The sequence below is a fragment of the Odocoileus virginianus genome, chromosome 18 (assembly GCF_023699985.2).
Source record: "Odocoileus virginianus isolate 20LAN1187 ecotype Illinois chromosome 18, Ovbor_1.2, whole genome shotgun sequence".
Taxonomy (NCBI): Eukaryota; Metazoa; Chordata; class Mammalia; order Artiodactyla; family Cervidae; genus Odocoileus; species Odocoileus virginianus.
The window spans coordinates 47,691,326-47,762,880 of NC_069691.1; the positions used below are offsets into that span (position 1 = coordinate 47,691,326).

Genomic DNA, 71,555 nt, shown 5'->3' on the forward strand with positions numbered 1-71,555 from the left:
AGCCCACCAGGCTCCTCCATCCATGGGATTTTCCAGGCAAGAGTACTGGAGTGGGGTGCCATTGCCTTCTCCGAGTGAAGGCATAGAGACAGGCAAACAGGGGACCAGCTGTGATGGACCTGAGGCCAGAGGAACACACTCGCCCAATATTCCCCCGTCCGGGGCTGGGGATGAAGGCTGGAAGCCTGGAGATGTTGTCAGGCTCTGCGGAGCGTGAGGGTGGCCTGCCCTACAGACGTCCTCTGGTCCTCCCCCCTGGGAGGAAGAGGAGACCTCCTTAATCTGCTACAGAAGAGGAGAAACTGAAGGTTACAAAGGTTAAATGACCCCCTCAGGCTACACAGCCGGGAAAGAGAGAGACCAGTCTCTGGACTTGAAGAAGATGGGCCCAACCACGGGTTGTGTCCGAAGGGGCTTAGCGAGCCAGCTCCACACAGCAGTGCCCCTCAGTGAGTGGAGGAGGTGGGGGCTTTTGTGTGGTTCGCTCCCACCCCACTGCCACCCAGGCCCCTGTGGGCGTCCTTAGAGAGGGGAAGACAGAGCAAGTCACATTTATGTCCCACGCAGCCCCCAACACGAGCCTCCAGATGTGATGGTTATAAACGGGAAATGAAACACTGAGGGTGGACTTACTGGGTAATCAGTCTGCAAGGTGGGTTTATGGGGGGCAGTGTATGCACCCTGGTGGCTGAGATGGTGAAGAATCTGCCTGCAAAGCAGGAGACTCGGGTTCGATTTCTGGGTCAGGAAGATCCCCTGGAGAAGAGAAAGGCTACCCACTCCAGTATTCTTGCCTGGAGACTTCAGCCTAATATTTTCCAGCACTAGTTGATGAAGCTACTGGCTCTTGCCTTAGAAACAGTCTGAGCCTTTTGTTCTCCAATCAGATCAAGACCCCACAAACCTCAGACATTTTCACTTGCCTGTTTACTGCATGTTGATATCCTGACCACAGTCACAGGCACGGCACCAGGCCCTGAGCTCTGATGTGAGGGCCACACACAGCTTGAGCCAGTCCAACTGGAGCCTGTCTGGACCAGGAAAAGTCACATGCTTGGGTCCGAGGCAGAAGTCTGTAAAGGATCTAGGGTTAATATCAGACGGTGGGAAAACCAAATGCAAAAGAATGAGCCAGGAACAGGAATGAAGCTTTAGTGTGGAGCTGAGGTTCAGAGTCTGGTCAAGAAGAGGTTTGGAAATGAGAAGGGAAGGTCAGGGAGAAGAGATAGAGTGTTCTGAGAGCATTTTTTTTTTTTTTTTTAATGTGGAAATAAATGGTCTGGCGGGTGGGGACCCAGGACCAGGAATGGACTTTTATTTCAAGGGATAAAGGGAGATTCCCTCTGCTCTTCTGAGCCTTGCTAAGTGGTGGTGCTGGTCGCAGCTGCCCTTGTCCCCAAGTGCAGCTCAGAGGAGGTGGAGGCTGGGCTGGGAGATGTGGCCACGTGCTCTCACGGCCAGGGCGGCTCTGATTTGAAGGCTGTGGCTGACAGTCCACAGAGCCCCAGGCCGCGCCAAAGTAACCATGGCTCAGGCTGTCCGCTGCCTCCTGGCCCCTCCCCGCTCCAGTCCCAGGGAGGCCAGAGCTGATAGGAGCTGGGCCTGCCATGAAGTCATATGTTATGGTGCCAGGGAAGGGAAGGGCTGGGGGCAGCAGGCGGAGGGGCCACAGGGCCGGCGCTCTGTCTGCCTTCCCCACACTGGCGCCGTAGGTTGGAAAGCTTGAATCTTATCTAGGGAGTGCCCACCGGGGGTTAGGGGGGAGGCGGTGGTGGGTGGGAGTGGGGGCCCTTGGAGGGCAGAGGCTGGTGGGGAGGCCCTGTGCATTGTCAGCAAACCTGGAAGAGAAAGTGAGAGTTTGGTGGAAATGTCAGGGATAGGGGCATTTGTAGGTCTCTGCAAAGTTTGTCTAGCTGATACTGGGAATGCTTCAATCATGATTGGATGCACACACTCCTTTGACTGTGTGCCATTCTACAGCAAAAGGAAAGAACCTAAAGAATATTCCAAACTGCCAAGGTGGGGGTGGGTGGTGGCGGTGGACCAATCCAGCTTTCCAAGGGGGGAGGGGTATCCTGGAGGGATTGTGCTGAAAGTTACCTCCTTCTGCCCAAAGGAAACAACAGAGAATGTTGCAGGGCAAAGAAACAGGGATGACAGGGGTGTGTGTGGGCCCACTCAGGCAAGGGCACCCATGGGCATAGGATCCAACCACCCAAGCATCAAAAAGTCCAGACCAGGGGAGGGATCATCTAAGCCCAGGGCCCCGGGCACAGGGAAGGATGAGTCTCTTGGGGACAGTGAGGCTAGAGATCAGCTCTGGACGGGAGGTGAACGAGAGTGGGCAGAGCCTTGGAAAGTGGAAGCAAAGAGCCTCAGAGGAAGACTCACTGTGTCGGCCACCGTTCCCGATTAGCAGGAAATGAGGGAAATGGAGTCCAGTGCTGGGTCAATGGGGCTGGACCGAAGGCCCATCTCTGGGTTCTTGGCAAGACAGAGGAAAATGTGCTCTTCTCAGGTGTGGGATATGACTTGAATGTACTCAGTTAAGGAGTCAGAAATAGAGAGAACTTGAAAGACAGCAAGAAACAGGCTGAAACCCAGAGCCTCATCCCCTGTGCTGTGGTCTGAATTCTGTGTCTCCCAAATTCACCTGCTGACACCCCAACCCCCAGAGGAGATGGTGTTAGAACGAGCAGCCTTTGGGAGACAGTCATGAGGATGGAGCCCCCTGGGGATTAGTGGCCTTAAAAGAGAGACCCCAGAGAGCTCCTTAGCCCCTCTAGCATGTGAGGACACAGCTGGGACCTGGTGGTCCAGGGGCTGAGGCTCTGTGCTCCCAATGCAGGCGTCTGGGGTTCAATCCCTGGGGCAGGGAAGGAGATCCCACATGCCTCAACTATTTAATAAGACTTGGTGCAGCCAAATACATACATAAAATAAATAAAAATAAGTGTTCAAAAAAGAAGGCACCAGATGTAAGTTAGAAAGTGAGTTCTCAGACACCCAGTCTGCAGGCGGCGAGGCACTTTGATCTTGAACTTCCAGGCTCTAGAACTATGAGCAGTGAACTTCTGCTATTTGTAAGCCACCTGGTAGGCGGTATCTTGTTAGAGCAGCCTATATGGGCGAAGACATCAAGTTGATGGCCTTAGGCCCGGACTTGGGCCAACATAGCCTTGTCAGGACACTGGGCAGGCTGGGGTTCCAGAATCCTGTTATGCACCCCCCGTGGGCCGCCCAGATCCAGAGCTGGCAACTCTGTGTTAGTACATAGAGTGTAGCAAGAGGGGGACCCCATCCCTGTTACCTACCTGAGCTGGGGGCACTGGAGGGGGCAGTGTTGCGGGCACCCCAGTGCCAGGTGTCCTGCTAAGATGTGGCTGGTAAATGGTGGGAGGGCAAGGCTTTAGGTGGCAGGGTGGTACTCAAAGGTGAGACTCTGAAGCTGTCTTCACCTTTTTCAGCTGCTCTTGACTAGTTGCAGCTGATACATTCTTTAAGTAACACCCAGTCAGCAGATGGTGACCGTTCTCAAGTTAAAGCTTCATCATTATTTTGAATCACACCTTCAAAAATCAGAGCATCATTCTTTTGAAATATTTCCTAGAGATTCAAAATGCATTCTCACTGTTATAAACTAGTTGAACAATATATTTGTTAGTAAAAGAAAAGGAAGAAGTATACTGAAATATAAAAATGGATATGAAAAATAAATATTCAGAGAACTTCAAAGGTCTTATTAAAATTGGAAATAGTATATAAGAAAACACATATGTGCCTTGGAACATGTCTCTTCTCACCTCTTGTCAAACAGAATCTGGCTGCAGACCTGGCCTGTCCCATTGATATAATTATCAGTGAATAGATTCCACATCTATTGACTCATACCATGACATGGTGCCGACCACATGAGCCTCTTCAGTGACTATTATTTTCCCTTTTACAGATGTGAGTAACTGAAGTTGAGAGTTTTTCTTAATATCACTTTTTGGGCAGCCTCATCCAAGACCGTAACACTTCAGGGCTATTCTCATCATGGACTCTCCATTACATTTGCTCTGCCCTTCTTTTTTTCTCCAAATTAGTTTCTTTCCTTTTATATATGTTTTCAGTTCAGTTCAGTTCAGTCACTCAGTCGTGTCCGACTCTTTGCGACCCTGTGAGCCGCAGCACGCCAGGCCTCCCTGTCCATCACCAACTCTCAGAGTCTACCCAAACCCATGTCCATCGAGTCGGTGATGCCATCCAGCCATCTCATCCTCTGTCGTCCCCTTCTCCTCCTGCCCCCAATCCTTCCCAGCATCAGGGTCTTTTCCAATGAGTCAACTCTTCACATGAGGTGGCCAAAGTACTGGAGTTTCAGCTTCAACATCAGACCTTCCATTGAACACCCAGGACTGATCTCCTCTAGGATGGACTGATTGGATCTCCTCGCAGTCCAAGGGACTGCATGTTTTATATATGTTTTAATATATGTTTCATATATTTAATATATGTTTATATATGTTATATATATGTTTATATATATGTTATATATATACATACATGTTTTACTATACAACTAACAAACTTCATCTCCAATTGAAACATCTTATCAATTTATATTTGCTAATGATTTCCATGTTCTTAAACATTCAGAAGTTGATTTCCTTCACAAAACTGGAATAAATTCTCCTTCCTCTTTCTGTTCCCCGCCAAATCCCCAGAACCAAACAATGGACTATTTAATTCCTCTGGTTCCTATTGTGTGATGTGAGGTTTATATCCAAGTTCACACGCATCCAGTTTTCTGTCCTGCTTTTCCAAAAGTTGTTGAAAGTTTCCTCCTACAAGTGGAAAAGTGGCGAGAGAGGTCGTCTGGGCGCTGCCAAGACCCCCAGGATGCGAGAAGCACGGACATCCTCGCTGTCCGCCGGAGTGAGAAACGCAGGCAGGCTGCGCCCTCTGGTGGTGAGGACAGGCTCTGGCTGCTCGCCGGGAGCGTGGTGCTTGCCTTCCTGCGGGGCCGGTCACCTCTCACCTGCGTCTGCGTGAACGAAGGCTCTTAGGGGGCTTTTCAGAGATTCGAGTCCCTTTTGGACCACCATCGGATTGCATTTAATTTTGATTCAATGTCTTTTGAGTCCTACACAAGTTGGCACATATCCAATTTCCCAAACAGGCAAGGTTAAAAAGATTTTAAACATTTAAAGGGTGGTTTGATCCATCATTTTGACTGGCTCCCTCCCTAAATACACGTGGTGTGGAGCACGGAGCACAGAGCTGCCTCTCAGAAGACCTGAGGCCGTTTCTGGGTTCTGGTCTCACTAATGGCTGTGGTCTTGAGCAAGTTCCTTCCCCTCTCTGGGCCTCTGTTTCCTCACTTGTGGTGATGATATCTAAGGGCCTTTCCAGACCCAGACGGGGGTGGTGTTTCCAGGTGAGCGGGCTGCCTCCTTGGCCCGTGCTGGGGTCAGACCCAGCAGTGCAGGAGTGACCCCTTTGCTACAGCCCGGTCCCACTTCGCTCCCTCCCCCAACCCGTGATTGGGACTCTAATTGTTGTGGTCCTTGGCTTCAGTTTTCATGGAAGGGCCTGACTCTCGCTGTGTGGCTGGGACCACGGCTTTAACCTGTCTGTGCCCTTATTTCTGTAAACTGTCATATTCTGTAAACAGAGTCCGTAAAAAGCGGACAATATTGCGGAGAAATCACAGCCCAGAGGAAGCTCTGCTTTTAGTCATCGACTTTGCTTTTGATCGTCGCTCTGATCATGAAGACCTCAAAGGAAAGGAAGCGGCTGGTTATTAAGCAGGCCATTGGAGAAGGTGCTGGGCAGCGGTCAGGGCGTGCGCCCGGAGGGCTCGGAGTCTTGTGAAGGCTGCAGGAAGAAAGCAGGTAGAGCCTGCCACCTGGTGGCAGGGAAGAGTATTGCTCCCCAAGGGGTGCTCCGTCTGCAGCTCCTCCCAAAACAAGCAGCGGAAAAACACAAGAGCTGGCTGGCCACGCATCTGGTACACGCAGCAGGAGGAACTGTTCCGTATAGGAAAACGGCTTTCGCCTTGGTATGGCTTGGTTTCCTTTAATCTTCTGATCTACACCTGGTCTATATGACAGGTCCAGATTATTCATTTATGTAATCATAACGAGCCCCTTTTGAGCCCCCCCCCCTTTTTTTGGGGGGGTGTCAAGAATACTGGAGTGGGTTGCCATTCCCTTCTCCAGGAGATCTTCCCGACCCAGGGATCGAACCCGGGTCTCCAGCACTGTAGGCAGACGCTTTACCGTCTGAGCCACCAGGGAAAAGAAATGCAAAAAGGCAAAATGGTTGTCTGAGGAGGCCTTACAAATAACTGAAAAAGAAGAGAAGTGAAAAGCAAAGGAGAAAAGGAAAGATGTTCCCATTTAAATGCAGAGTTCCAAAGAATACCAAGGAGAGATAGGAAAGCTTTCCTCAGCAATCAATGCAAAGAAATAGAGGAAAACAAGAGAATGGGAAAGACTAGAGATCTCTTCAAGAAAATTAGAGATACCAAGAGAACATTTCATGCAAAGATGGGTTCGCTAAAGGACAGAAATGGTATGGACCTAACAGAAGCAGAAGATATTAAGAAGAGGTGGCAAGAATACACAGAAGAACTGTACAAAAAAGATCTTCACAACCCAGATAATCACGATGGTGTGATCACTCACCTAGAGCCAGACATCCTGGAATGTGAAATCAAATGGGCCTTAGAAAGCATCACTATGAACAAAGCTAGTGGAGGTGATGGAATTCCAGTTGAGCTATTTCAAATCCTGAAAGATGATGCTGTGAAAGTGCTGCACTCAATATGCCAGCAAATTTGGGAAACCCAGCAGTGGCCACAAGACTCGAAAAGGTCAGTTTTCATTCCAATCCCAAAGCAAGGCTATGCCAAAGAATGCTCAAATTGCTGCACAATTGCACTCATCTCACACGCTAGTAAAGTAATGCTCAAAATTCTCCAAGCCAGGCTTCAGCAATACGTGAACTGTGAACTTCCAGATGTTCAAGCTGGTTTTAGAAAAGGCAGAGGAACCAGAGGTCAAATTGCCAACATCTGCTGGATCATCAAAAAAGCAAGAGAGTTCCAGAAAAACATCTATTTCTGCTTATTGACTATGCCAAAGCCTTTGACTGTGTGGATCACAATAAACTATGGAAAATTCTGAAGGAGATGGGAATACCAGACCACCTGACCTGCCTCTTGAGAAACCTATATGCAGGTCAGGAAGCAACAGTTAGAACTGGACATGGACCAACAGACTGGTTCCAAATAGGAAAAGGAGTACGTCAAGGCTGTCTATTGTCACCCTGCTTATTTAACTTATATGCAGAGTACATCATGAGAAATGCTAGGCTGGAAGAAGCACAAGCTGGAATCAAGATTGCAGGGAGAAATATCAATAACCTTAGATATGCAGATGACACCACCCTTATGGCTGAAAATGAAGAGGAACTAAAAAGCCTCTTGATGAAAGTGAAAGAGGAGAGTGAAAAAGTTGGCTTAAAGCTTAACATTCAGAAAACTAAGATCATGGCATTCAGTCCCATCACTTGATGGGAAACAGATGGGGAGACAGTGGAAACAGTGTCAGATTTTATTTTTTTGGGCTCCAAAATCACTGTAGATGGTGATCACAGCAATGAAATTAAAAGACACTTACTCCTTGGAAGGAAAGTTATGACCAACCTAGATAGCATATTAAAAAGCAGAGACATTACTTTGCCAACAAAGGTCCATCTAGTCAAGGCTATGGTTTTTCTAGTGGTCATATATGGATGTGAGAGTTGGACTGTGAAGAAAGCTGAGTGCTGAAAAATTGATGCTTTTGAGCTGTGGTGTTGGAGAAGACTCTTGAGAGTCCCTTGGACTGCAAGGAGATCCTAAAGGAGATCATCCTGGGTGTTCATTGGAAGGATTGATGCTGAAGCTGAAACTCCAGTACTTTGGCTACCTCATGCGAAGAGTTGACTCATTGGAAAAGACCCTGATGCTGGGAGGGATTGGGGGCAGGAGGAGAAGGGGATGACAGAGGATGAGATGGCTGGGTGTCATCACTGACTTGATGGACATGAGTTTGAGTAAACTCTGGGATTTGGTGATGGACAGGGACGTCTGGCATGCTTCAATTCATGGGGTCGCAAAGAGTCAGACACGACTGAGTGACTGAACTGAATCATAACAAGACATGTTAAGCGAGTTACATACGTCTTCCAGAACCTAGTCCATGGTAACAACTCAGCTGTTCATTGTTTTAAAAATGAGAAGATTAACAGCATTTTTGTGGCACTCATTCTCCCCCTACCTTCCCTTTCATCTTCCCCTGGGTACATGTTATAATACGTTAGGGAATAGGAGACACAGTGTAATGCAGTTTTAGGAAACCCAAGCTCTTGTCTGGGCTCCTCCGTCTTTAACTTAGTGATGGGCTCATGGCTCAGCTGTGGCGTGAGCACTGTAGAGCTCAGTTTTAAAGCAAAGATCAATTCATTACCATAAATGTATTTGTCAACTCAAATGTATTAGAAGTCCTCCAAATCAGTAAAGAAATGACAAACAGCCCAATAAGATTGGGCAAAGGTTTGAACAGGTGTTTCATAACTGAGGCTCTCCAGATGGCCAATGAGCCCATGAAAAGATGCTCAGTTTTATCTTTATTAGAGGAATGCAAGTTAAAATAGCAAGACAGTAGACAAACACCAGAATGGTGAGAATGTAAAAGACATTGTTAAGTGTTTGTGAAGATAGGAGGCAACCTGGACTCTCACACATTGCTGTTGGGAGTTAAATTGGTACACCCAGTTTGGAAACTCAGCGTTCACTAAGAAATCGGTATATAAATACATCGTGGTACGTACACAGTAATAGAAAAGAATGAACTACCATGACAGGCAACATAATGGATGAACTTTATAAACACAGTGTTGGATGAAAGAAGTCAAACATGTAAGGTTGCATGCAGTATGAGCCCATTTCCACAAAATTCAGTCAGAAGCAAAACGAACTGATGGTAATGGAATTTAGATTAGCGGGTTCCCTCTGGTGTGGTTATTGGTATAGAAGGGCAAGAGAGAGTTTTCTGGGTGTGGTGGAAATATTCTACATATTGATCTGGGTGTGGTTACATAGATTGTGTAGTACACATGCACACTTATATATATATGTACATACACACATGTATAAACTGAAGTGCCCCTACACCTTCTTTCAAAGCAATTACCATTTGTGTGATTTTTTTATAACTGAGTAGATAATTTCACCAAAACGTATTTTATTAATACAAGGCTATCATAATTTTCCACTTCACTTTTATGGGAATTGGTGAAGTCATATAAGCTCCATTAAAATGTATAGGGGAAAAAAGAAAAAAATTGTTTAGGGGAATCGGTTTTTATAAAGACAATTTTACTGTGATTTTTCCTATAGACCCTAATGATTAATGCAGCATTTAAAAGTGGTAACCCAATAAACATTGGTACAACACATTCCAGTATTCTTGCCTGAAAAACCCCATGGACAGAGGAGCCTGGTGGGCTACAGTCCAAGGGGGTTGCAAAGAGTCAGACAGGACTGAGTGAGTGAGCACAAAAAGCATTTAGAAAGATATGGAAAGCTACTATTTTATGATCATTGATTTGTTTGCTTTTCGAATTCATTTACTTTTGGTTTATCATTTCTGAGTGAGTAAGTGAAGTCGCTCAGTCGTGTCTGACTCTTTGTGACCCTGTGGACTGTAGCCCACCAGGCTCCTCCGTCCATGGGATTCTCCAGGCAAGAATACTGGAGTGGGTGGCCGTTTCCTTCTCCAGGGGATCTTCCCAACCCAGGGATCGAACCCAGGTCTCCCACATTGTGGGCAAACGCAGGCAGACGCCTTAACCTCTGAGCCACCAGGGAAGCTCCCGCCTATAAATTCAATGAAGATGGTGAACACAATGGTTTTTTTTTTTTTTTTTTGTGCCTATTCCCATAGTAGCCATGAATTATATTTTTGTTAGATGAATAAATGAATACAAAAAACAAATGAAGACACGAATGAGTTTTTTGCATTTTGAATGCTTTGTTTTTGCCTTGGAAGGAATAAGCATAACTCAGAACTGCATAGAATGGTCAGAAATAGTGTTTATAAGGAAGACTTTTTTGAATCAATACAAGTATGATTTATTAAGCATCTAATATATGTGAGGCCTTGCAAATATCTCACTTAAGCTTTATAACAATCACTTGAAGCAAATATTATTTTCTCTTTTTGTTTGACATCAAACATTTTTTAATCCCAAATCGACATTTTCAGGGCACACGAAGCATTTGTTTATGCTTTAGTAGTACAGTATTACGTTTTTCTTTGCTGAATAGTTCTGACTCCATTGCAAAATGGAGTTCTGACATCCACTGCAAAAAAAAATACTGATTTTTTTAAGAGGAGAAGCTGAGGTTTGGAGTTTAGTAAGTGGGCCAAGGTCACAGTGATGGATAAAGAAGTCTGGGGGGACGTGGGGGACCCCACTTCTTCTTGCTCTTGTCCTCCGCCTTCTCATCCATGTGCTCCCTGACATAGCCCTGGGGTCAAAGTCCCAGAAGCCTTGCTCACATAGCCGGTAGTGGGAGCAGGGGTCCCTGGGGCAGTGCTGGGGCTCTGTCTCCATGTCCCCCACAGGCTAGTGCAGTGCCTGGCATGCAGTGGGTGTGGAACTGATATCCAAGGAACAAATGAAAGAATAGTGGTGATACCGATGGATACCAAGACATGGTTCCATTGGTGTACTGACTCATCTGTCATGAACATGTGTAGATTATAAGCCCCTTGGGGGCACATACCCTGGTCCAAGCTCTGTGGCTTCGACACTTCCTGTGGCCTCCACAGCTAGCCAAGGGGCTGAAACATCCCCTGGAGCAGAGGTTGGCAAGCCCAGCCCTGTGGGCCAAATCCTGCCCGCTGCCTGATTTTTTTAAAGTTTTTTTTTACATGGAAAAATAATTTTTTTAATTTTTAAAATCTTTATTGAATTTGTCACAATATTGTCTCTGTTTTATGGCTCGGTTTTTTTGATTGAGAGACATGTGGGATCTCAGCTCCCTGACCAGAGGGAGCTTCTGGGCTCCTAGGCCAGGGCTTTTCTTGCGAACCACATGGTTTCCTAGTAGGAAGTGGTGAGGATGGGGTGTGGCCATGCTTGGGGTGGGGGGATTTACCAGCTGGGGGAGCATCTTCCCAGGAGCTGGACCTCAGCGCTATCCTCTCCAGCAGTGGGTACCTTTAGGAATAGGTCATTGTGTTAATGCACCTAGATTGTAGGGGTTTATGGGAGCTGCTGCCCTGGATGTTTGCCCCATCACAGTGAGGAGAGAACTTGACAAAAATCAGGGGGCAGCAGGCCAGCTCCAATAGGACCACCAGCAGCAAGTACCAGTCTGAAAAAAAATATAACTGGTTTATATTGAGTACTTGGGCTCCCTAGTAAATGGTAAAGAATCCACATGGCAAGCAGGACATGTGGGTTCAGTCCCTGGGTCAGGAAGATCTCCTGGAGAAGGAAATGGCAATCCACTCCAGTATTCTTGCCTGGGAAATCCCATGGACAGATAGATGAGCCTGGTGGGCTGTAGTCCATGGGGTCCAAAACGAGTTGGACAAGACTGAGTGACGAAGCACAAATGCAGACATTGGAGGCTTACCTATGAGTTAGTAATTGCCCAGTGTTACTGTGTGTCGGGCTCCGTGCTAATCACTTTATCTTACTCACGTTCCCAACCATCCTGTGGAGACTAACTTCTCTGATCATTCCCTTCTCTTCTCTTCCCCCTTTTCTTCTTCTCCCCTCCCCCTCCCCTCTATCCTCTTCCCCTCCTCCTCCTTCTCTCCTTGGTACTCCCTTCCCAGGGAACAGAGCATGGAGGCTGACAGAGGTTAAATGACTTGGTCAAGGTCACCAAGCGAAGACATGGTTCTGGAAGGGCCTGAATTGAAATCCACATTGTCTGATACTGAGGCCCATTCTGAGTGAGTACACAGCCCTGCTCCCATTAATGAGTCCTGATGGCGTCTGAGCCCCTGACCTGAGCCGGGCGGCCAGCAGTCCAGGGAACATCATGAGCCCTTAAGCTTCAGTGGTTTTCTTCGGACTCTTACCAGGTCCTGCCCCAGGGGTCCTGCAGGCCCCGATTGAAGGTGGGGGAGGCAGTCCTCATGCCGTTGTTCACCATTGGCAGGAACAGACCTAGCATGACTAGCATCTTTCAGAAGAGCCGCTCCAGGGCCAGACCTGGCCTTAGGTGACCCCAGGCGGGCAGAACCCAGGATGTACATTACCTTCTTGTACTCTCCCAGATTCTACTTTACTTAGGAGAGAGAGACAGAGACAGGCAGAGACAGAGTGGAGAATCTGGGACCCTCTCCATGACTGCTCTGGGACGGGGAGCCAGGACTGGATGCTTTGGTTTCCCTGAGTGGGTGGCCGCCACCTCTAAGTTACACCCATGGAGCCCCTGGTGAATCCATAATGGCCTTTGTGTGTGTGGCAATTTGCTCATTTCACATGCAGTTTTCAGCAAGAATGATCTGAACATTCAGTCTTATCTAAGCTGCAGGGGAGAAAATCAAAGACAAGGTCACGTCTTCTTTGATGTCTTCTTTTGTCAAGGGAGACCTGTTCCCCGCCTCAGGCAGGTGGAATGATGGCCTTAGGAACCACAAGAGAAGGGTAGGGATTTTTAGTCTTTTTGGGGTGGGGATGGGTTCCTGTGGACCCTTTTGAAATTTGGTGAAAGAATGTTTGCTTTTTTCCTTCACCTAGTTGTCTGTCTTATTTTCAGCTTTTATGTTAATTTCACTGCATTTATAGGCATTTGTGAGCTTCACACCTCTTCTCCCTTTCTTTTGGTTAGTGGGTGGGCTTACGAGAGCAAGTACAATAGCCCAATACCTGGAACCTCTCTAGACATAATGCAGTGGGCAAGCTAAAATACAATACCCTGTGCACCAGGGATGACTTCCGGCTTTTTTTTTTTTTTTCCTGAAATGTTAAGGATCAGAGGCAGGAAAGAGTCTGAGCAGATATGTTTCCTTCAGACCTATCCTTGGAGAAGGGAAAGTCTGAAATTCAGCTGCTGGGTTTTATTTTCCTAAGCAGATGGTGACAAGGGTCTTTATTTATTTAAAATTCTTGGGGTATAGCTGATTAACAGTATTGTGATAGTTTCAGGTGGATAGCAGAGTGACTCAGCTCTACATATACATGTACCCATTCTCCCCCAAACTCCCCTCCCATCCAGGCTGCCACATGGCATTGAGCAGAGGTCCATGTGGTTTACAACAGGACCTTGTTGGTTATTCATTTTAAATATGGCAGTGTGTACATGTCCATCCCAAACTCTCTTGAGTATGCCTTTCCCCAATCCTCCCCCCGACAATCCCCCCAACCCCCACCCAACCTCAAGTTCCTTCTCTAAGTCTGTGAGTCTCTTTCTGTTTTCTAAGTAAGTTCATTTGTATCATTTTGAGAGTGTTAATAGCCTCTGTAGGGAGGTCAGAGGTCCCCAAGCGGCAGGAGGAAATAAAACTGCAAGTGGCAGACATTTTTATTTCTTTTTTCTCTTCTAATGCTGTGTTGTCATGGTGACACCGAGTTCCACTTGAATTTAACTTTATCTCAAACCTTGAGCTAACTGATGCATTTTTCTTATGGAAATGTCTTCCTGAAGCTATGTTAATGAACTATGTATTTGTCCTTCTTCAAGATTCATGACAATTGTTTTATGGCCTGGAATGACTCACCTTGGGCCAATGCTATCTCAAGATGCATGTTGTGGGTGAGAAGCCTGGTGCAGCTCTCTTAGTTTTGAGGTGTTTCCTCTCTGATTAGCAGCTTGCTGATAGGCATATAACTCCTTGCTAAAAACTAGCAAGGGGGTACTCTTTCTGTCCCCTTCTCATGCCTATGTCAGAAACTTTCTCTATCTCTTTTATACTTTAATAAAACTTTATTACACAAAAAGCTCTAAGTGATCAAGACTCATCGCTGGCCCTGGATCGAATTCTTCTCCTCTGGAGGCCAAGAATCACAGCATTGTTCATGGTTTGTAGCAGCAACCTTTCAATTTCTTTTTAGATTCCACACGTAAGAGTTGTCATACAATATTTTTCCTTCTCTGTCTGACTTAGCTCACTCAGTATGAGAGTCTCTAAGTCCATCCATGTTGCTGTAAATGGCATTACTTCATCTTTTTAATGCCTGGGTAATATTCCATTGAATATATGTACCACATCTTCTTTACCCACTCCTCTGGATGACAGGGGTCCTGATGAAGACCTGTGATGTCTGCCCCTGGTCAGGGGTGCTGGAGGGGAGGTGAGGAAGGGCTGCTGGGCTAGCACCCCCCATAGAGAGCTAGAAGTTTTGTGTGGGTATGGATGGGCCATTGCTTCCACTGCAATGGTGAAAGCAGCAATGTTTGGGATATGAAATCTTAAGGCCACACTGGTCTTGAATCATGAAAGTTACTGACTAGCATCAAAGATACAACTTAACAGCCAGAGACATTATAGCCTGAAGTCATAGGAAGTTTTGAGGGACTTGCTATTGGATCTAGTTGGATCCTTGATTCCTCATTTGACTATAATCTCCAATCAATACATCCAGCTAGAAATTACTAGAGAAATGCAAATCAAAAGTATATGAGGTATTACCTCACATCAATCAGAATAGTTATCATCAAAAAGTCTATGAATAATAAGCACTGGAGATGGTGTGTGAAAAAAAGAACCTGTCTGTAGTGTTAGTGGGAATGTAAATTGGTGCAGCCACTGTGGAGAATAGCATGGTTGTTCCTTAAAAAACTAAAAGTAGAGCTACCATATGATCCAGCAGCCCCACTTCTGGGCATATATCCAGGAAAGACGAAAACTCTTATTCGAAAATATACACACATTACCCGATGTTCATTGCAGCTGTATTTACAATAGCCAAGACAAGGAAGCAAGTGAGTGTCTATCGGTCTATCGACAGATGAATAGATAAAGGAGATGTGAGATATATATACATATATATATGTATATATATATATGTATATATATGTCTATGTAAAATTGTATATTACTTAGCCGTAAAAAACAATGAAATAATTCCATTAGCAACAACATAGATGGACCTAGAGATTATCATGTAAGTGAAGTAAGTCAGACAGAGAGAGACAATTATCTTATGATATCACTCATATGTGGAATCTAAAAAAATGATACAAAGGAGCTTATTTAAAAAACAGAAACAGATTCACAGACACAGAAAACAAACTTGTGGTTGCCAATGGGGAAAGGGACAGAGGGATAAATTAGGAGTTTGGGATTAACAAACACACACTACTATATATACAATAGATAAACAACAAGGGCATAACACAGGGAACTCTATTCAATATTTTATAATAATATATAATGGAAAAGAATATTAAAAAATTGTGTCTGTGTGTATATATATATATATGTGTATATATACATGTATATATACATGTATATATATATACATGTGTGTGTATATATATATATGTGTAATGGACTTTCCAGGTGGCGCAGTGGTAAAGAACCTGCTTACCAATACAGGAGACACAATGCATGGGTTCAATCCTTGAGTTGGGAAGATCCCCTGGAGAAGGAAGTGGCAACCCACTCCAGTATTCTTGCCTGGGAAATCCCATGGACAGAAGAGCCTGGCGGGTTACAGTCCATGGGGTCGCAAAGAGTTGAACATGATTTAGTGACTGAGCACACACCTATTCACACACACGCACACACACACATGCACACACACACGCACGCACACACACAGATGCACACACACGCATGCACACACATGCTCGCGCGCACACACGTGTGCACACACACGCACACACATGCGCATGCACGCACACACATGTGTACACACACATGCACACGCACACATGTGCAACACATGTACACACATGCACACGCACACGCACATGCACACACACATGCACATGCACACACACACATAACTGAATCATGTTGCTGTATACCTGAAACTAAGACAACATTGTCAATCAACTGTACTTCAATGAAAAGATGCATGCAGTTATATTCCTTTACTTCATAACTGAGAAGTGGCATACCTCTTGACACTGGGTCAAGACTGTTTGGGTTCAAATCCAGTGCTAACTAACTTACCAGTTGTGTGACCTTGGAAAAGTTTCTTTATCTGCAAAATGGGAGAAATAATAGATTTTGTGTGTGTGTGAGGATTAAGTGATTGAATATATGTAAACCACTTAAAACATGGACCACAGCCTTGTCGAACTTAATGAAACCATGAGCCATGTAGGGCCACCAAAGATGGACAGGTCATGGTGGAGAGTTCTGACAAAATGTGGTCCACTGGAGAAGGGAATGGCAAACCACTTCAGTATTCTTGCCTTGAGAACCCCATGAACAGTATGAGAAGGCAAAAAGATAGGACACCGAAGATGAACTCCCCAGGTTGGTATGTGCCCAATATGCTACTGCAGAAGAGCGGAGAATAACTCCAGAAAGAATGAAGAGATGGAGCAAGCAAAAATGATGCCCAGTTGTGGATGTGACTGGTGATAGAAGTGAAGTCGATGCCGTAAAGGTCAATATTGCATAGGAGCCTGGAATGTTAGGTCCATGAATCAAGGCAAATTGGAAGTGGCCAAACAGGAGATGGCAAGAGTGAACGTCAACATTTTAGGAATCAGTGAACTAAGATGGACTGGAATGGGTGAATTTAACTCAGATGATCATTATATCTACTACTGTGGGCAGGAATCCCTTAGAAGAAATGGAGTAGCCATCATGGTCAACAAAAGAGTCTGAAATGCAGTACTTGGATGCAATCTCAAAAATGACAGAATGATCTCTCTTCATTTCCGAGGCAAACCATTCCATATCACAGTAATCCAAGTCAATGCTCTGACCTGTAATGCTGAAGATACTGAAGTTGAACGGTTCCATGAAGACCTACAAGACCTTCTAGAACTAACACCCTGAAAAGATGTCCTTCTCATTATAGGGGACTGGAATGCAAAAGTAGGAAGTCAAGAGGTACCTGGAGGAACAGGCAAATTTGACTATGGAGTACAAAACGAAGCGGGACAAAAGCTAACAGAATTTTGCCAACAGAACACACTGGTCATAGCAAACACCCTCTTCCACAACACAAGAGAAGACTCTACACATGGACATCACCAGATGGTCAACATCTAAATCAGACTGATTATATTCTTTGCAGCCAAAGATGGAGAAGCTCTATACAGTCAGCAAAAACAGACCAGGAGTTGATTGTGGCTAAGATCATGAACTCCTTATTACCAAATTCAGACTTAAATTGAAGAAAGTAGGGAAAACCACTAGACCATTCAGGTATGACCTACATCATCAAATCCCTTACGATTATACAGTGGAAGTTACAAATAGATTCAAGGGATTGGATCTGATAGAGTACCTGAAGAACTTTGGATGAAGGTTTGTGACATTGTACAGGAGGCAGTGATCAAGACCATCCCCAAGGAAAAGAAATGCAAAAAGGCAAAATGGTTGTCTGAGGAGGCTTTACAAATAGCTGAGAAAAGAAGAGAAGCTAAAGGCAAAGAAGAAAAGGAAAGATATACCCATTTAAATGCAGAGTTCCAAAGAATAGCAAGGAGAGATAAAAAAAAAAAGGCTTCCACAGTGATCAATGCAAAGAAATAGAGGAAAACAAGAGAATGGGAAAGACTAGAGATCTCTTCAATAAAGGACAGAAATGGTATGGACCTAACAGAAGCAGAAGATATTAAGAAGAGGTGGCAAGAATACACAGAAGGACTGTACAAAAAATATCTTCACCACCCAGATAATCACGATGGTGTGATCACTCACCTAGAGCATGATGATGTGATCAGTCACCTAGAGTCAAGACATTCTGGAATGCAAAGTCAAGTGGGCCTTAGGAAGCATCACTATGAACAAAACTAGTGGAGGTGATGGAATCCCAGTTGAGCTATTTCAAATCCTGAAAGATGATGCTGTGAAAGTGCTGCACTCAATATGACAGCAAATCTGGAAAACTCAGCAGTGGCCACAGGACTGGAAAAGGTCAGTTTTCATTCCAATCCCAAAGAAAGTCAATGCTAAAGAATGCTCAAACTATCGCACTATTGAATTCATCTCACATACTAGTAAAGTAATGCTCAAAATTCTCCAAGCCAGGCTTCAACGGTATGTGAACCGTGAACTTCCAGATGTTCAAGCTGGTTTTAGAAAAGGCAGAGGAACCAGAGATCAAATTGCCAACATCTGCTGCATCATCAAGAAAGCTAGAGAGTTCCAGAAAAACATCTACTTCTGCTTTATTGACTATGCCAAAACCTTTGTGTGGATCATAACAAACTGTGGAAAATTCTTCAAGAGATGGGAATACCTGACCACCTGACCTGCCTCCTGAGAAATCTGTATGTAGGTCAGGAAGCAACAGTTAGAACTAGACATGGACCAACAGACTGGTTCCAAATAGGGAAAGGAGTATGTCAAAGTTGTATATTGTCACCCTGCTTATTTAACTTATATGCAGAGTACATCATGTGAAATGCTGGGCTGGATGAAGCATAAGCTGGAATCAATATTGCTGGGAGAAATATCAATAACCTCAGATACCCAGGTGATATCACCCTATGGCAGAAAGCAAAGAAGAACTAAAAAGCCTCTTGATGAAAGTGAAAGAGGAGAGTGAAAAAGTTGGCTTAAAACTCAATATTCAGAAAACTAAGATCTTGGCATCTGGTCCCATTGCTTCATGGAAAATAGATGGGGAAACAATGGAAACAGTGAGAGACTTTATTTTTTTGGGCTTCAAAATCACTGCAGATGGTGACTGCAGTCATAAAATTAAAAGAGGCTTGCTCCTTTGAAGAAAAGTTATGACCAACCTAGACAGCATATTAAAAAGCAGAGACATTACTTTGCTGACCAAGGTCCATCCAGTCAAGGCTACGATTTTTCCAGTAGTCACGTATGGATGTGAGAGTTGGACTATAAAGAAAGCTGAGCACCAAAGAATTGATGCTCTTGAACTGTGGTGTTGGAGAAGACTCTTGAGAGTCCCTTGGCCTGCAAGGAGATCCAACCAGTCCATCCTAAAGGAAATCAGTCCTGAATATTTATTGGAAGGATGGATGCTGAAGCTGAAACTCCAATACTTTGGCCACCTGATGCGAAGAACTGATTCATTGGAAAAGACCTTGATGCTGGGAAAGATTCAAGGCAGGAGGAGAAGGGGATGACTGAGGATGAGATGGTTGGATGGGATCACCAATGCAATGGACATGAGTTTGAGTAAGTGCCAGGAGTTGGTGATAGACAGGGAAGCCTGGTGTGCTGCAGTCCATGGGGTCACAAAGAGTTGGACATGACTGAGTGACTGAATGGACTGAAACCACTTAAAAATGGGACTGGCATGTGGTCAGCTATTGTTATTAGGCTTGTGTGTATATGCTCAGTTGCTCTTCTGTCCATGTGAGTTTTCCAGGCAAGAATACTGGAGTGGGTTGCTATTTCCTACCACAGGAGATCTTCTTGACCCAGGTTTTTGCAATTGGCAGGCAAATTTTTTTTACCACTGTGCCACCTGGGAAGCCCATTATTAGCCTCATTGGATGTCTTATACTTGGGCCTGTAGTCATGTATTAATCAACTGATTTTGAATTAGATGTAGGAATTACTTATTGGAGATTGGAGGGCAGAAAAGAGAGTAGGAATGCATATTACCACAGTGCCCCTTTAAGAAAGCATGCCTGGAATTTTGCCAGTAAATTGGTTAGAATCTGGCCCCCTTTTGTTACCCAGAGCCCGGTTAACCATGCTTACACACAAATTGGAGATCTCATCCTTTTAGCCATTTGTGTACCCTTTTAATTGCACACATGAGGTAAGGGTCATGGTAACTTGGTCTGAGGGGGTTTATGAAACTTCAGTTGCACGCAGCAGGACAACACGTTGTGACAGAAGGCGACCCACTTCCACCCCAGCTTACAGCCGAAGCTACAGTCGCCACCGAGTTTGGTGCACGTGCGGACTGTTGCGCCATTGTTGTTAAACAAACTGCTCCCTGAAGGAGAAAAAACACATGCGCACAAAGGAGAAATCAGTCTTCAAGAGCCTGGGGGAAATCTCAGGGCTGTCCTCTCTTTGGTGGTGAACGGCTTCTCAGTTTGGCGTTTTCCTTCTACACTCCGTCCTCTCATCTGCTGTTACATTTTGGCGAGGCCACTGAGTCCAGCGCTCATCAGAGGAAGCTGAGGGACACAGGACTGTAAATAGCTGGAGAGTGATCTATGCATGTGGTGAAAAGGGCTCCCTTCTCTTAAGCTGTGGCAGACTTTCAGGAGGCAGCAACAGATGATCAGGGCGGGGGCTGAATAACACTCACCCACCTCTTGCCTCTAGCACCTCAGCTGACTGATACCGTGGTCTCCCTGCTGGGCTTACACCAACAGGGCTTTTCAAGTGCCTCAGTCCTCGGAAGACCCTCAGTTTTCATGACCCATACCCATCATTACTTACCTGAAGGCAATGAGATCACCAGGAGGAAGAGTAACCCAGAGAGACGGAGTCTCATAGTTGGTGAGGACACAGAACTACAGCTTCCTGCGGGTGGCTATCTGGGAGGCTCCTTTATAGCGCTGGGCAAGGCTGGGTGGGGCTGGACACTGGCCTCATTCTATCTGGAGGGATATCCAGGGGAGACAGGCTTTTTCAGGATTACAGGAAAAGGAATCCCTGGGCCATTCTGTGCGACTTCCTCTTTTACAAATCACGGGAGAGGAAAGGACTCAGTCAAGGTAGAAGAAAGGGAGAGACCAGGCATCATCATGCTCAGGGCTGGGCACTACTCCTGTGTCACTTCAAATGGACACTGATGGGAAAATGGCAGGGAAATGTCTGCTTGTTCCTCCCATTCTTTGCAGTCCCACTGAAAACACAGAAGCCCAGAGAGGTGATGTGATAAAACACAGGCTTAATTGAAGGCCAGAAAGGATGTCAGCAAGAATTTACAGTGTTCCAAGAAGCAAAGAATCTCAGGGTGTCAACTGTTGGCCTGACCAAGAGTTAGGTAGGTGTTCAGACACAGTGAAGAAGGGAAAGCTTATTTGCCTACTGGAGGCCTGTGCTGCAGGGAACCTCACCCCCCAGAACAGTTCAGTGAGCAACTTTGTTTTCTAGATGGCTGATGTAGAAAGTCAGCTGCACTTTGGGAACCAGTTCTGGGGAAGGTTTGTTTTCAGAGTGGGTGAGTTAGAATTCTCTCCTGGCCCCTGAGACCAGGAAGAGCTGGTTCAGGGTTGGTTGCCCTCTGTCAGGAGGTGAGCAGAACAACGCTTCCCTGGAGCTAGACGGACCCGGTTCCCGGGAAGGGTCATTAGGTCTGCCTCCCTGGAGGGATGGTGGGACAGAAGAAGACACGCACTTAGGCTTTATTCTTGCCCCCGAGCCAGGCTTGTACCCGAATGATCCAAGACTGCAGAATTCGGAGTCTGTAAAGTGGCAACAGAGCATAGTTTTATTGGTTACACTCTGTTTTGCTGTACAGGCCTTTGGATGAATTATTTAGCATCTCTGAGTTTCAGCTTCCTCTTTTCTTTGTTTTTTCTTTTTCTCTTTCTTTCTTTCCCTCTTTTTTATTTGTAAGATAAAAAAAAATTGAGGTAGAGTTGTCGTACAATATTATGAAAGTTACAGGCATACAATATAGTGATTCACAAATTTTAAAGGTCCATTTCTAGTTATTATTATAAAATATTGGAAAAAAATTGGCTAGATTTGCTGTGTTGTACAACATAGTCTTGTATCTGATTTTATACCTGTTTATACCTTTTAATTCCCTGCCGCTGTATTGCCCCTCTGCTCTTCCCTCTCCCCACTGGTAACCACTATATATATTCTATCTGTGAATCTGCTTTATTTTGTTATATTCATTAGTGTGTTGTATCTTTTTATAAAGATTCCACATATAAGTGATATCATACCATATTTGTCTTTCTCTCTCTCTTTTTTTAAGAAACAGTTTATTTTCCATTTTGGTGGAAGTGTGTTGAAGAACTTACGACCACTCCATGGTGGTTCCTACCCATTCAGTGGCCTGAGCGGTGGGAGCTGCAGACCAGTCTTCAGCGGAAGGCTGAGCACCCCAGTCTTCCATGGGGAACTGCTGAATAGGCGCGGAAGGCACCCGCACACCTCCGGACCAGTCTGCCACCTCGGGCTGAGGAGCAGTGAGCTCTGGAGCTGCAGCAGTCCATTCTCCCTGAAACTCCTCCTTGGTCACAGCCTTCTCAGCGCGCTGCCTGCTCTTCTTTTCCAATCTCTTCAGGAACTCTGTAGAAGTAGAGATCCGGCATGACCTCCCATGGGTGGTCTCAGGAGATGGTGCCACGCATGCGCAGAACTTCCCGGGCGAGCATCCACCACATCAGACCCGCTGGGTGCACTCCCATTTTAGGATCTCAGAGCAGGATGCATCAGCTGAGAAAACAGAAAAGTCAAGTACTGCCTGAAGAGTTAGGAATATTGAAGAGAATAAAAGCTATTTTTTTAAATGTTTTAATCTCTCCTTAAATAAGCTCTCATTCCTTAAAATCATAGTTTTGTAGCAAGTATTACTATCCAACCCCACTCATTGGGTCAGAGACCCTTGTGGTGTTAGCGAAACACTTGCGCCTCGTGTAGCACGCTACCTACACTTGTGAGTCCCTCGGCCAGAAGCCTCAACTCCAAGCTCTAACAATGTGCAGTCTTTCTCTGTCTTATTTCAGTTAGTGTAATACCCTCCAAGTCCATGTTGCTGTAAATAGCAAAATTTTATTTTTTAATGGCTGAATAGTATTTCATTGCATGTGTATATATTTATATTTATTCATACCATAACTTTTTTTGTTGATGGGGCTTTGCTGGTGGCTCAGCAGGAAAGAATTTGCCTGCAATGCAGGAGATGCAGGAGACACAGGTTCAATCTCTGGGTTGGGAAGATCCCCTGGAGTAGGAAATGGCAATTCACTGTAGTGTTCCTGCCTGGAAAAATTCCATGGAGAGAGGAGCCTGGCTCCACCTGGCTACAGTCCAGGTGGGTCGTAAAGAGTCGGACACCACTGAGCACACGGGCGTGTTCTGCTGAGGGACACTTAGGTTGCCTCTAGAGTGCTGCTGTCAACACTGCGGTGCATATGTCTTTTTGAATCAGTGTTTTTTTTTTTTTTTTTTTCAGATAGTCTTCCTTTTCTCTAAAAGTACACTGTAAGAGGTTTTTTTTTTTTGAGGATGAAATGAGCTAAAGCTTACAAAATGCATTGTGCTCTTTCCTTCTTCTCCTCTCCCCTATTCTTTATTAAATTCTGCCACTATAGCTGTGTTTCTTTCTCTTCTGTGGGCCCTCTCCAAGAGAATTCTTAGTGAATGCAAGACATCACTGGGAAAGTTTTATTCTGGTTTATAACAATGGGTATGGTTGAGAACGTGGCTGTAGGTTGGAATGGGGATGGGAGAGAGATGGTGGGCTAGTGGACTAGAAGTACCGAGGTCAGTGCTAGTTCAGGGCTGAGGATTCCCTTGCAAGATCCCAGGAAAGGCTCCCAAGAGACCCTTCAGTGGGCTTGTGATTCTGGCCCATAGAGCCCAGGCCATATGCTAACCATCTGCTATCATAGACATAGTGTAGACCATAGCTTAGACATAGACAAAGCATAGACACCTCATTCTTTCAGAGATGGGGAAAACAAGGCTCAGATTTGTGAATGGACTTGCACAAAGGAAGGAAGCAAGCTGGGGGCTGTGCTGGCATCAAATATTCAGCTGTCTTGATACTCAGTTCAGAACTCTGTCCTTCATATATTTTAAATTGTTCAATTGTGCTTTAGGGAAGATAGGAAGTATGAACCTAACATTTTCTAAATACTTCTGAGTCCCTCCTACACACAGTTCTGGAAAAAAAAAAAACAGATCTAACATGTGTCTGGGGATCAGCATATGTTCAGGACAGACCATTTCCTTTCCTTTCCATCCACAGATGTCCTATTAAATCACCATTCCAGCCTTGGGGAAGGAGTTTCTCCTAAGTGAGTTAAGTGTTCCCACCTTCTGCTTGAAGTCTTGTTGAACAAAGCTGCCAGGGAAACAGAAACGGCTTCATTCTCTTCCATTTAGTTTTGCTGTATTGGTGCTTTCTTCCTTTATCTTAGTTTTCTAGAATTCTCCTGCTCACCTTACTATTGTCTTTACCTTTGAGAAGAAAATGTCCACTGCACATCCTACTGAACCTTAATGAATTACCCAGTCAAACTGAATTATGCTTCCTTTTCACCTGTCTCATTTTACTAATCACACAGTTCCTGAATGCAGTGACTTCACTGTTTATTTTTCTGCATGGGCAAATTTATTTTCTCCCATGGTTTTTATTTTTAAATTTTGTTATTATTACATTATTATAACTACACTTTAAAAATTATTAAGCTTTTAAAATTATACTTTTCTTTTCCATTATTGTTTACTACAGGATATTGTAATGAACATTCTATACAGTATATATTCTATACTATGTTTATTCTATACATAGTATGTATATTCTATACATTCTATACAGTAGGACCTTGTTTATTATCCATCCTATAGGTAATAGTTTGCATCTGCTAATCCCAAACTCCCAATGCATCTCTTCCCTCTCTCTTGGCAATCACAATCTGTCCTATATGTCTGTAAATCTACAGACTCCATCTTTTTTTAGAACAGTTTTAGGTTCATAGCTAAATTGAGTGGAAAGTTCAGACAGCTTCCTGCTGTCAACTACCCCTACCAGAGTGGTATGTTTGTTTCAAATGATGACGCCCCCCCCCCCCCCCCCCCCCCGCCACGGTGACGTATATTATCACTCAAAATGTGTACTTTATGCTAAGGTTCACCTGTGGGATTTATGTTGTCACCTTTGACAAATGTGTAACATTTCATCCCTCTTGTAGTATCATACAGAAACCTCACACCATCCTAAAAATCCTCTGTCCTCTGGCTGGCTCTTATTCTTAATCTTTTAACATAAAATACTGATAAAAGATGAAATTTAATACACATAAAGAAAAACACATCACAGACTTAGTGACTGAATATACAGCAAACACTGTGTAACCACCACTCAGATCAAGGAAACAAATGTTCTCCAGAACCAGAGATGGTCCCATGCTGTTGGTCCTTTAATGGACCGGAACCTGGTGGGCCGGAGAGTAAGAGAGAGAAAGAGGCTGATATCCCCTGGCTTACGCGGAAAGCCAATAGAGTCCTATTCTTAGGGCTCGCGCTGCTGCACAGAGGCACCCGGCGCCCTCTTGAGTGGGTGAAAGCACCGTGTGCCTTCTCGAGAGGGGCTTAGAAGCCCGGGCGAGAAAGTGAGCTCAGCGGGCCTCCGCGCTCCAAGGAATTAGCCAGAAATAGAGAGAGAAAGAGAGAAGGAATAGAAAGAAAGAAGGAAAGAAAGAAAGAAAGACACGGGGATCAAAGCTATGATGGAGCAAAGGTGTTTTAATCAACATGGCGTGGGCATATATACTGTCTTACAAGGTGGTTATTCTCAGCAAAGATAAAGATTAAAATTCCAGACTTACAAAACATAAGATGATCCCTATCAAAGGGAGAGTTGCAATCACCTTTTACCGTATGGCTCATAAAAAGGAAGAGGGTACTCATCACCATAATGAGAAATGCCTGGATTCCTCAGCCCCAGGAAAGGCGTGCCTCTCCTCTTAATTCCTGAATATTCAGGAATTAATAAGGGCCAAAGGGTTCCTGACAGATCCAAAACAGCACACAGGAAGCCTTTTGTTAAATGCTTCCTGACACCATGCCCCACTAGTGACTTGCAGCCCACTCCCTCCCCTTGTGGGGGACAGCTCAGATGCCAGGTGGGTGGACGCGTGATGTATGGACACGTGGTGTGTGCATGCCTGCTGTGGGACACGTGTGGGCAGATTCCTGACGGGTGTACACGTGGTGCGCAGACGCCTAGTGCTCAGGCACGTGCTGCTGCGGGTGAGGACGGCCAGCGGAGGCACGTGGACCCAGGTGTGCGGATCAGGTGGGAAGCGTGCCATAGTGACGTCCTCGTGGATTCTCCGAGGAGGATGCTCCCGGCACGCCCCCGCTCCCCGCCCCCCCCCCCCCGCGTTGTGGATTTTAAAGAATTTTCAGGCTTTTAAAAATATTTTTTCCTTTTTTGTTTTGTTTTTTTTTCTCTTCTGGCCGCAAGGCCCAAAAACGATGAAGCCTGCGGAGACGGGGCAGAGAGCAATGTCTACGTTCTTAACCAATTATTCTTCTCAATTATTCTTTGCTTTTACTGCCTGCTACAGAGGTTGGCTTTTTATTAGAACTACGCATCACAGAGTAGTCAAGCTATCCAGAAACAGGAGAAGATTTTCAAGACAGGTAAGCGCTAAAAGGGCTTCCCTGGTGGCTCAGTGGTAAAGAACACGCCTGCCAATGCGGGAGACGCGGGTTCCATCCCAGCGTGGGGAAGAGCCCCTGGAGCAGGCATGGCAACCCACGTCGGTATTCTTGCCTGGAGAATCCCATGGATAGAGGAGCCTGGTGGGCTACTATCCATGGGGTTGTAAAGAGTGGGACACGACTGAATGACTGAACAAGAACAAGCGGTTAAAAAAAAGTAAGGCGCAGAAATAAAGATGCCAGCATAGTTGCATGAGGTTTGTGCCATGCCAGAGCTTGAGGTTTGTGAGAGCCATGGAAATGGGAGTATGTTTGGCTGAAAAAGCTTGCAGAAGACTCTGTATATGTGGTCCAAGCTCAGGTACTTCAACTCAGCTCTCCAAATGGGGATAAGTGAATGAGAATGGTTTCTTTGACAATTCCCACCCAAACTTCTCCTCCAAGGTACAGGCAGGCTATGTATTTTAGTGCAAGAAACCAGACCTCAGCCTCTGATAGACTCAAGTTGGCCTCTGTGCTCTGCTACTTCTGAGGTATGTGATATTGGGTAAGTCACTTAATGTGTCAGAATTTTGGGGTCTTCATCTGTAAGGTGAGAATCAATGTACCTCTTTATACGTTGTTGTGGGACAAATGGAGATGACACACAGAAAATATAGGGACTGTGGGTTCTTGGTGATTGTTCTTTTCTTCCTCTTTGTATCAGGAGAAGAGACAAAAGTGAATGGAAATTGACTTGGACACATCTATATAATGTTATGAGTGAAAAGAATAGTGAGGGGAGAGGGATGGGAAGACAGCAGGAGAGACTTTGGCAGGCTGGCACTTCCCTAGTGCCCTATGGGTTTTCATTGAGACTTGTAGAAATTGAGTGTCTCTGCAAGGTGGCTCCGAGGTCTCCACTTCCCCGCCCCTGATGGAGTAACTGAAAATCTGGTTGTTTAGGCAGGCACACAGAGCATTTTTTGATTGGAAAAAATTTAGATGAGGGTCAGGGGTGGATGTTCGAAAAATATTTTTTTCCCAGGCATGTCTTCTGAGGGTACTGCTTTGCTCAGTCTCCCCAAAGAATTTTGTCCCTCTTTCAAAACAGAATCGTTATGTTGCTACAGCCTTGATTGTTGGAATGTTCTCTTTTGTGATGCACAGTCCGCTGTACACTTACCTTCGTGGACTGCATAATACTCAGGATATTCAAGTTATAATAAATACTTTACCCAGAATCAAGTTGGAAGAGATTCTGTTTCCTATATGAAAACCCCTGGGATTAAAATAAGGTCTCCCCATCACACCAATCCTGGAAGATAGCAGTGGACCCAGATCTGTTATACCTTCTCTTCTGTGGTTAATCTGTGAGGCTTGGGAACTCGGGAATACCGAGGGCTAGTGCCCCACGTTCCAACCAGGAACTCAAGGTCTCACAACAGACCACAGGATCACAAGGTTTAAAGGTGCATTTGTCTAGACCAGTCCTGCTATAGGGTCTTTGTTCCCATGTCCACCTCATCCCTAGGAAATCTGAGGAGATGTCAGTCCTGGGGAAGGCCTGAGGCATACTTCCATGGCCCAGCTTAACATACGCCCATCCCCTTAGGTGGAAGCACACTGTCAAATGGAAGATCAAGGTCAATGAAAGGAGGAAGCCTTTCAGGTCTGATGAAGGGACATGTTTCTGATCCTAGAACTTCCCAGCAGAAGATGGGAAGAGCCTTGTTTCAAGCTGGGGTGGATATTGGGGTTCATTGTGGTCCATTCTGCCATATAGAGCTGATGGGAGAATCCATGGAAATCAGAGGGTAGGAGAACATTGCTGCCATCTCCTGAGCAACTGGCAGACTTCAGACCAGAGGAACAAAGGGTGTGAGTGCAGCAGCTTCTCTGATCACTGGGAAACTTGACCTAAATCTTGGGTCTTCTGGGGCATGACCCAGAACCCTCCGCTCTTTCACCAGGTTCCTCTTACTGTATTTGGGGTGGGACTTAAGTGAGGATTAAGATCATAGTTTCACTGTGTCTAACAGCTTGCAAACTCTGAGCAAGAACTTCAGATCAAAACATAAGTCCAAACCCATGTAGGAAAAAAAATTTAGCAAGCTGATTACATATAACCATGACTTGAGGATACTAAAGAAATCCCTGTTTGGACCTGGAGAAGTTCAGAGAGGAAAGTGGGGTCTGGTTGTCGCAAGCAATCAAGAGACACTTCTGCCTGGAAGAGACTGTGTAATCAGGTGAATCCATTATGCCTTTAGCAAGATTCGATTATGTTTGGAGTCTTAGGACATTCTGTGAGGAGACGTTGGCTTGGAACCAGTCCCTGGCCACACACAAGGAAGAATGTTCTCAGGGCTTTCTTTCCAGATCAGATGCCCTCTGCCACTGGCCAGATGCCCAGAAGTCCCCTGGGCTGGTTTGCCTTCTTCCTTAGCTTCAGACAGATTGTGTATAGAACATGACTTTTTTCCTTTGGGCATTTGAGTCTCTTCCTGGTCCTTGAATTCCCAGCACACTTGTAGCCAACAGGGCTGTCCTTATCTCCATGGATTTCTGTGCGGGCTGTGAGAAAGGCAGTTCTACAGCACTGGTCATGGGCCTGGTGTGTGACAAATCCTCAGCCTTACTCATAACTCTGAGCAGATCAGCAGCCCACCCTGCCCTTACTCAGACTCGTGTCTGTAAGAAGTGAGTTACAGACCCAATGTGGGGAAAATACAGAAGGGCCATGATCACTGTGAGCGTGGAGGGGAAATGTAGCATGGGGCATGGAAATGGAGAGCTCCAGAGAGCAGGAAGGTTCAGTCCAGTTCAGTTCAGGGTGGCCAACATTAGTGGCGCTTTATGCCAGGCCCTTTGCTGAGTTCCAGGGACATAGAGAAGATTCCTGCCCTCCCAGTTGCATGGGCCATAGGTTATAATTTTCATATAAAGAGGTAAAAGTTGTGAACAGGAATTATGTACAGGATACTATGGAAACTTGGGGGCACCAAATTGAGCTTTGAGAGAAGCAGGGAAGGCTTCTAGGAGGAGATGAATCTTTCAGGGTAAGTAGAAATTATCCAGGAAAGAGGGCTCTAGGAAAAATCAATAGATCCACAGATCAGGGCACAGAGGTATAGAAAAGTCTGGTGTGTGCAGTTATGAACACATATTTAGGTGTCACTGAAAGGTGGGATGTGGTTACAGATGAGGCTGGAGACGGAGGTAGAGCCAAGTTACAAAGGGCCATGAGTGAAATTTTATTAATTTATTTAATTTTATTTTTCATTGAAGTATATTTGATTTACAGTGTTTTGGGTATACAGAAAAGTGATTCAGTTATACCTAAATGTATCTCTATCTGTATATCTGTTCTTTTCAGATTCTTTTTCATTATAGGTTATTAGAAGATATTGGATATAATTCTCTGTGCTATACAATCAGTTCAGTTCAGTTCAGTTCACTCAGTCGTGTCCAACTCTTATGACCCCATGAATCGCAGCATGCCAGGCCTCCCTGTCCATCACCAACTCCCAGAGTTTACTCAAACTCATGCCCATTGAGTCGGTGATGCCATCCAGCCATCTCATCCTCTGTCGTCCCCTTCTCCTCCTGCCCTCAATCTTTTCCAGCATCAGGGTCTTTTCCAATGAGTCAACTCTTCACATGAGGTGGCCAAAGTATTGGAGTTTCAGCTTCAGCATCAGTCCTTCCAATGAACACCCAGGACTGATCTCCTTTAAGATGGACTGGTTGGATCTCCTTGCAGTCCAAGGAACTCTCAAGAGTCTTCTCCAACACCACAGTTCAAAAGCATCAATTCTTTGGTGCTCAGCTATCCATACATGACCACTGGAAAATAGCCATAGCCTTGTTGGCAAAGTAATGTCTCTACTTTTAAATATGCTATACAGGTTGGTCATAACTTTCCTTCCAAGGAGTAAGCGTCTTTTAATTTCATGGCCGCAATCACCATCTGCAGTGATTTTGGAGCCCCCCAAAGTAAAGTCTGACACTGCTTCCACTCTTTCCCCATCTATTTCCCATGAAGTGATAGGACCAGATGCCATGATCTTAGTTTTCTGAATGTTGAGCTTTAAGCCAACTTTTCTTTTTTTTTTTCATTTGTTTTTATTAGTTGGAGGCTAATTACTTTACAATATTGTAGTGGTTTTTGCCATACATTGACATGAATCAGCCATTAAGCCAACTTTTTCACTCTCCTCTTTCACTTTCATCAAGAGGCTTTTTAGTTCCTCTTCACTTTCTGCCATAAGGGTGGTGTCATCTGCATATCTGAGTTTATTGATATTTCTCCTGGCAATCTTGACTCCAGCTTGTGCTTCTTCCAACTCAGCATTTCTCATGATGTACTCTGCATATAAGTTAAATAAGCAGGGTGACAATAGATAGCCTTGACGTACTCCTTTTCCTATTTGGAATCAGTTTGTTGGTCCATGTCCAGTTTTAACTGTTGCTTCCTGACCTGCATATAGGTTTCTCAAGAGGTGGGTCAAGTGGTCTGGTATTCTCATCTCTTTCAGAATTTTCCACAGTTTATTGTGATCCACACAGTCAAAGGCTTTGGCATAGTCAATAAAGCAGAAATAGATGTTTTTCTGGAACTCTCTTGCTTTTTCAATGATCCAGTGGATGTTGGCAATTTGACCTCTGGTTCCTCTGCCTTTTCTAAAACCAACTTGAACATCTGGAAGTTCACAGTTCACGTATTGCTGAAGCCTGGCTTGGAGAATTTTGGGCATTACTTTACTAGTGTGTGAGATGAGTGCAATTGTGCAGTAGTTTGAGCATTCTTTGGCATTCCCTTTCTTTGGGATTGGAATGAAAACTGACCTTTTCGAGTCTTGTGGCCACTGCTGGGTTTTCCAAATTTGCTGTCATATTGAGTGCAGCACTTTCACAGCATTATCTTTGAGGATTTGAAATAGCTCAACTGGAATTCCATTACCTCCACTAGTTTTGTTGTAGTGATGCTTTCTAAGGCCCACTTGACTTCACATTCCAGGATGTCTGGCTCTAGGTGAGTGATCACACCATCGTGGTTATCTGGGTTGTGAAGATCTTTTTTGTACAGTTCTTCTGTGTATTCTTGCCACCTCTTCTTAATATCTTCTGCTTCTGTGAGGTCCCTACCATTTCTGTCCTTTATTGAACCCATCTTTGCATAAAATGTTCCCTTGGTATCTCTAATTTTCTTGAAGAGATCTCTAGTCTTTCCCATTCTGTTGTTTTCCTCTATTTCTTTGCATCGATCACTGAGGAAGGCTTTCTTATCTCTTCTTGGTATTCTTTGGAACTCTGCATTCAGATGGGTATATCTTTCCTTTTCTCCTTTGCTTTTTGCTTCTCTTCTTTTCTCAGCTATTTGTAAGGCCTCCTCAGACAACCATTTTGCCCTTTTGCATTTCTTTTCCATGGGGATGGTTTTGATCCCTGTCTCCTGTACAATATCGCTAACCTCCGTCCATAGTTCATCAGGCACTCTGTCTATCAGATCTAGTCCCTTAAATCTATTTCTCACTTCCACTGTATAGTCATAAGGGATTTGATTTAGGTCATACCTGAATGGTCTAGTGGTTTTCCCTACTTTCTTCAATGTAAGTCTGAATTTGGCAGTAAGGAGTTCATTATCTGAGCCACAGTCGGCTCCCAGTCTTGTTTTTGCTGACTGTATAGAGCTTCTCCATCTTTGGTCGCAGAGAATATAATCAATCTGATTTTGGTGTTGACCATCTGGTGATGTCCCTGTGTAGAGTCTTCTCTTGTTTTGTTGGAAGAGGGTGTTTGCTATGACCAGTGTGTTCTCTTGGCAAAACTCTATTAGCCTTTGCCCTGCTTCATTCTATACTCCAAGGCCAAATTTTCCTGTTACTCCAGGTGTTTCTTGACTTCCTACTCTTGCATTCTAGTCCTCTATAATGAAAAAGATGTCTTTTTTGGGTGTTAGTTCTAAAAGGTCTTGTAAGTCTTCATAGAACCGTTCAACTTCAGTTTCTTCAGCATTACTGGTTGGGGCATAGGCTTGGATTACTGTGATATTGAATGGTTTGCCTTGGAAACAAACAGAGATCATTCTGTCATTTTTGAGATTGCATCCATGTCCTGCATTTCGGACTCTTTTGTTGACCATGATGGCTACTCCATTTTTTCTAAGGGATTCCTGCCCACAGTAGTAGATGTAATGGTCATTTGAGTTAAATTCACCCATTCCAGTCCACTTTAGTTCGCTGATTCCTAGACTGTCGACATTCACTCTTGCCATCTCCTGTTTGACCACTTCCAATTTGCCTTGATTCATGGACCTAACATTCCAGGTTCCTATGCAATATTGCTCTTTACAGCATCAGACCTTGCTTCCATCACCAGTCACATCCACAACTAAGTGTTGTTTTTGCTTTGGCTCCATCCTTTCATTCTTTCTGGAGTTATTTCTCCACTGACCTCCAGTAGCATATTGGGCACCTACAGACCTGGGGAGTTCCTCTTTCAGTATCCTATCATTTTGCCTTCTCATACCGTTCATGGAGTTCTCAAGGCAAGAATACTGAAGTGGTTTGCCATTCCCTTCTCCAGTGGACCACATTCTGTCAGACCTCTCCACCATGACCCGTCCGTCTTGGGTGGCCCCACATGGCATGGCTTAGTTTCATTGAGTTAGACAAGACTGTGGTCAATGTGATCAGATTGGCTAGTTTCCTGTGAATATGGTTTCAGTGCTCCTTCCCTCTGATGCCTTCTCACAACACCTACCGTCTTACTTGGGTTTCTCTAACCTTGGGCGTGGGGTATACAATAGGTCATTGTTTATTATTTTCTGTATAGCAGCATGTATATGTTAATCACAATTCCCAATTTGTCCCTCCCCACCATGAGTGATATTTTAACAAATGGAGACTAGGTGTTATAGAGCCACTACTGTCAGAGTGAGGAAGTGATGATGTCTGACTTGCCTTTGAATGGACCCATTGAGAAGTTCTGTGTGGGGTGGATGTCAGGGAAGATAAATAAGATAAGGAAATTAGAAGATTTTTTTCAACTGTTCAGTCAGCTCTTTAGGCACCACATCTGTTGGCTTATCCCTTACAGTGGAATATTGCTTAAGCAGGTAGTGGCCACTGTAGAACTGTTAACAGGAAAGTCATATTGTACAGGCGAAGCCTATGCAGGTGTTGAAGGGAGAGGTAATGTCAGTATCTGAAGAAGAGTGATCACCCCAGTGCTCTGGGGTACTCATTAAGTTCAGTTCAGTTGCTCAAGCATATTCGACTCTGCAACACCATGATGCCAGGGTTCCCTATCCAACACCAACATCTGGAGCTTGCTCAAGCTCATGTCCATTGAGTCAGGGATGCCATCCAGCCATCTCATCCTCTTTGGTCCCCTTCTCCTCCTGCCTTCAATCATTCCCAGCATTAGAATCTTTTCCAGTGGGTCAGTTGTTCACATCAGGTGGCCAAAGTATTGGAGTTTCAGCTTCAGCATCAGTCCTTCCAATGAATATTCAGGACTGATTTCCTTTAGGATGGACTTGTTGGATCTCCTTGCAGGCCAAGGGACTTCTCCAACACCATAATTCAAAAGCATCAATTCTTCAGTGCTCAACTTTCTTTATGGTCCAACTCTCACATCCATACATGACTACTGGAAAAACCATAACTTTGATTAGATGGACCTTTGTCGGCCAGGTAATATCTCTTCTTTTTAATATGCTGTCTAGGTTGGTCATAAGTTTTCTTCCAAGGAGCAAGCCTTTTTTAATTTCACAGCTGCAAAGACCATCTGCAGTGATTTTGGAGCCCCCCAAAATAAATTCTCTCACTGTTTCCATTGTTTCCCCATCTATTTTGCATGAAGTGATGGGACCAGATGCCATGATCTTGGTTTTCTGAATGTTGAGTTTTAAGCCAACTTTTTTACTCTCCTCTTTCAATTTCATCAAAAGACTTTTTAGCTCTTTGCTTTCTGCCATAAGGGTGGTATCATCTGCGTATCTGAGGTTATTGATATTTCTCTCGGCAGTCTTGATTCCAGCTTGTGTTTCATCTAGCCCAACATTTTGCATGATGTTCTCTGCATATAAGTTAAATAAGCAGGGTGACAATATACAGCCTTGATGTACTCCTTTCCCTATTTGGAACCAGTCTGTTGTTCCATGTCCAGTTCTAACTGTTGCTTCCTGACCTGCATACAGATTTCTCAGGAAGCAGTTAAGGTGGTCTAGTATTCCCATCTCTTGAAGAATTTTCCATATTTTGTTGTGATCCACACAATCAAAGGGTTTGGTGTGTTCAGCAAAGCAGATGTTTTTCTAGAACTCTCTTGCTTTTTCAATGATCCAGTGGATGTTGGCAATTTGATCTCTGGTTCCTCTGCCTTTTCTAAAACCAGCCTGAACATGTGGAAGTTCACAGTTCACATACCTTTGAAACCTGGCTTGGAGAATTTTGAGCTTTGCTTTACTAGCGTGTGAGATGAGTGCAATTGTGTGATAGTTTGAGCATTCTTTGGCATTGCCTTTCTTTGGGTTTAGAAAGAAAACTGACCTTTTCCCATCCTGTGGCCACTGGTGAGTGTTCCAAATTTGCTGGCATATTGAGTGCAGCACCTTCACAGCATCATCTTTTAGGATTTGAAATAGCTCAACTGGAATTCCATCACCTCCTCTAACTTTATTTGTAATGATGCTTCCTAAGGCCCACTTGACTTTGCATTCTAGGATGTCTTGACTCTAGGTGAGTGATCACACCATCGTGGTTATCTGGGTTATCTTTTTTTGTATGGTTCTCTGTGCATTCTTGCCACTTCTTCTTAATATCTTCTGCTTCTGTTAGGTCCATACCATTCTGTCCTTTATTGAGCCTATCTTTGCATGAAATGTTCCCTTGGTATCTCTAATTTTCTTGAAGAGATCTCTAGTCTTTCCCATTCTGTTGTTTTCTTCTATTTCTTTGCATTGGTCACTGAGGAAGGCTTTCTTATATCTTCTTGGTATTCTTTGGAACGCTGCATTCAGATGGGTATATCTTTCCTTTTCTCCTTTGCCTTTAGCTTCTCTTCTTTTCTCAGCTATTTGTAAGGCCTCCTCAGACAACCATTTTGCCCTTTTGCATTTCTTTTTCCTTGAGGATGGTCTTGATCACTGCCTCCTGTACAATGTCATGAACCTCTGTCCATAGTTCTTCAGGTACTCTGTCTATTAGATCCAATCCCTTGTATCTATTTGTCACTTCCACTGTATAATTGTAAGGGATTTGACATAGGTCATACCTGAATGGTCTAGTGGTTTTCCCTACTTTCTTCAATGTAAGTCTGAATTTGTCAATAAGGAGTTCTTGAACTGAGCCACAGTCAGCTCTGGGTCTTGTTTTTGCTGACTGTATAGTGCTTCTCCATCTTTGGCTGCAAAGAATATAATCAATCTGATTTTGGTATTGACCATCTGGTGATGTCCATGCATAGAGTCTTCTCTTGTGTTGTGGAAGAAAGTGTTTGCTATGACCAGTGCATTCTGTTGGCAAAATTCTGTTAGCCTTTGCCCTGCTTCGTTTTGTACTCCTTGGTGAAATTTCCCTGTTCCTTCAGGTATCTCTTGACTTTCTACTTTTGCATTCCAGTCCCCTATAATGAAAAGGACATCTATTTTGGGTGTTACTTCTAGAAGGTCTTGTAGGTCTTCATAGAATCGTTCAGCTTCAGTTTCTTTGGCATTAGTGGTTGGGGCATAGACTTGTATTACTGTGATATTTGCCTTGGAAATGAACAGAGATCATTCTGTCATTTTCGAGATTGCATCCAAGAACTTCATTTCAGACTCCTTTGTTGACTATGAGGGCTACTCCATTTCTTTTAAGGGACTCTTGCCCATAGTAGTATATATAATGGTCACCTGAGTAAATTCACCCATTCCAGTCTTTTTTAGTTCACTGATTCCTAAAATGTCGATGTTCACTCTTGCCATCTCCTGTTTGACGACTTCCAATTTGCCTTGATTCATGGACCTAACATTCCAGATTCATATGTAATATCGCTCTTTATAGCACTGGACTTTACTTCCATTGCCAGTCACATCCACAACTGGGTGTTGTTTTTGCTTTGGCTCCATCTCTTCATTCTTTCTGGAGTTGTTTCTCCACTCTTCTGCAGTAGCATATTGGGCACCTACAGACCTGGGGAGTTCATCTTTCAGTGTCCTATCTTTTTGCCTTTTCATACTGTTCATGGGGTTCTCAAGGCAAGCATACTGAAGTGGTTTGTTGTTCTCTTCTCCAGTGGACCACATTTTGCCAGAACTCTCCACCATGACCCGTCCATCTTGGGTCATCTTCATGGCATGGCTCATAGTTTCATTAAATTAGACAACGCTGTGGTCCATGTAATCAGTTTGAGTAGTTTTCTTTGATTGCAGTGTTCATTCTGTCTGCTAGATAAGGATAAGAGGCTTATGGAAGCTTCTTGATGGGAGAGAGTGACTGAGGGGGAAACTGGGTCTTGTTCTGATGGGCAGGGCCAGCTCAGTAAATCTTTAATCCAGTTTTCTGTTGCTGGGTGGGGCTGTCTCTCCCTGTTGTTTGACCAAACTATGGTGGAGGTAATGAGGATAATGGTGACTTTCTTCAAAAGGTCCCATGCATGCACTGCTGCACTCAGTGCCCCTGACCCTGCAGCAGGCCACTGCTGACCCACGCCTCCGCCAGAGCCTCCTGGACTCTCACAGGCAAGTCTGGGTAAGTGTCTTGTGGGGTCACTGTTCCTTTCTTTTGGGTTCTGGTGCACACAAGATTTTGTTTGTGCTCTCTAAGAGTCTGTTTCCCCAGTCTTGTGTAAGTTCTGGGAGCTCTATTGTGGGATTAATTAGTGACTTCTTCTAAGAGGGCCTATGCCACACCCGGGTCTGTTGCACCCAGAGCCCCTGCCTCTGTGGTCAGCTACTGATGATGCATACCTCTGAATCAGACACTGAAACACTCAAAGGCAGGTCTGGCTCAGCCACTGTGGAGTCTCCTGGTGCACACAAGGTTTTCTTTGAACCCTCCAAGTGTGTCTCGTGGGTATGGGGTTTGATTCTAAATACAATTTTGCCCCTCTTACCATCTTGCTGGGGCTTCTCCTTTGTCTTTGGAAGTGGGTTATCTTTTTTTGGTGGGATCCAACATTCTCCTGTCGATGGTTGTTCAGCAGCGAGTTGTAATTTTGGAGTTTTTACAGGAGAAGATGAGTGCATGTCCTTCTACTCCACCATCTTGTTACTTGTAATGAGGGGTACTCATTACACTTGTGTGTTTGTGTAATCCAGGGTCCATCTCTTGGTTTTCCACTCTCCCAAAGCTTACCAATTCCCTGGGGACCAGATACACATAAACCAGTCTCATCTGATTTATTTGCAAAGCATATCTCACAATATATTGCTTTATGAGAAACAGTCATCATGGGGTTGAAATATTCTATGTCAGCTGGGTTGCAGCCTGGGGTACTTTGAGCTCCTCCTGCACTGCTGGAGGATGAACATGGTTGGAGTATTTTATGACCATGATTACACTGGTAAGGGGTCAGCCAGAGAACGATGCTTTTTATTGATATGAGTTTGAAGTCTGCTTGTCTTACATTGTTTTTCCTTGGTTTGTGTCCTAATACATACTTCCTAAAGTTGAAATAATGTTTATGTTGAAGCTTATCTCGTAGTTGGAGTACATGTCTAAACCTTGTATCTGTCTTTTAAAGACAGAAAGACTCCTCATGGTGTCCAGCAGTTTGGTACTGTGTGATGCAGATGGTCTCATCCTAGGCTAAGCTGAACATGATTTGCTGGTGGGATCAGAGATATGAAGGTTTTTAGTATTTTTCCCACTACTCTATATGGTAACCATTTCAGCTTCCTTCTAGGTCTCTTTATATGAGAGAGAATAAAATTCCATCTTATTTAACACTTTTAGTTCAGGGTTTCTCATTATTTACATTATACCAGATCATAACTGTCACCACAGGCAAATTATACTTAATAGAAAGCTAGTCAAGCTATGTGAACATTAGCAAAAAGAGGAAACCAAAAAATATAACAGTGTTTATAGGCAAAAAAGAAAAGAATGTCACTACATCGGAAACAGTTCATTTGGGAGCTAACTGGTTCTTGTGGGGGTGGGTAGCCTAGTTGGATTTAACTCATTTGTTTTATAGGGTAAATTTTACCCTATCAGGGAATCAGTTTGTCTACATGCTCTGATGCTGGAATCTGTTTGTGGTGTTTTTGTTGGAATTTTTCAGGGTCTTTTGTGTTTTGGTATTATAAAGCTTATCAAAATGGGAAATTATTCCAGCTATCCTGAAGGAAAGCTCTTTGGGGTGCATATTAGGTATGTTAAGATCAGAAGAGCAATGGCCCCTGAATGGCCTACAATTAATCTGGCAGTCAGAAGTGCTTTACAAAGGAGAGGAACACTCTGATAATGAACTGCCCTAGGGGCTTCGTTGGACTTGAGGCATCCAATTCTAATTTCCTATACAAGAGCCCCAGAGAAGGAAATGGCAACACACTCCAGTATTCTTGCCTGGAGAATTTCATGGACAGAGGAGCCTAGCGGGCTACAGTCTGTGGTGTGGGGGGAGTGTGTAATTTCCTCAGTTCTGTCTTGCTGCAGCAAGAATTTGAAGTGATGGATGGAGCAGTGTTATAGCTCAGTTTTATTAGGAAAAACAGAGGATAGTACACCATCAAGGAGTGAGGGCAGGTTGACCCAAAAGACAAGAGAAGAGAGGCCTCAATACTTCTAGGCTTCCTCCTTTTATACATTTGTCTCCTCCCCCCGATCCTGCCCTATGTAAACTGGGCTAGCCAGGAGGGCTGTTTGTTTTACCTGAGATCTTCACTCTGGTCCTCAGAACTTCCTTTGTTCTATTTTTGCAGGCTTTTCCCTTCTTTGTCTTTTAGCCACCGCCATTTTGGACTCCTTTTTCCTATTCTACCTAACCTCCCCCCCTCAAGAGATGGGAGGCCCAATTCTTGGGGAATAGGGACATTGCAATCTCTCTGGCTACTTCCTGCTGAACTGGGATGGTGAGGGGCATTGGGCCTCCCCCTCTTGCTAATCTCAAGCCTTGAGTCTTTATAGTGGTGTCCATCAAGGGTGAGTGATATTTTCTGTGGTCAGCTGTAGTTTTATATATTCTTGTTAAGCTGGCACTGCATGTTGTAGCCTGTTGACCTGGGCAGAGACAAAATGGGTTAGACAATTGATAATACATGGAACAATCATAAGCAGCATCAGTATGGTGATAACAAGGATTAGTAGGGGCATTAGGCAACTCCAAATTCCCCCTCACTAGGAGAAGGATCCCCCAAAGAGACTGTAGCCACCCCAAGACCTCTCCAGCTCGTTTTTTTAGATCCTGTAGCATCTGAATGTTTTTCTTGAGGACTGTGAGACTTTCTTTAACTTAGCTGGAGGTATTTACCCAGAAACAACACGTCTCATCCAAGATGGGTCAGGTCCCTCCTTGTTCAGGGATCAGGAGATCTAGCTCCTGTCTATTTAGGAGTGCAACCCCTGCCAAGCTGTGCTGTCCTGAGAAATCTTATCCCAAGAAACTTGATTTTGGGGGTGTTCATTAGAATGACACCCATTTGTAGTCCTGAATAGGTATCTGAGATCTTCCTGGGGTTCATAGGTGTATTGAGTATCCTCTTCTGTTTTCTTCCATGGCTTGATTCATGAGTAGTGAATCCAGGAGTCATGTCCTGGTACCTTGACTGCTGTGGGGGTAGAAAGTATTACAGGGTAGGGGCCCTTCCATGTGGGCTGGAGTTGAGTGTTTGGGGGCCCATCTTTCCAGACTTTAATTAGGACTTGAGTCCCTGGAAGATATAGTGGTGGCCCTTTAGAATCTTTTGGGTCCTGGTTGACACTCCACAAGCATATATCTTATTGGAATTGTCCAATGACCATGATATAAGACCAGAGGGTCTGAGCTTCTGGATCTAGGAAGAGGTCATTGACATAAACAAAAGGTCTCCCATATAGCATCTCATAAGAACAAAGACCAACCTGTTCCTTAGGGGCAATAGGTGCAGAGGAGAGCTACTGGTAAAGCCTTCTTCCATCCTGGGGAGGTCTTCTGGGTTATCTTTTTAATTGCTAGTTTTAAGAGTTGATTGGTTCTTTCTACTTTTTCTGATGACTGAGGCCTCCAGACACAATGGAGATGATAAGTAATACCCAATGCTTTAGAGACCCCTTCAGTGACCTTAGAAGTAAATGATGTCCCATTGTCATTTTGTAATGATCTGGGCAGGCCAAATCTCAGAATGATTTCATGGAGCAGTTTTTTTTTTAACCACCTCCTCAGCCTTCTCTGGTGGCTCAGATGGAAAAGCATCTGCCTACAATGCGGGAGGCCCAGGTTCAATCCCTGGGTTGGGAAGATCTCCTGGAGAAGGAAATGGCAACCCACTCCAGTACTGTTGCCTGGAGAATCCCATGGAGCCTGGTAGGCTACAGTCCATGGGGTCACAAAGAGTCAGACATGACTGAGTGACTTCACCTCACCAGCCTTCTCAGTCTGGGTGGGAAAGCCTTCAATCCATCCTATGAATGTATTATGACTAATAGGTATTTATACTCTTGAGAAGGTGGCATCTGGGTGAAGTCCATCTGCCAGTCCTCTCCTGGCTAGGTCTCATGTCACTGGATGGGCTGGGCCAGCTGGGGTCTTCAAGCTCTTTGGGGGTTGTTCAGTTGGCAAGTGGGAAGGAGACTACTTGCTTTATAGTCATTTGGAGGCCTGTTCCTCTGAAGGATCTTTCTAGTAATCTTTGGAGGGGCTTTTCCCCTAAATGAGTAGTGGCATGTAGGGAGTTAACCAACTTCCATTGGAGATTCCAGGGAGAAAAAGGAGTCCCTCCTTGTGGAACGACCCAACATGATCTTCTTGAAAGCCCTCACTCTTAGCTTTAAGAGTCTCACCTTCAGTATATGAAGGAGTTTCTGGCTAATTTGTCTGTGGAACTAAGGAACCCCTATTAGGTCATTGTTCTGTAATGCTGCTCAGAAGCTGCCTGATCAGTTGCTTGGTTCCCTTTTGCCACTTACATGCTCCCTTTTTGGTGTCTTTTACAATGGGGATTGAAATCTTAGTGGGCAGATGAACTGCCTCCAAGAGCCTAAGGATTTGATCACCATATTTGATTGGGGACCCTCAGGTGATCAAGTGGCCTCTTTCTTTCCAAATAGCCACATGTGCATGTAGCACTGGAAAGGCATACATGCAGTCAGTGTAAATGGCTACTGTTTTTCCTTTTCCCAGTTCCAAAGCTGGAGTCAGGGCTGTGAGCTCAGCTAATTGGATTGAAGTACCTGGTGGCAAAGGTTTAGCCTCTATGATCTCAAAATTGGAGACTACTGAATGTCCAGCTCCACTTTTTCCTCCAAGACAAATCTGCTTCGATCAGTGTACCAAATTTTCTCAGGATTGGTCAGAGGATCTTCTGACAGTCCCTCCTGGGGTTTTGTGCAGTGGTCCAAAGTTTATAGGCAAGATTGAAAGGGGAGAGAGCCCTCGGGGGTAGGCAGGAAGGTAGCTGGGTTAAGAACCTCACAAGGGAATATAGTCAGGCCTGGATTTTCCATCAGCACTAGCTGATATCTGAGGATCCTTTGATCAGACATCCATAAGTGGCTTCTCCCACTCAGAAGTTGTTTCACTTGGTGGCTGGTAAAAATAGTGGGCCCCCAAAAGAGAGTTTTAAAGCATATTCTAAATCAGGACTGCAATAGCTGCAAGGTTTCAAAGTCAGGGGGAGATTTCTTCCCAATAAGGGAGGAGGACAATCAGGGACCACTAGAAACTGGTGGGAAAAAATTTGTCCATCCCAGCAACAAAGTGCTCAAGTGAATCTTTTTGTAATTGTTTTTCCTATAACACCCAAAATGGTACAGGTTTGTGGGGAGAAGGTTCTGGAGCAGGAGGTCAGGACAGAGTAGGTAGCCCCTGTGTCAACTAAGAAATTCTTGGATTTACCTGCCACATCCAGGCTCTAGTCCTGTGATGGTTATCTGTGACAGGTGGGCTGGCTGGAGTGGGCTACTTCAGTCCTGTTGAACCATTGTGAGGGAAGGCTTGGCACTTGACCTTGAGGCTCTTGGGTCCCCAGGACAGAGTGCCACCCAATATCCCAACTGATAGCATTTGTAGCAAGCCATTTTAGGAGACTTGTCACGGTTTGGACACTCTTTGGCCCACTGCCCCGCCTGTCTACATATTAGGCATTTGTCCTGGGCCTTGTCCTTTAAGGACTCGGGGTTTGCCGTAGGGTTTCTCTGGAGGGTGGCCAGCATCTGGGCATGCCTTGTCTCTTTCCTTTTCTCCCTTTCCTGAGCTGTGGCCTCCTCTCCCATTCTCTGTTTAAAAGGTGGCTATCTGGACCATCTCCTCTAAAGAGGCAGCAGGGTCCTGCTGCTGTAGCTGTTGTAAATTTATCCTGATATCTGATGCATACTGGAAGAGGAATTTGTCCTTTAAAATTACCTGTCCCTTGTTAAGAGTCTAAGTGCAGATTGGTTAACTTTTAGAGGGCCTCTTTTAGATTTTCCAAAAAGGCAGTGGGGTTCTCGTTGGATTCCTGAGTTATTGCTGAGACTGGGCACAGTCCCACAGCTAATAGGCTTCCTTCTATTTTCATGGGTGGACTTCCTTAGGGATGAGTCTTTTTGAAGCCTATCTTACCCAGTACTGTTACAACCTGAGAGCCAGGCATCCCCGAGTCAGGGTGCACATCCCCAGGCAGGCTGAGGTGTGACAGTCTTCTGGAGATCAAATCCCTGGGAAGGCTGAGGCAGATCAGCCTCCTGAGAATTGGGTCCCTAGGAAGGTTGAGGCATGTTGATCTCCTGGGACCCCTGGACTGGTGGATCCCTGAGCAGGTTGAGGCTTGACAACCTCCTGAGAACCAGATCCCTAGGCAGATCAAGGCAGATCGACCTCCTGGGATGCCTGAACTGGTGGATCCCTCAGCAGGCTGAGGTGTGACAACCTCCAGGGGACCAGATCCTGAGGCAGGTGGAGGCAGGTTGACCTCCTGGGACCCCTGGGCTGGATTTGAGTGTCCCCAAGTTCTCCAGTGTGACCAGTGCTGGGCAGGATTAAGGGGTTGTAATCTTAACTCATTGCTGGTTTGTCCACTGCAGATGGGAATAGATATCATAATGTAAAGAAATCCAAGTCTGTGCCCTGAGACTGGGAACCTGGTGAAACAGTCATAAACCTTATCCTCTTATTGCTCTGAGATAATGTAAGTCACTGATTTCCTCCCCTACTCCTCCATAAGAGCAGTTTAGGGAGTTTCCAATGGTAAACATTTCATTGTCATAGACCCACTTTAGGTAATAAGAGAAGTAATGACAAAGGAGTGGGTTATCCGGTCCTGTTAGGGGGATTCAGTTCAGTTCAGTTGCTCAGTTGTGTTTAACTTTGCAACCCCATGGACTGCAGCACACCAGGCCTACCTGTCCATCACCAACTCCTGGAGCTTACTCATATTCATGTCCACTGAGTTAGTGATGCCATCCACCATCTCATCCTCTGTAGTCTCCTCCTCCTGCCTTCAATCTTCTCCAGCATCCGGGTCTTTTCAAATGAGTCAGTTGTTCACATCAGGTGGCCAAAGTATTGGAGTTTCAGCTTCAACATCAGTCCTTCCAATGAATATTCAGGGCTGATTTCCTTTTAGATGGACTGGTTGGATCTCCTTGCAGGCCAAGGGACTCTCAAACCACAGTTCAAAAGCATCAGTTCTTTGGCACTCAGCTTTATAGTCCAAATCTCATATCCATACATGACTACTGGAAAAACCATAGCCTTGACTAGATGGACCTTGGTTGGCAAAGTACTGTCTCTGCTTTTTAATAAGCTGTCTAGGTTGGTCATAAGTTTTCTTACAAGGAGCAAGCCTCTTTTAATTTCATGGCTGCAAATACCATCTGCAGTGATTTCAGAACCCCAAAAAATAAAGTCTCTCACTGTTTCCCCATCTATTTTCCATGAAGTGATGGGACCAGATGCCATGATCCTAGTTTTCTGAATGTTGAGCTTTAAGCCAACTTTTTCACTCTCCTCTTTCACTTTCATCAAGAGGCTTTTTAGTTCCTCTTCACTTTCTGCCATAAGGGTGGTGTCATCTGCATATCTGAGGTTATTGATATTTCTCCCGGCAATCTTGATTCCAGTTTGTGCTTCATCCAGCCCAGTGTTTCTTATGATGTACTTTGCATATAAGTTAAATAAGCAGGGTGACAATATACAGCCTTGATGTACTCCTTTCCTGATTTGGAACCAGTCTGTTGTTCCATGTCCAGTTCTAACTGTTGTTTCCTGACTTTCATACAGATTTCTCAAGAGGCAGATCAGGTGGTCTGGTATTCCCATCTCTTGAAGAATTTTCCACTGTTTGTGGTGATCCACACAGTCAAAGGCTTTGGCATAGTCAATAAAGCAGAAATAGATGTTTTTCTGGAACTCTCTTGCTTTTTCAATAATTCATTAGATGTTGGCAATTTGATCTCTGATCCTCTGCCTTATCTAAAACCAGCTTGAACATGTGGAAGCTCACAGTTTACAGACTGTTGAAGCCTGGCTTGGAGAATTTTGAGCATTACTCTGTGAGTGTGTGAGATGAGTGCGGTTGTGCAGTAGTTTGAGCATTCTCTTGCATTACCTTTCTTTGAGATTGGAATGAAAACTTAGCTTTTCCAGCCCTGTGACCACTGCTGAGTTTCCCAGATTTGCTGGCATATTGAGTGCAGCACTTTCACAGCATCATATTTTAGGATTTGAAATAGCTCAACTGGAATTCCATCACTTCCTCTAGCTTTGTTCAGCTTCCTAAGGCCCACTTGACTTCACATTCCAGGATGTCTGGCTCTAGGTGAGTGATCACACCATCGTGATTATCTGGGTCGTGAAGATCTTTTTTGTACAGTTCTTCTGTGTATTCTTGCCACCTCTTCTTAATATCTTCTGCTTCTGTTAGGGGCATTTTAATAATAGGCTGGCTGGAGCGCTGTTGCCTACAAGAGGGCAGGGTCCTATTTGTAGGAGTTAGTAAGTGGCTTAACAAATTGATAAGAGACAATAGGCCAGATGTTCCATAAAAGTGGAAAGGAGATTTGATCCAGGGGTATGTTTGTAACTTTAGGAGAAAGGTGGTAAGGGTTCGGTCCCAATCAGCCCGCGGGGCTAACTCCCAAAGTGGCAAACATTATCCCTGGAAGCCCAGTTGCTCTTGAAATGATGCACCAACAGATGGACTTCTAGCAGGCATTGTGTTCCTGTCACCCACCCTAGCGGGTTCACTGTGAGATGCTGTTGTTGCACATGTTTAGGAAACACGGAAGATGATGGCCTGAATATCTAGAGGGATTGGATATCATACAGTATTTCCCTCCCAGGGCCAGCTATTTTCTGGTTGTCCCCCAAGAAGATTGTAAAGGCAACACTGTGGGCCCAGACAGGGCTCAGGAAAAGAGCATGAAACGGGAGGGAAGGGGCAGGGCACAACCTTTGAGAGAATGACATAGCCCAAGGGAATAACATAAACAGATAAAAATCAAATGGGTCCAAGATGACAAGTCAGATTCAACTAAACCTTGATCCTCAATCTGCAAGCTAAACGCATACCCAGGGGCACCAGGACAGCTCCAAGGCACTGTCAAAAGACGGAGGAATGGGTGGTTCCCTAATTGTTGGAATGATCCTCCCACTCACTAGCATATGAAGTCACCCAGCCTGACAATTCCATGGCCACTGTACTCTCCTCTGTGATGACCCACACCCTGTGGAATGTGCTTCTCTCTGAATCTGAACAAATCTACCTCTTACCTATTGCTGTGTCTCTAACTGAATTTTTGCAATGAGACATCAGAGCCTGAGCTTCATTAGGTCTTGAAACCAGACACCATGGGTTTTGGCTGGGCTCAAGTCCTGGAAGAGTTGAAGGATGGGAGGAAAAAGCAGTGGGAAAAACATGCCGAGGAATCCCCTTCATAACCTGCCAGAAAATCTGCTAAATACCTGACCTGTGCTCACAGTTTTCATTGGCCTGATTCTTGGCACAAAGAAGATTAAGGACAGAAGAACCCTCACTCACTTGGACAACAGCTACTGGGGCGCAGAGGATAGTGGAGCCTTCAGAACATGCAGGGGAGTAGCCTTTCCAGAGTCCCTCAATTGCGCCCACTGCCGCTCTCCTATTCACAGGGGGTTTGAGGAAACAAGAAACAAGAGATTGTAAAGGAATTAAGATTTTTTTAGCCCTATGTCTTTCCAGTCATAGGAGCGAGGACCTCTTTTACTTTAACTGGAGGCCTTCTGGAGTCTGAGCCTGAGCCGCGTGAGCTTTCTGCTGGGTTAGTTTTGGCTGTCCCATTTGCCAGCACGCTGGGCTTCTTGTCACTGGCACTGCGCTGGGTTTTCTTTGAGTTCAGCTTCTGCCACAGAAGCTTTCGCCGAGTTGGACTTCTGCTGTGTTTCACCTCCGCCTTGTGGGGCCAAACTGAGGTTGTTTCAGCTAGGTTAAATCCGAGAAATGGTACCGTAGATGTTGCGGGAGCATGTAATTTCCTCACTTCTGTCTTGCCACAGGGAAAATTTGAAGCAATGGATGGAGCAGCGTTATAGCTCAGTTTTATTAGGAAAAACAAAGGATAGCACACCCTCACTCGAGGAGTGAGGGCGGGCCAACCAAAAGACTAGAGAAGAGAGGCCTCAATCCTTATAGACTTGCTCCTTTTATACATTTGTCTCCTCCCTGAGCCTGCGATATGTAAACTGGGCTAGCCAGGAGGGCTGTTTGTTTTACCTGAGGTCCTCACTCTGGTCCTTGGAACTTCCTTTGTTCTATTTTTGCGGGCTTTTCCCTTCTTTGTCTTTTAGCCACCACCATTTTGGATTTCTTTTTCCCGTTCTAACTACCTAACAATGGGATCGCAAAGAGTTGGACATGACTGAGCGACTAAAATTTACACTTACTTACACGGGGAAGCCTGGTGGGCTGCTGTCTATGGGGTCACACAGAGTCGGACACAACTGAAGTGACAGCAGCAGCAGCAACACTAATGATAAGAAACGGGAAGATGTAATAAGTCTAAACTTGTTGTTTAAATGCTTAGTCATGTCCACCTCTTTTTTGACACTCTGGCCTGTAGCCCACCAGGCTGCTCTCACCATGGGATTTCCCAGGCAAGAATGGGAATGGGAGTGGGTTGCCATTTCATTCTGCAGGAGATCTTTCTGACCCAGAGATCAAACTCATACCTCCTGCTTTGGCAGGCAGATTCTTTACCGTTGAGCCACCAGTTGTAGGTACCCACTCTTACAGTGTTAAAATACAAAGCTAAAGGACACAGTCACACACATATCAGAGCCCTGATCTTTGTAAACCAGGAGGTATTTCTGCCCAGCAGTGCACATCTACTTTACAGGCCTCAGTATTTATGTCTGCTAAGAGATATGGAATGATAAAGCTCATTAGTGAATGGACTGCTGAGCTTCATCTATAGAGTGAAAGGCTTCAGGAACCCTGTTCTCTGGCTCATTACTAAAGAAAAATGGGAGAAGAGTATACTGGGGTATACAGTAAGCAGTCTTTGCTAGAATTGACATATTTTTTTCATCTTTTATATCCCTCCTTTCTTTGTCTTTAGGTGTTGTTGTCACTCTTATAAATAGGTTATTGTCAGATTAAAAATTCAATCTTAAAAGTATTTTTTGTACTTTTTATTTACCATTTTATTGATTGATCTATTGATTTTTGCTTGTATGGTTTGTGCTTCCTTTGGTTTGGAAGTTACACATTCTGTTTTTGTTCTTATAGCAATGATCTATTTTAAATCAGTAAACCTATCTTAAAAAATGTCTCTAAAATTAATCACCATCTTTATGTTCTTCCAATAATGCAAAGACTGTGGAATTTTTTTTATAGTAATTTTCTTCTCCCTTTTCATGTTGTTGTTTAATGTTTTAACCTTATTTTTATACTTTTAAATTACTCATACATACATTTTATTTTTAATAGTCCTTATTTGTATTCTCTAATGTAAATAATTAACGTATTGCATGCTTATTACTGCTTTTCATCTTAATTCTTCTCTCTTTGCTTAATTTACTGCTTTATGAAAAACATCTTTTAGTAATTATTTTAGTGATTATTTTTAATTGCAATATAGTTGGTGTACAATATTATCTGAGTTTCAGGTGTACAACATAGTGATTCAAAATTTTTAAATGTTATACTCTTATAAATGTTATTTATAAGATAGTGGCTATATTTGCTGTGTTGGACAATATATTCTTATAGCTTATTTATTTTCCACATAGTTGTTTGTACCTCTTAATCCCCTACTCTTGACTTGCCCTTCCTTCCTTCTCCCTGCTGATAGCTACTAGTATGTTCTCCATATCTGTGACTCTGTTTCTTTTCTGTTATATTCATTGGTTTGTTTTGTTTTTTAGATTCCACATATAAGTGATATTATACAGTATTTGTCTTTCTTTGCTGATTTATTTTACTTAGCATAATACTTTCCAGGTCCATCTATGTTGTTGCAGATGGCAAAATTGCATTCTTTTTTATGACCAAGTAATATTCCACTGTTTGTATTTGTGTGTATACACACACACACACAAAATACACACACACTAAATACAAAGCATATTTAGTTTATATATATGTATGTATGTATATGTATATGTGTATAGATATATATATAAACAAACAAGATGTGATATACATGCACACACACACACACACACACAATGGAATATTGGTCATAAAAAAGATACCACTTCACACCTGATCGGATGGCTGATTCAAATGGGTGTGAAGTGATATCTTATTGTGTTTTTTAATTGCATTTCACTACGTTTTCCCCACTGAGTATTCTTGATGCTCATGTAAAATGAATGGGATTAGAGATGACCTGGAGTGATTATGTTCTTGATCATATATGCATAGGTTTATTTCTGGGTTCTTATTTCTGTTCCATTGATCTATGTGTATGTTTTTATGCCAGTACCATACTGTTTTGATTACTGTAGCTTTATAATATAGTTTGTAACTAAGGAGTATGATGCCTCTACCTTTGCTCTTCTTTCTCAACATTGTTTTGACTATCTGGGATCTTTCGTGGTGCCATATGAATTTTAGAATTGTTATTTCTATTCTGTAAAAAAAATGCCATTGACAACTAGAATATCACCTTTATTCAACTCTTGATGAATGAATGTCTCTTGCCATTAAGTATCAAGAGAGATACAGGTTCTCACTCTTGCTTTGGACACCACTTCTCTAACGGGTCTCTGACAGTGCCCCCTCATCCAGCTGAAAAGAGAGGCTCTTCAGATAGTCAGCAGGCTGGGATATTTTCACATTTCAGTTTATCTCTGTGTATAAAGAATGTACATCTTAAGTGAAAGAGTAAAATGTGAAGCAAGCCTAAGGATTGTGGAGTATTTTGAGGACATTTCCAGAGGAGTCAGTGTGCTCATATAAGGATCCCCTGCGTTCAGAGTCTGAGAGTTTTCTTGGGTCCTGTCTGGATGCCTTCCTTACTCTGAATACTGAACCATGGTTATTGCTCCAGGTCATGTCTAATCCCATCCCTTTTAATCCCCTGTTTCCTAATGACTCCACAGGAGAATTTGGGCCTCTGAGAAGAGGATTTTTAGTATCTTCCCTGCTAAAGACACCAACACTGGATTTTACCAAAGGTTGGATAGTGTCTGGGAATGTGGAACCTCTTACAACCCTTTATTCATATCAACCACTCTTCTCTTTCTGTCTTTTCTCAGTATCAGAGCTGTCATTCAGGCCAGGCCTTGGGCACCGTTTTCTCAGTCCTATTCTAGGTCAGTGATTGACTCTGGGCAGTTAGAGCCCTGTCCTCTCAGAATCATGAGAGAGTCTGAGCTGAAGTCAGCAGTGAAGCTGAAGACGGTTGCTGCACACCCAGAATCTGTCCCCTCCCACCGCTGCACTGCTTATCTCGAGCAGCATGTGCAGAACTCATTGGTGCATCTGTTCACGGGTTGGTGATGTTGAGCAGTGAGGCAGATGTCCAGCAGCACCACAGTAGTCAGTGGGACAACCAGTAAGTACCCTGATGGAAGTTGTTAGGTTTGCTTGTCACACTTTTTTTCCTTTTGTTTTCTTTTTCTTTTTTGACCGCACTGCAGGGCATGTGGGATCTTAATTTCCCTGACCAGGAATTGAGCCATCAACCCCTGCAGTGGAAGCGCAGAGTTAATCACTGGACTGCCAGGGAAGTCCCTGCCTGTCGTACTTTTGTAAGGTTCACTGGTAAACAAAACCATGAATTCTAGTGGGAGATTTTATTACTTATACACAGCAAAGCAAGACCAGCAGGTGTGTTAGCTGTTAGTCTCACAGGGTGGCGCTTCCCCAGAGTGGCCAGATGGTGGATGGCAGAGGTGGTGAGCCACTCGGCTGTGGAGAAGCCAACTCTGAACCATGGCCAAATGGTCTGATAGCTGAACCCAAGGGGGTTGAGGTGGAAAGTCACATGATTTCATTCTCGAAACCAGGGAGGTGGATGAGAACCTGCTTTGTTACAGCCTATTGTAACATAGCTTTTGCCCTTGTGTTTCAAGACCTGCAGGGTCAGACCCAGTCAAGACTCGTTGCAGCCTTAAGTGAAATCAAAGTGGTCCATGTGAGAGATATACAAAGTCATTAGAGGCTGGAGCAGGTCTGTTCCTCTACAGATGAGAGGCTCAAAGAAAAAGTGAACAGGGAACTGAATGTATGGTAGGGTAAAGCCTAGGTGTAAAAAAGATGTTTCTACAGTTTTTGGGCCTCTATAAATAATGTAGACAACCTTTCTATGAGTAAAGATAAAAATAGGCACTGAGGAGAGTGTGAATATCACTTTGAAGCAAGAAAAAATATATTATAACCTATTTTCATGAGAACTTTAACTGTGTTTAGGAAGACATCAGCTCAGCTTTTCAAATCTAAGATTATAAGATTTCGATGTTCTGATGGCTTATTAAAAAGCTGAAAACCAACAACTGTGGGCACATCACAGTGTCAGAGTTCAGTTTAAATTCTCTGTTAAGTTAATTGGTATTTACTGGCTTCTTAGGTCAGGGCTCAGGGTTTCCTTTGAGACAGCACTCCAGCTGAAACATACAGTAGGCAACTAACATTTCACTTCCAAAGCACTCAAGTCTGCAGGTACCATTTTTATAACATCTTCTGTATAATTCTGATGATAATGGATTCAAGCCTGGAAAGAAAATGAATGGAAAGATGATTCATTATAGACCTTTCTGTACTATACAATTACTAGTCTTTCCATTTTTGTCAAAGTGGATTCCAAGAGACTTGTTCATACTCTGATACTATAATTGAAAAAATTTAAAAAGCTATGGATTGAACTGTGTCCTCCCCAGGTTCATATATTGAAACCATAATCCCCAATGTGACTGTTCTTGGAGACAGGGACTTTAGAGGTGACAGTAAAGTTAGATGAGGTTGTAAGAGGGAGGGCTTGGTGCAATAGAATTGGTGGCCTTTTTGACAGAAAACACAGAAAGAAGATGGCCGTCTGCAAGCTAGGAAGGTAACTCTTATCAGAAACTGAATTGGTCTGCAGTTGCCTGTGGACTTTCCAGCCTCTGGAACTGTGAGAAAATAAATTTTGTTTAGGTCTTGCCATGCATGATATTTTGCTATGGTAGCCTGAACTGACTGAGACAATTAATAACTTGGAACTTTGCCCAAATTGGTTGAATAATAAATTCTATAAACAAGTTACCAATGTATGTAGTTATTAACAAAATATTTAATTATTTGTTCATTCAAGCCAGTTTTTTATAAATCCAGGTACTGTTTAGGTACGGATTTGAGTATGATACCACCAAGAATTTTTGGTCTTGGAAAAAAAGGAAGCACAAAAGATGCATGAGAAGAAAATATGACAAGTCCAGTGAGATATATGCAACATGGAGTGGTGGTGTGAGTTCAGAGGAGGATGGAAGCAATTCTGAGGATGGGATGTATTATTGGAGCCTAAGGTATTTGAGCTGGGCCTACAGTTTAGTGGCCATGTAACTCTACAGAATCATCAGAATATGAATGTTTCTTTTCATATATAAGAGAGTGTTGAAAGGAGAAAGAATGCTAAAATTTGGCCATCTGTGGAAATTTTGAGTGAGCGTTTACCCCATTTATTTTGTCTATAGCTTACCTGGTGGCTCAGACCATACAGAATTCTCCTGCCAATGCAGGAGACCCAGGTTCGATCTCTGGGTCAGGAAGATGCCCCTGGAGAAGGGAATGGCAACCCACTCCAGTATTCTTGCCTGGAAAATCCCAGGGACAGAGGAGCCTGGCAGGCTGTAGTCCATGGTGTTGCAAAGAGTCAGACATGACTAAGTGGCTAACATACACAGGAAAAAAGGAGGAGGTCAGGGTTACTAGGTTAGCAAGATGGATGCCTAAGAAGATGTGAAGTATAATGGTCTATATGTGAAACGTGTAATGATCTCTATAAAGAAACAAGAAGTTCCTATGAAAATAATAAGCTATGGGCATGTATACAGCACTGAAGGCAATATTGCAGACTCTGTGCAGTTGTTCACTGTCTAGAGCCCATGGATTCATTGCCATGAACCATAGTGGAATTGTAATGGCCTGTAGAGCTTCTAGAGGTCTGGATTCTATAGATTCTTAAATCCAGCTTGTTGAGTCACATGATCTGAACATCTGGTTCATCTGCCTAGAGAATACATGAGAGATTGAGAAATTAAGTAGGGCCCTTCAACATATGGATGTGAACAGTAACACTAAATGAAGAGAATTCTCAAGATGAGATTTAAAAAGTCAGTAATGGATGTGGTCAAACTAGAGTATGAGGCCAGGTGGTGTTCTCCCTCACGTTTCTCCAGCGGCTACCTCATCTAATGAGACATTTCTCATGTCACATCAAATCTCTTGGATTAAAGGCAGTTCCTGATCTGTTTCCCTGTGTACCTGAGGGATCTACAAATAAGTTAACTGTGAGTAATTTGAGTATATTAGAAAGCTTTAAAAATTATGTTATTACTACTCGCTGGTGTTGACTACTATTCCTAGGCATGTTCCTGAGTAGAGATACAACAATCATAGCAAAACAAAATGTAGTATTACTAATAAAAATATAATGATAACTCTCATAAGTCAGGAACTGTACATATGTATAGGCATATTCTATACATTATTTTATTTAATCCTTGCAAGACTCTGAAGTTATTATTATTTCCATTTGGTAAATGAAGAAATTACATTTCAGAGATGCACAGACTTTTGCCTCAGACTGTACAGCTGCAGTTTGGAGAGCCAAGATTCAAGGTCAGGCCTTGCTGACATCAAAGATGGTTGATACTTTTTCTACTTCAAAAATTAAAGAGTTTATGGTGGGAGGATATTCATAGGTTTGCATAGTGCAATTGCTCTTCTAGACAAGGATTCTCCCAGGAAGATTCCCATTTTACCTGCTAGTGTTGTATCCCAAAAGATGAGAAACACGAACACAGTGAAGGGAGACTTCATGACTGGCACTTTCTTGTTGAGGAGGCTCCTGGCAGGGTCTGATGCACGCTGTCCTAGAGCAGAGAGGGAAAGATGAGCATGCCATTCAGCACAAACCTCTCAGGTCTGGGGATGATCTGCTCCAGGTAGATACGCTACACTGACCTCCCCTGAGGCAGCTGAGCTGGCAATGCTTATATGAAGGGAAAAACAGCCAGACCTGTCCTGTTTGACAGCTTTTGCTGTTGGCAAAGGCACTGCTCACCCCCTTGGAAAACCTGGGTTTTCCAAAAGACTAACAGAGACCTGTTTTTAAAAAATTTCTTTTCTTTTTATTTATTTTAAATAAAGTTAATTGTTTGACTTTTATGTTACAACAGAAATGCAATTTTAGAAAATTCATAAAATATTGAGAATTACAAGGAAAGATGTTATACTTGAGCCCCACCTCTTCAGACACAACCTGTGTGTTTCTCAAGAAAGTTGATTTTATGTCTAGTTTTTTGTTTAATATTTTATCTTGTATAGTTACAGACATGATATACCCGTATTTATGTATTCTGCTTTTTTTTTTTTTTGTATTCTGCTTTTGTATGGTGATATCAGTTCAATTCAGTCGCTCAGACGCATCCAACTCTTTGCGACCCCATGCACTGCAGAATGCCAGGCTTCCCTGTGCATCACCAACTCCCGAAGCATGCTCAAACTCATGTCCATTGAGTCGGTGATGGCATTCAATCATCTCATTCTCTGTTGTCCCCTTCTCCTCCTGCCTTCAATTTTTCCCAGCATCAGGGTCTTTTCCAGTGAGTCAGTTCTTTGAATCAGGTGGCCAAAGTTTTGAAGCTTCAGCTTCAGCATCAGTCCTTCCAGTGAATTCAGAACTGATTTCCTTTAGGATGGACTGGTTGGATCTCCTTGCTGTCAAATGGACTCTCAAGAGTCTTCTCCAACACCACAGTTTAAAAGCATCAATTCTTCGGTGCTCAGCTTTCTTTATGGTCCAACTCTCACATCCATACATGACTACTGGAAAAACCATAGCTTTGACTAGATGGACCTTTGTTGACAAAGTAATGTCTCTGCTTTTTAACATGCTGTCTGGGTTTGTCATAGCTTTTCTTCCAAGGAGCAAGCTCTTTTAATTTCATAGCTGCAGTCACCATCTGCAGTGAGTTTGGAACCCCCTAAAATAAAGTCTCTCACTGTTTCCATTGTTCCCCCATCTATTTGCCATGAAGTGATAGGACTGGATGCTATGATCTTAGTTTCCTGAATGATGAGTTTTAAGGCAACTTTTTCACTCTCCTCTTTCACTTTCATCAAGAGGCTCTTTAGTTTTTTGCTTTCTGCCATATGGGTGTTGTCATCTGCATATCTGAGGTTGTTGATATTTCTGCTGGCAATCTTGATTCCAGCTTGTGCTTCATCCAGCCTGGCATTTCACATGATATATGCATCATGATAAGTGATATGTGCATAGATATTTTGTGTCATTTTAAACTTCATAAAATTAAAAAACCTGTGCAATGTTTTATTAAGATCATTTTAAAACAGTTGTCACTATTTTAAAAAACATCTTTATTGAAGTGGAGATGACAAAGATGACAAAACTGCAGATATTAAAGTGTACAGTTTGATAAATTTTGACACATACATACTTGAATGTGAAACCATCATCACATTCAAGGTAATGTACATATCTGTTTCTTCCAACCATTCTGCATGACTTTTTCCTCACCAGTTTTATTGAGGTATAATTAATGAGAAAAATTGCATGTATTTAAAGGAGTAAAATGTGATGATTTTAAGTATGTACATTGCAAAATGATTAGCACAATCAGGTTAATTAACACATCTCTCACCTCAGATATTTACCATTTTGTGTGTGTGTGGTGAGAATATTTAAGATATAGTCTTGCAGCAAATTTTAAATATTCAATATAGTGTTATTACCTAGAGTCACCATGCTGTACCTTAGATCCCCAGTACTTCTTCATCTTGTGGTTGGGAGTTTGTTCCCTTTGAGCAACATGTCTCCCCTCCAGACACCTAGAAACTGCCATTTTACTTTCTGGTTTTCTCAATTTGTGTTCTTTGAGATTTTGCATTTAAGCGAGATCAAATGGTATTTGTCTATGTTGAGCTTTTTTTCACTCAGTGTGATGTTCTCTAGGTTTATCTATGTTGTCACAAGTGGTATGATTTCCTTCCTTTTTATGGCTGAATAGCATTCAGTATGTATGTGCATACTGGGTAGTATGTATGTACATTTTCTCTATCCATTTAGTGTTGCTGGTCACTGAGGTAGTGTCTATATCTTGATTATTATTAGTAATGAATGTAAGTGTGCAGATGATTCTGAGATATCATTTCAATTTACTTTGAATATGTACTGAGAAATGGAATTGCTGAATCACATTGCAGTTCTAATTTTGTTTTTTTGAAGAACCTCTGTAGTGTTGTCCATAGAGGCTCTATCAGTGGTGCTCAAATGTTCCTTTTTCTCTACGTCTTTGCTAATATTTGCTATCTCTTGTTTTTTTTTTTTTTATAATAAACATCCAACAGGTGTGAAAATATATATCATTGGATTTTAAAAAATTTTTTATTTTTTTATTTGGCTGTGCTGGGTCTTCATTGCTGTGGGAGTCTTTTCTCTAGTTGCAGGGCGCGTGGGCTACTCTCTAGTCATGGTACACGGGCTTCTCGTTGCAGTGGCTTCTCTTGTGTGGAGCGTAGGCTCTAGAGTGTTCAGGCTTCAGTGGTTGTGGCACACACCCCGAGGTTGCAGCTCCTGAGCGCTACAGCGCAGGCTCGATGGTTGTGGTGTACCAGTCTCCTGTGTTTACCACTGAGCCACCAGGGAAACCTGTCCTTGGACTTTGGTTTGCATTTCCCTGATGACTAGCAATGTTGAGAAACTTATCTGCCCATTGGTCATTTGTATGTCTTCTGTAGAAAATTGTCTATTCAGGTCCTTTGCCTATTTTTAATTAGCTTTTTAAAATTTGCTGTCAAGTTGTGTGAGCTTCTTTGTATATTTTGGATATTAATACCTTGTAGATATATGATTTGTAACCGCATAGGTTGCCTTTTCATTTTGTTGATAGCTTCTTTTGCTCTACAGAAACTCTTTAGTTTGATGTAGTCCTACTTATTTTTTTTTTTTTTTTTGCTGTGTGTGCTTTAGATTTCATGTTAAAAACATAATTGCCAAGACCAATATCATGGAGTTATTTCCTCATGTTTTATTCTAGGAGTTTATGCTTTCAGGTCTTACATTTAAGTCTTTAATACATTTTGAGTTAATCACTCTGTATACTGTAAGGTAAGGGTCCAATTTCATCCTTTGCATGTGGCTATCCAATTTTCCCAACACCATCTTATTTTTTATAGAAGTATAGTTGATTTACAATGTTATGTTAATTTTGCTATATAACAAAGTGATTGTTACATCCTTTAAACAAATTCTTTTCCATATGGTTTAATCTCAGGATATAAAATACAGTTCCCTGTGCCACACAGTAGGACTCTGTTGGTTATTCATTCCATATATAATAATTTGCATATGCTAACCCCAGACTTACAGATGGTTATATGCCCAGGATTAGGATTGCTCAACACTATTTATTAAATGCATCATAGATTTCCTATTGTGTATTCCTTGGCAACATTGTCAGTTGTTAGTTTACTGAATGTATTTGGGCTTAGCTGGGCTCTTCATTCTGTTCCATTGGTTTGTGTCTATTTTTATGCTAGTTCCACACTATTTTGATTACTGTTTTGACTGTATTTGGGATGATTAGGTTGTAAAGGAGATGCCTTCTTGAATGGAATCTGTGCCCTTACCAAAGAAGCTCCGGAGAGATCTTTTGTCCCTTCCATCATGTAAAGTTACAGTGAAAAAACAGACCCTCACCAAACACTGAATCTGTTTGCACCATGGTCTTGGACTTCCCAGCCTCCAGAACTGTGAGAAATCAATGTGTTTTGTTGATAAGCCACCTATCTTAACCAGCTCATCCTTAGAGATCTTACTCCTGGGGAAGGCCTGAGGCATACTCCCATGGCCCAGTTTAATTTACACCATTCTTTTAGTTGGAAGCACACATGTCAAAAAGTAGATCAACGTCAATGAAAGGAGGAAGCCTTTCAGGTCTGATGAAGGGACATGTTTCTGATCCTAGAACTTCCCAGCAGAAGATGGGAAGAGCCTTGTTTCAAGCTGGGGTGGATATTGGGGTTCATTGTGGCCCATTCTGCCATATAGGGCTGATGGGAGAATCCATGGAAGTCAGAGGGTAGGAGAACATTGCTGCCATCTCTTTAGCAACTGGCAGACTTCAGACCAGAGGATCAAAGGGTGTGAGCATAGCAGCTTCTCTGATCATTGGGAAACTTGACCTAAATCTTGGGTCTTCTGGGGCACGACCTAGAACCCTCCGCTCTGTCTCCAGGTTCCTCTAGCTGCGGGGCGAGACTTAGAGTGAGGATTAAGATCAGAGTTTCAGTATATCTAACAGCCTGCAAGCTCTGAGCAAGAACTTCAGACCAAAACATAAGTCCAAACCCATATAGGAAAAAAAATGTAGCTAGCTGGTTACATATAACCATGACGTGAGGATACTAAAGAAATCCCTGTTTGGACCTGGAGAATTTCAGAGAGGAAAGTGGGGTCTGGTTGTCTCAAGCAATCAAGAGACACTTCTGCCTGGAAGGGACTGTGTAATCAGGTGAATCCATTACTGCCTTTAGCAAGATTCTATTATGTTTGGAGTCTTAGGACATTCTGTGAGGAGACGTTGGCTTGGAACTGGTCCCTGGCCACACACAAAGAAGAATGTTTTCAGGGCTTTCTTTCCAGATCAGATGCCCTCTGCCACTGGCCAGATGCCCAGAAGTCCCCTGGGCTGGTTTGCCTTCTTCCTTAGCTTCAGACAGATTGTCTATAGAACATGATTTTTTCCTTTGGGCATTTGAATCTCTTCCTGGTCCTTGAATTTCCTAGCACAGTTGAGGCCAACGGGGCTGTCCTCATCTCCGTGGATTTCTGTGCAGGCTGTGAGAAAGGCAGTTCTATAGCGCTGGTCATGGGCCTGGTGTGTGACAAATCCTCAGCCTTACTCATAACTCTGAGCAGATCAGCAGCCCACCCTGCCCTTACTCAGAATCATGTCTGTAAGAAGTGAGTTACAGACCCAATGTGGGGAAAATACAGAAGGGCCATGATTACTGTGAGCGTGGAGGTGAAATGTAGCATGGGGCATGGAAATGGAGAGCTCCAGAGAGCAGGAAGGTTCAGTCCAGTTCAGTTCAGGGTGGCCAACATTAGTGGCGCTTTATGCCAGGCCCTTTGCTGGGTTCCAGGGACATAGAGAAGATTCTCGTCCTCAGTTGCATGGGCCGTAGGTTATAATTTTCATATAATGAAGTAACGGGCTTCCCTGGTTGCACAGATGATAAAGAATCCTGCTACAATGCAGGAGACCTGGTTTCCATCTCTGGGTTTCATCCCTGGAAAAGGGAATGGCCACCCATTCCAGTATTCTTGCTTGGAGAATTCCATGGATAGAGGAGCCTGGTGGGCTATAGTCCATGGGGTTGCAAAGAGTTACACATGACTGAGCAACTCAACTAATACACACATAATGAGGTAAAAGTTGTGAACAGGTATTATGTACAGATTGCTATGGAAACTTGGGGCACCAAAATGAGGTTTGAGAGAAGCAGGAAAGGCTTTCTGGAGGAGTTGAATCTTTAAGGGTAAGTAGGAATTATCCAGGAAGTACAAGAAAGAGGGCTCTAGGAAAGATCAGTAGATCCACAGACTCAGGGTACAGAGGTAGAAAAGTCTGGTATGCAGGTGGGAACACATATTTAGGTATTACTGGACCATGGATGAGGTTGTAGTGGGTGGAAGAGCCTTGTTACAAAGGTCTATGAGTGAAATTTTATTAATTTATTCAATTTTATTATTTTTTAAAAATTTTATTTTTTATTGAAGTATAGTTGATGGACAGTGTTTCAGATATACCATTATTTGGAATCAATTTTAGGTCTATAATTCTCCCAATGTGAAGAACATAGGCCATTGAAGTAATTGTTTAAGAACACACTGATTGGTGGTAAATAATTTGTAAGATTATTTTGTTAGGTAAAATTTGTCTTTTTCCCATAAAAGTGAAAAGGAACAAAAGGAAAATACTTAAAAATTCTTGTCTAGAGAACAGCTGAAGGATGTTAAAATTTTGGGGGTGTCCTTATTTCTGTTCCATTGATCTATGTGCCTGTTTTTATTCTAGTACCATACTGTTTTGATTACTATAGCTTTATGATACAGTTTATAATTAAGAAGCATTATAAACTATGATATAGTTTATAATTAAGAAGCAAGAAGCAAGATGAAGAAGCTTTGTTCTTCTTTCTCAGCATTCTTTTGAGTATTTGAGATCTTTTCTGGTTCCATATTAATTTTAGAATTGTTATTTCTATTCTGTAAAAATGCCATTGGAAATTAGCATGTAACCCCTTTTCAACTCTTGATGAATGAATGATTCTTGGCATTAAGTGTCCGTAATTACCAATGGCACAATCAGAGACACAACCAGATATTATGAAGTTTTGATGAAACAAGAAAACTTGTAGTTCTGCTAAAGGGATTGAACCTGAGTCTGATCAAGTGTGTGGATCCAGTTGCCTGCCTTCAGGAAATATGAGGACAGAGGTACAAGTTAAACTTCACCATAAGTGAGTACCCAGTCAGCAAAATCCAGGTTGTGGGTAAATCTACAGGTCAGGTGTCCTAGGCTACTTAACGGGTAAATTGTAAGAGAGCAGGAAGGAGAACACTTAGATAATAAGAGACCAAACGATATATCAAGTAAAAAAAAAGCAAGATGAAATTTTATTTTTGTAAGAATGGTGAGTTGTCTGGTAGAAATAGAAATTCAAGGACATGATTACAATAAAAGTCAAGGGTTGTGGTAACTTGAGAGGGTTATGACTGGGATGGGGTTGTATGGAGGTGTTTCTGGGGTGCTGCAGAGTTGTGCTTTTTATCTGAGTAGTGTTTATTGTGGGGTTAAGCATATAATAATTTGTGAAGCTCTGCATTTGTCTTGTGGGTTTTTTATATATGTGTTATATATTTTACAATAAAAAGTTCTATTTTTTTTTAAAAAGGAAATTAATGAGAAAGCAACATAACTTAGGAGATGTGTGTGCATGTACTACGAGCCTGGTTGGGAGGATGAAATGTGGCAGGAGACTTGACACTTATTCCTCCAAAGAAGAAAGAAAAGAAGAAAAATACATATACATTTACAGATATATGCTTGCTTATTGAGTGAGTAGGCTGGGAATAGGGTCAATGGTAGATCGTTTAAAACCCTCTGACATCTCTATTTTTCTGAACCAGAAACTAAGTTACTTGCTGAGAGTAGGATGGACTGTGGTGGGTGGTGAGGTCAAATAGCCTCTGAAGTGAGGAGAGTGACCTCGTCTAAACTCAGCTTGCTTGCAGCACTGTGTGGTATTCTCCAGTGGCTTTTAGAAGCCCAGGAATTTCTACTGGGCTGATCTGTGGTTGAATCTTCTTCCATGTGGTGTGATAGAAGAAAAAAAAAACTTAGTGTCCTGGAAAAAAAATTGTTTGTTGTGATGCCATTTGGGTCATAGAATTACCCAGGAAAATGAAAGATGAAAGGTTAATGTTTGTCATGGATTAAATTGTGATCCTTCAAGGATGTTGAAGTCCTAAACTCTAGTACCTGTGAATGTGACCTTATTTGGAAATAGGGTCTCTGCAGATGTTTGAGTTGAAAATCATTAGGATGGGCCCTAATTCAGTATGACTGTTTTCGTATAAAAGGGCAAAACTGGACACAGGCAGAGACACATACGGAGAGAAGACAATACGAAGACCTGGGGAGAACACCATCTACCAACCACGGAATGCCAGGGGCTGCCAGGAGCTGGGAGAGGGGCTTGCAGCACATCCTTCCTTCACAGGCCTCAGAAAGAAGCAGTTCTGAAGACAGCTTGATTTCAGACCTCTAGCCTCCAGAGCTGTGAGACAATACAGTTCTTCTGTTTAAGCCCCTCAGATTGTAGTGCTTTATTATGGCAGCCTTAGGACTTAATCCAGTGCCCTAGAAGAAAACTCGGGTTTGGTTGATATGATGTGTATGTGATGTACATGGTCCATGCTCTCATTGAACTTGTAGTCAAGTGATGAAGCAACTACTAAATCAAAAAACATATATACACAAATTCTAATATTTCATATGATAATAATGAAAAAAGATCCTATGAGAAAATTTAACAGGGGAGAATATAATTTAGGTGGGTAGTCTCCAGGAAAATTTATTCCATGGGGAACACTGAGAATATCTCTTTAAATGAGTAAATGTGAGGTGAAGACTGGGGGGCAGGGAGGTGGATTTCCCGGATGTGTGCACAGCATGGGCGGAAGCTGTGAGGTGAGCTTGTTTCAGAAAAGTGAAGTCCAGTGAGGTGGCCCATGTGAGGCAATGGGCACATGAGATGGGTAGGGCTGCAGGAGGCAGCTGGGCCGGATGGGGGGGCTTGTTGTCTATGTAAGCAGTTTCTACTTTAGCCCAATAGGAGGACAATGAAAGGTTTTATGTGTGGCAAATGCATGATCCAATTTCAGTTCTATAAAGGTCATTTGATAATTGCATGAAAGAGGAGCAATAAATATGTAAAAATGACATGGGACACCAGTTAAGAGGCCATTTCCTTAGTCTTAGGACAAATGCTCCTTGCCTGTTGTTCCATGGTGCGTGGAGCCTCAGCAGATGAATGACCCCAGTCACCAGAAGCTCCTGGGAGGCCGTACCCTCCAGAGGACAAGCCAGCATTTTGCTGGAATGCAGGTGGAAAGATGTGCTGGGAGAAGGTGAGAAGCAGCAGGAGTTGCGGTTCTGCAGGGCATGTTGGCAAGAGTCAAGTTAGAGGCCAAGAAGCTTGGCTGGAGAAGAGGAGATCAGAGCCAGATGGGGGTGCGTGAATATATTTCTGGCTGCACTTGTTGCTCCAGGCTGGAAAGTGGTTCTCATATCCCTAAGTGCACCCATGCTCACTTGGTCATTTCCCCAAATTCGTGTCTTTTACTTTTTCTTTACATATTTTTGTTCTGCAGTTCTTTTTAGGAGTCATCCCCATCTCTGTAATCAAAATCATATCGCACACTTCCTGAAAGTGGAATGCATGAAGCCAAAGTGATACATGTATGTAAATTTTCATGGACGTGAAAAGCATACAGGAGGGAGTAATGGAAGAATTTATTCCTGTCCTGCTTCTTTTGTCTCCTGTTAGAGGAGCCCTATTTCTCTCATCTCTAGTTTTTTCCTTCTCTAGTTTTAAATATCTTCTTCTGTTCTCTGGGTCTAACCGTCCCTGAAGTGTACATTTTACAAAGGACATTTTACAAGAATTGCTTTGCTTGGCCTCACCACAAGCCTCTGTAATAGGAAGCATTAATGGTGTACAGCCTGTTTTACAGGGGAGAGAACTGACATTTGGAAAGGCAAAGCAAGCACCTTACTGAAAGCTCATCAAGCTGAGTCCGGATCTGAACTTGGATTGTCTGATTCCGGGTTCTGTATCCTTTATATAAGATCAGATAAAGGTTTTGTAAAGCTTAAAATGCACTGTAAACTGTCAGGCACTCTTGATCTTCAGTTCTTCAAAGCAAGAGTTCTAACACGAATTCTTTGTATATCCCACATTGCCCAGCATGGAAGACTCATGTTGATGGTGTTATAGGACTTTGCCCTGCTCTGTGGGAAGCTCTGACTTCCCTAAATAGATTGCAGCCACATTAGAACTGGGCTGGACCATTCTTTAATTATTCTGTATGCACGAGCCATGTAGGTTGTGTTGCTGCCATTTGTGATACGTATAAACTCGAGAAAGTCCTTTTTTCTACCCAAGCTTCATGTTCTTTGCATTTTAAAACAAAGAGTGATATTTACCTGGCATTTCTTTTTTTCAAGGTGAAAGATTGAAGACAGCTATCAAAAACACACTGTCAGCTAAGTAAGGTAGCCTTACAGTTCTCTATATACATAGGCATTTGTTAAATAAATGTACAGTGAGAATACAAAGAAACCTACATAACATCCTACCAGGCCATTAGGGCTGTTTCCACAGTGGTAATGCACTTTGCAAGTGGTACTCAAGAAGTGTATTTTAATGGTGAGACATTATGTTCAAAGACAGACCTTTATTTGATTGAACTGCTCAGTGGAGCAGGTAGATGTTCTTGTTCCTGAAAGGTTCACTGGTCACGCAGCTCACTGTGGCTCAAGACCTACATATAGACTGACTCTCCCCTGCTCTCCGATGTCCCTTTGCTGATTGGTTCAGCTATGAGGAGCTTACTCTTGGTCCTTGTGGTCCTTGTCTTGCTCTCCTATGTTCCACCAGGTAAAAAGGAATCTCCTCCCTGTGGACTTATGAACGATTAAGGGAAAGAGGGTATGAGGTCCTACAAGAGTGAGTAGGAAGCTGGACCTGGATGAAGGAAATTGAAACAGGGAGGGATGTAAGCAGAGATGGATGCTCCAGGCTGTTCCAGGGAACAGAGATAAGATGCTAAGGACACATAGTAGTTTCGAAGAAGACATTAGTTCTGGATTTTGGCCTAGGGAATCTGTGAAGTTTGTGGGTGAATTGAACTGATGGCGTTGGCAGAGCAAAAACATGAGACCTTTAGAGGATACATAGGGGGTGAGAGAGGGACTGTTCCTCTAGGACTCTTAGAACTTGCACTTCAAAGTCAATTAGAAACCAAGGCAAATTTGATGCTGAGCAGAATCAATAAATAGAGCAAGTTGTTCAAATATATTAACTTTAAAGCATGATAGGAGCCTATGGAACATTGGTTTGAGGGGTCAAAATTTATATCCTATGGAAAGAAACCAGCAACTTGATACTGAGAAGGGTCCACTTAAGTCACTGAATTGGCGAGTCAACAACTTTGCTTGTGGTTTGCTAAAGTCTGCAGACAGCTTTTACCCTTTGTCTGAAACCTTCACGTTCTAAAGGTATCATTTAGGGCCATAGGTAAGTATTGAAGAGGCATACGAGAATTGTGAGATTTCTGCCGTTGTCCTGGGTGGCAGGACCTTTGGACTCCTGGTGTCTCCACTGGACTCCTTTGTCCCCAGGGGGTGCCCCAGGGATAATGGGCGTGTGAAAGGCAAATTCACTTGCCAGTGGCCTTCGCTCAGACCACATTGGTTTATCTTACACTACAAAGGCCCTTGGGCAGGCTGGGTGGAGAGACTGGTAAGGTTGAACACACAAGAGTAGGGAATTCAGTGGGATGACTCGGAGACACCCTCTTAAGCTGCCTGCCTACCACTCCTCCTGATCCCTCAGCTTCCAGAGGTGTCCAGGTCTTAAGGTTAGGAGAAATCCTAGTAACTGATTGAAATCTAGGTGTCAGGTACTCCAGACCCATTAACGCTCACCAGCCACCAATGCTTTCAACTACTCTGTGATTAAGCCTTGGCAGGCAGTCAGGCATGCAGGAAAAAGTCAACTAGAGGCAGTCCTAGAACCAGGAGCTTCTGAACTTCTATGTCGGTGATCTTTCCTTCTTTAAACAACACTTGATAATCAGACTACCTTGCTCATGTTCAAGACCCTGCATGTCTCTTGCCACAGGGCCTTGACAGACTCCTGGGGTCTAAATGTTTTCCATTGCAAATAGTTCCAAGCAAATCTGCTGGGCCCTGTTACCTGTCTGTAGTTGGTTAGAGATTCACATGAGTTGGGACTGTTGGAACTAGTGACTAGTAATACATCTCTGGGAAATAACTTAAGAGCAATTGAAAAAGGGACACCCAACCATAACATGACTGGGGTCTTTGGAGCCTGTTCAATTTACCATTAAAAAGTTGTAAAGTGTAGTCTTCAGTCTTACCCAAGGCATTATGACCCTGCAAGCACTGTGTGTTTAATTCTGTTTTTGTTGGCAGTTAAAAGTGGAGCAAATGCATTCATAAGAAGATTCTTTAATTCATGCTGGCGAACAAAAGGTGTTTGCAGGAGATCATGCTATAAAAGTGAAATATTTCATGTATTCTGTGAAATGACAATGCTTTGCTGCATTGATAAAAAGTATTTGCCTTCAATGGTTGGGAAATAGTTGTATCTAAAGTTCCTGCCGACTTCCTCTGAGGACCTTCTGAGATGTACCGTCCCATTAAAATGATGGCTTTAGTCTATCAATATTTCTGTGCTGGATGTATTTCTCTTTATTTAGGGGAGTTCGTTGTCTCTCCCACGGAAATAATCTTAGTCGAATTTCTTGTCTTCAATGTTTTTCTTCTTTGTTAATTTTTCCTATTAAAATTTTCCTAAAAACTTTTTTTGAAATATACTGTATTTGTATATACGACAGATATACTGAAATGTACTCAGAAAAATGTAAAAAATCATAAGTGACCCTCTTAACAAATTTCACAAATTTAGCACATCCATGCAACAGTATTCTTGCTTGGGAAATCCCATGGACAGAGGAGCCTGGCAGGCTACAGTCCACGGGGTCACAGAGAGTTGAACATGACTGAAACACACACACACATACACACAATTCATGTAATCCTCACAGCACTGTTGATGTAGGTACCATGGTTATCCCGTTGTATGGATAAGGAAACTGAGGATGGAGAGAGACTAAGGAACTTATCCAAGGTCGAACAGTTTGAAACTGGTGGGGCTGGGATATGGTACTATAGATGAAATACCAATGTGGTGGATATTGAAAGGTCACGCTGACTGCCCCCGCCGAAAAGTCCCAGATAAGTCCCAGGGACAGACATCCACCAATCAGCAGCCCGTTGCCAGGCAGACTGATGGACGCGAAGGTGCCAAGACTCCGGCCAATCAAGAAAAACCGACACGGGACAAAAGGCCAATCAGCAGCCTAGAGCCTGATTCCAACCATAAACGAAAAGGTCCCGCCGCTTCCGTATCCGCCAGGATATATAGGTGCCGCCCCAGCTTCTCGCAGGTTGCAGACCCCCGCTTTTCCCCCGGCTCGTGCGTGGGAGCTCTGCCAGGGAGCGATTGCCCAATAAAGCCTATTAATACTCTGGCTCTTTCTTTGTCTTGCTGCCGCATTCTTACAGATATAAGTTGAAGAAATTAATGAAAAAGTGCACACATGAAAACTGTGAAATTTTATAAAATATTTACTTTAACTTGACCATTTACATATATAATTACCATGAGTTTCCTTTATCCATCATATTAATTATTCTTATATAGACAAGGGAGTTTTAAACATTTTTAGATTTCTGAAGAAGATGGAGTTGGACGTTTCACCACTTCTTTTTTGCCTTAACTTTTTTCTTCTCTCTGCAGCAGATGGTCCAGTCAGCACAGTATCTAACTGCGTATTCATTATCATTGCACTTCATTCTGCAGTTATAGTATCCTGAAGGACATCGTTCCTGAAAAAAGAGGCTTCTGGCTTTAAAAAGAGAAAACATTGTATTGTGTGTTTGTATATTTTAATATTTGACCTCTTTAATATTTGAAGTGTTTCATAACAAAACAACAACAATAAAGAACTTTCCCAGAAAAAATGACAAAAAAAGAATGGAGAAGAGAAAAGTGGCAGTACTGAATAAAGATAAATGAGGATTTCTTCTCTAGAGTAGTTAGTGAGGTGAGGCTGAAAAGGGGCAGTGTTTCTGATAAGAACTGTCACAGTATATTTTTGGCTATGCTAAAATTAATGATCCATTTAAGTGTGGGGATTCATGATTCAGGAAAGGGTGTTTAATTTCAGAAGTGAAGTCTGTGAAAGTGAGTGGGGATGAAATCTCATGTACAGATGACGGGTTTGGCCTTAGGTTGGAGTATGAAGTTTAGAAGGCAAGGTGAGGTAAAATTAGGTAAAGGTTCATGGTAGTGGGGAAATGGGGATTTTGTCACTTGTTGCTTTTCCTGTCTTGGTGAAAAGAGAAATCATCAACTGAGAATGAGAATAGGGTGGGGCAGTCGGGTCTTGGTTTCCAGTTTCCAGGGTGCGCAGGCTCAGAGCCGCTGCCTCCTGCACTGAGGATGTTCCTGAGGCCTGCACAGGGTCCCGCAGGCCATGACCTCTCTCTCACCTTGGTTTCCAGTTCTTGGTCCTAGGTGTTTCCATGTATCCATTTACCCCAAGGAAGCCTAAGTTTTATAGGAATCACTTGCATGTATTTCCTTACTTAAAAATAGTGTTAGTACCTGAATTTCATCCCTAGATACTGTAGTTTAGTTTTTTCTCTTTATAATTTTTGATCTCCCTTCTAAACCTACAGATTTTTCCCAATTCCATTTTTTATAGATTTCTTACAGTTCTTATGTTGAAGAACTTGGGGTGTTTAACCTGTAGTGTTTCCTGCAGTTTATATTTTTCTGATTGCATACTCTTAGAGAAATCAGCGTGTTCCTGCGTCCTCTGTATTTTCAGCAAATTGGCAACCGGATTCAGACGCTGGACCAGACTCATGTTTGATTTCTTTAGTTGGCTGTACTAAAGTTGGTGGTAGTGATTGTGTGTCTGTGTGTTTTTTATCAGGAGGCCCTTGATGTCTGGTTGTCTATCTTTTGGAGATAATAGCAGCTAGTGATTCCCAGTGGCTATGTTCATTAGTAATGAGGGTTGTATGTTGGTGACACTGTAGTTGTATGTCTTTTTCATTGTTTAGTTGAAATGTACATGACTCAGTAAGTTTGGTGACTGGTTTACACTTGAGCGACTTCACTTTATCACTTTATACTTGTGAAATCATCACTACTATCAAGATCATAAGACACTTTAATCACATACGAAAATTTCCTCTCACCTCCTCTATTATTATTATTGTTGTTGTTATTATCACTTGTGGTAAGAATACTTAGCATAAGATCTAGACTCTGAAAGATATAAGTATACAATTCTGTATTGTTAACTGTGGGTACTGTGTGTAGTAGAACTTCAGAACTATTCTGTCTTGCATAAGTGAAACTTTGTACCTTTTGACCAATGTCTCCCCATTTCCTCCACCTGTCAGGCCCTGTTGATATGAGTTTGCCATTTTTGGATTCCACATATAAGCAAGATCACACAGTATTTGTCTTTTTGTGTCTGACATTTCATTTAGCATAGTACCCTCCAGGTCATCCATGTTGTCACAAATGGCAGGATTTCCTTCTTTTTTAATGCTGAATTTATCTTACATATATATCACATTTTCTTCTTATGTGTGTGTATGTTTTTCACTTTTATTGAGGAATGACTGACTGATAAAAATTGTATACATTTAGGGTATATGATGCAATATTATGCTATAATATATATTGACTTGATACCATTGCAAGATAATTAACATATCCAACACTTCATGTGGTCATCCTCTTTTATTGTATCATAAGATCACTTGAGATCTACTCTCAGCAAATTTCGAGTGTATGATACATTATATTAACTATAGTCACCGTACTGTACATTAAGTCTCTGGAACTTGTTCATTTTATAACTGGAAGTTTGTACCCTAACATCTCTCCATTTCCCTGCCCCTCCAGCCCTTGGCATCCACCATTTTACTTGCTACTTCTTTGACTTTTACTTTTTTACACTCCACACATAAATGACATCACACAGTATTGATCCTTCTGTGTCTCACTTACTTGACTTAGCATAATGTCCTTTAGGACATTTTTTCATGTCATTGCAAATGGTATAGTTTCCTTCTTTGTAAGGCTGAATAATATTCTATTGTATGAATACACACACACACACACATATATAAGACATTTTCTTTACCATTCATACATTGATAAGACACTTTGATTGTTTCCTTATCTTGTCTAGTGTGAATAATGCTGCATTGAACATGGGAGTACAGTTGTCTCTTCAGCATCTCTATTCAATATCATTTTTTGGATATATACTCAGAAGTGGAATAGCTGGATCTTATAGTGGTTTCTAGTTCTAATTTTTAAAGGAGCATTCATATTTTTTCATAATTACTTTTTCAATTTACATTTCCACAAAAGTATACAAGGTTTCTCTTTATATATCTACCAATGCTTATTATTATTATTATTATGATAATAGCTATTTTAACAGGTGTGAGGTGATATCTCATTGTGGGTTTGATTTGCATTTCTCTGATGGTAAGTGACTTTGAACACCTTTCTGTATTCTTTTTGGCTATTTGTATATCTTTTCTGGAAAAATATCTATTCAGGTCCCTTGCTTATTTTTAATTGCTTTATTATTATTTGGGCTATTGAGTTGTGTGAGCTCCTCATGTGTTCTGCAAGGAATTTGCAAACCCTTATTGAGTGTAGGGCCTGCAGATATTTTCTCCCATTTCTTAGGTTGTCTTGTAACTCTGTTGATTGTTTGTCTTGCTCTGCAGATTTTAGTTTCATGTAGTTCTACTTATCTCATTTTGCCTTTGGTGCTTGTGCATATCCGAGAAATCATTGCAAAGAGCAATGTCATGAAGCTCTTCCTTCATGTTTTCTTCTAGAGATTTTACAGTTTTGGGTCTCATGTTTAAATCTTTAATCTATTTTGAATTGATTTTTTTCTATAAATGTACTCTGCATATGGCTATCCAGTTTTCCTAACATCATTGGTTGAAGAGACTCTCCTTTCTCCATTGTGTAGTCTGAGTACTCTTATTGAATATCAGTTCCCTCTGTGTTTTGGGGGAGGGGCTTATTTCTGAGGTCTCTATTCTCTTCCACTGTTCTACATGTCTTTCTTTCTTTTTTTAAAAAAATATTTATCTATTTGGCTGTACCAGCTCTTAGTTGCAGCATGCAGGCTCTTTGATCTTCATTGCGGCATCCCAGATCTTTAGTTGCAGCATGTGGGATCTAGTTCCCTGACCAGGGTTGGGATTCAGGCCCCCTGCATTGGGAGTGCAGAGTCTTAGCCACTGGACCACCAGGGAAGTCCTTACATATCTGTAGTTATGCCAGTACCATACTTTTAAAATTTTTATAGCTTTGTAATATATTTTGAAGCCATTAATTACTATGCCATCAGCTTTGTTCTTGCTCAAAATTGCTTTGCTGTTCAGGGAATTTTGTGGCTGCATAAGAATTTTAGGACTCATTCTTTCTTTCTTCTCTCTTTCCTTTCTTTAAAAAATTTTTTTGGCTGTTTAAAAGTTTTAAAAAGCTGTTCTAAAATTGTTTTTTTTCCTATTTCTATGAAAAATAGCAATGGGTTTTTCACAGGGATTTTACTGAATTTATTATTCGCTTTAGGTTTTGTGAACATTTTAGCAGTATTCTTTCAGCTGCTAGATAGGGGATAGCCTTTTATTTGTGTCTTCTTTAATTTCTTTCATCAGTATTTTGTAGTTTTCAGTGTACAAGTCTTTTACCTCTTTGGTTAAGTTGTATTCCTCAGTACTTTGTTCTTTTGATGCTGTTATAAATGAGATTGGTTTCATAATTTC

At 42.9% G+C, this 71,555-nt stretch overlaps 3 protein-coding genes and 1 non-coding gene across 4 annotated transcripts in view; all 4 read right to left on the reverse strand.

Annotated features, from left to right (window-relative positions):
• Positions 1-19,945: 19,945 nt before the first annotated feature.
• DEFB136 (defensin beta 136) lies at positions 19,946-20,628 on the reverse strand. The gene is made up of 2 exons (XM_020877193.1): positions 20,574-20,628; positions 19,946-20,118 (listed from the first exon to the last, which is right to left on the reverse strand). Exons 1-2 carry the CDS (start codon positions 20,626-20,628, stop codon positions 19,946-19,948), a joined length of 228 nt encoding a protein of 75 aa, XP_020732852.1.
• A 2,024-nt stretch (positions 20,629-22,652) lies between these two features.
• Positions 22,653-22,802, reverse strand: LOC139039572 (small nucleolar RNA SNORA62/SNORA6 family). The gene has a single exon (XR_011492911.1). It is a non-coding gene; the product is annotated as a small nucleolar RNA SNORA62/SNORA6 family (small nucleolar RNA).
• A 27,528-nt stretch (positions 22,803-50,330) lies between these two features.
• On the reverse strand, positions 50,331-54,237 carry DEFB134 (defensin beta 134). Its single transcript, XM_020877201.2, has 2 exons — positions 54,027-54,237; positions 50,331-51,778 (listed from the first exon to the last, which is right to left on the reverse strand). Exons 1-2 carry the CDS (start codon positions 54,082-54,084, stop codon positions 51,636-51,638), a joined length of 201 nt encoding a protein of 66 aa, XP_020732860.1. The 5' UTR covers positions 54,085-54,237; the 3' UTR covers positions 50,331-51,635.
• A 13,062-nt stretch (positions 54,238-67,299) lies between these two features.
• The window catches only part of LOC110127101 (beta-defensin 43-like), a 6,154-nt gene continuing 1,898 nt past the window's right edge, over positions 67,300-71,555 (reverse strand). Inside the window, exon 2 of the mRNA XM_020877182.2 lies at positions 67,300-67,576. Within this exon, the coding sequence (XP_020732841.2) occupies positions 67,425-67,576 (152 nt within the window). The 3' untranslated portion in view covers positions 67,300-67,424. The remainder of the gene's footprint in view (positions 67,577-71,555) is intronic.

Excerpts from the sequence above, each read along its gene's own strand:
- DEFB136 (XM_020877193.1), bottom strand. The coding sequence starts at position 20,628 with ATGAGACTCCGTCTCTCTGGGTTACTCTTCCTCCTGGTGATCTCATTG. Across the intron at positions 20,119-20,573 it reads GGTGATCTCATTGCCTTCAG|GGAGCAGTTTGTTTAACAAC; the intron begins GTAAGTAATGAT and ends TTTCTCCTTCAG.
- DEFB134 (XM_020877201.2), bottom strand. The coding sequence starts at position 54,084 with ATGAAGTCTCCCTTCACTGTGTTCGTGTTTCTCATCTTTTGGGATACA. Across the intron at positions 51,779-54,026 it reads TTGGGATACAACACTAGCAG|GCTTGAATCCATTATCATCA; the intron begins GTAAAATGGGAA and ends TTTTCTTTCCAG.